The sequence below is a fragment of the Lathyrus oleraceus genome, chromosome 1 (genome assembly GCF_024323335.1).
Source record: "Lathyrus oleraceus cultivar Zhongwan6 chromosome 1, CAAS_Psat_ZW6_1.0, whole genome shotgun sequence".
NCBI classification, from domain to species: domain Eukaryota; kingdom Viridiplantae; phylum Streptophyta; class Magnoliopsida; order Fabales; family Fabaceae; genus Lathyrus; species Lathyrus oleraceus.
The window spans coordinates 199,266,500-199,338,588 of record NC_066579.1 but is presented as its reverse complement, the minus strand read 5'-3'; positions in this window follow the sequence as shown (position 1 = coordinate 199,338,588).

Genomic DNA, 72,089 nt, shown 5'->3' with positions numbered 1-72,089 from the left:
TCAAGAGAATTGCAAGTTAGCAAGTTGGTTGATGGTGGTTGACTAGAGGAATTCATGTGATCAAAACTGGGGTTCCCTAGACCCTATCTCCTACAATTTTTTATCATATGAAAATGATTCCAAGAGTACAGTTACTCTAAATGACATTCCAAACTGCTTTCATATTGAGGTCTAGAGCTAGTTTTGCTTGGAAAGTCATTTTTTATGGTGAAAGATTATAGGTCATTTTGTCTAAACCCTAATTTGGAGGTCAACTTCCCAAGGCCATAGCTTGCTCAATTTTTATGAGATGAAAGATTTACAAGTTGCAAAATCAAATTCAAGATGTCTACTTAAACTTTGATGTTTAGAGGAAGAGAAAATTCAAATTTTATGAACATGTGATATGAGGATACATTATAGGTCATTTTGGACCAATGCCATTGAATAAGTGATTTTCCTCAAGTTCAAAAATGCATAACTCCTGCATATTAAATCCAAATGAGGTCAAATTTATGACCATTTTGAAGTAATTTGAGAGAGATACAACTTTTGTGAAGGAATGTTTCTCATTTGAAGCTCACATAAAAAGTTAGCCAAGGTGGAATAAGTGAACATATGACTTGACACTTAGAATTTTTTTTGACATGTTTGATTTTCCAAACTTCCACCTCAAAATTCATCATGACCAAGCTTCAAATGAAAAAGTGTCCAACATGAAAGTTGTTCCTCTTGATTTAACCTTTCCAAGAAGTCTAATTTCATCCATTTTGGACAAGATTTGAATGGGTTGCGCATGGCTTGAACATTGCATCATCATTTGGCAAGATTGAACTTCTAACTCCCACACACAAATGCATGACATTCCAACATGATCTCCGACTTGTTTGTATTCAATTATGGACCAAATGCCATGATTTCATGGGCCTATACACGCCCATGCATTCATGCATCACTCATTTCTATTTTTGGATTCCATGTTCAAGTGTGCAAATATCAATTGGATTGGCTATAAATAGAGACCTCTAGGTTCAAAATTGAGGACCCTGCGCGCCAGCTTTCAATCCACACCTTCAAACCCTTCCATTTCAGAGGATAACCTTAAGAATTTCCATTGGAAATTGAGTTTGAATCTCACTGTTTTGAGATTCAAAACTCCAAGGATCCAAATCCTTTTGATCATTTTATTCTACTCCTTCAAGCATCCTGAGCAAGATCAAGCACAAGCAAGAGTAAGAACAGCCGAATCCAGACCTACATTGAAGGTATTTTTCAGAATTTTTCAACTCTTCGATTCTCACTCAATTTTCCATAATTCTCTTGGATCTTTGGTTGTTTAAAGTCATACTAATGTAGGCAACAAGATTGAGTTTCTTTGAGGTCAAATCGAAGCAACTCAGACCGTGCACCTCAAATTTCAACTCCTTGTATCTCTCAATATACTTGGAGTTAGGATGAATTGAGGCCAGATTCAAGCTCAGTGCCATTTTTACTTTAAAATCATGTCCTTCTTTTTAATTTCGGTGATGGTTATGACTGAACCAGTCTGATGAGGCTCACCGGAGAAGGAGACCGGAGCTCTGGCTCCGGCGATGAGTTGGCAGTCCTCAGAACCATATGATCCATTTGATTTAATCTAACCTCACGCGTTGGTTTGAATGACCGTTTGTGTAGCATGCTAACTCAAGACCATGGTGGATTGCACGCTAGTGGCCACTTGATCTGCCACCTCAATTAATAAGGGAGATCGAGTGGTCCATATTTTTTCTGATTATTTGATTTTCATTTTATTTGTTCTATTTTCATTAATTCATATTAATTTTAATAATGATCCAAAAAATATGAGTGTTTCACCAAAAAAATTTAAATAAATCCCTCTTTCATTTTATGAATTAAAATTATTTTTTAGATCATTATTAATATTTTTCATGATTTAATTGATTTTGTGAATATTTTTAATTGTGTAAAAATAGTTTTAAGTTTCCAAAAATTATAAAAAAAATTCTCCAAGGTCCTTTGACCTTATTTGACCTATGATAAATCTCATGGCCATTTCTTTGGTGTTTTAATGAGATTTTTGGAATTTGATAAACCATAATTTAATTTAATGCATATTTTAATTGATTTTAATTAATTAAATGCCAAATAAATTGTGTTGAGCTTCTAATATTGACCTCTTGAGTTTGACTTGTGTTGTTGAGACTTGGTCAAGGTTGATTAGACTTTGTTGAGTTAAAATAATTGGATTTAGGGGATTGATAATATGTACGTTTCATCTCCCAAAATGAATGAATCATTTTAATTTGGTAAAAGTCCTCCTTTGACCAATTTGTGTTGATTCCATCCCCCCCCCCTCTTCATCTCATTCCCCTTCTCTATTCATTCATGTCATGGACCTATGATATCTTCATATCCTAAGGCTAGTTGATTGAAAAATCAACATGAGTGTGGATGAGATTAGGTCTACCCCTTTTGCATATTCTTTTTAAGTGTGGTATGTTTTAGGAGCATGGTTCATAATACCATGTCTCTAACATGCATTAACACTAAAATTTCTATTGCTCGGCCTCAAATAGTTGTGACTTCTACATAAGTCAAATTATAATTCCTTGACATAGCGCTAAATTTGTGACACAAAAAGGCATAGCATTCTAGTAAATGAGATTGTAAGTCTCCCCTCTTTCATGGTATTATATGGAAACTTGGCATTTTTTCCTTCCTTTGGAAGATGTCTTCCTTTGGAAGATGTCTTGGTTCAAGGATCCATGCTTGTGATAAGTGGGTTGAGTGTTCTCCAAAGAATGACTTAAACAAAACCAAAGCAAAACCACTACTAACTTCTAATCAACTAACAACTAACATTTAATTTCAAGCCATTTACTTTTATGCAATTTAATTTTAAGTCTTTATTCATTTGCCATTATTCATACCATTCAATTTTTTTACTTTAATGCCATTTTTACTTTGCTCATTTGAGCCATATCTTGTGAATATATTGTGTTTCTATATACTTGTTTGTGTTTGTGGTCTTTTGACCTTAATGTACATAATAGGAACAAAAACCCTAAAAGACATTTTGTGTGGACTGTTGGATTTGATCTGAGACATTGGACTTAGAATTAGGCAACACTCCCTATGCAAAAGGACTTGGCCAATGCCAACTTTCAAAAAAACCAAGTGCTTGTGAAGTAAACTTTCATCTAATATAATATTGAAGATCCATTGGAGTTCATATGCAACATGATCATATTGAAGCTGTTATTTTGAACCTGTGTCTAATGCCTATCCTTGGTGTCACCTGATACATGGGGAATTATGAAGAAGATCATGGAGCTGCTAAGCCTGGATGTGGTTATCTTTATTTGATTCCTTGATATTCACCTTGCTAGTTGTGTATTGATATTGCTCGATTCTAAAGTCCAAGGGAAATTTGGATTTTTATATGACATTCTTGTCTATTGGATTGCAGCCCATTGGTCAGATATTTTCAACTCTTAACTTTTAAGTTTGTGCTTAGGATTAGTCTCTTCATCTCCTCCCCATTTCTTTAATTTCAAATCTCTCACTCCTTTTTAAAATCTTCTTTGCTTGTGTTTGTTTTCTAAACTTAGACCATTTTACAAATTAGAAACTTTGGCCTTATGCCACTGCATTTTTAAACTCTTTTCTTAACCAAACTTGTAAATGAACTTAACTATACTTGACTTAAATATTCAAAAGCCAAAAAGAACTAACGCTCATTCAAACTCTTTTAGGCCTCTTGTGCCTTTGTTAAACTTAAATTTTTGTTAAAAGCAATGCACTCACTTTGAAATTGTTACCACGAACTACGAGGTTTTGATCCCTCATTTTTATGTTGGTACGTAGGCACAAGTCCGAAGGTCTTGTCAAACACAAAAATATAATTAATGAATTCTTTTCTCATCCCTCCATTCTATTTATTGCAAACATCATTTTGTACAAAAACACATATGCACAAAAGAAAGGGATCCATAGGAGTACCTAGGACACTTTGGGTGCTAACACCTTCCCTCTGTGTAACCAACCCCCTTACCTGTAATCTCTAGCATTTTATTAGTTTTGATTTGAAAACTTCTTATTTTTGGGTTTTGTTCTTACTTTTCCTTTTTCCCTTGGAAACAATAAAAGCGCGGTGGCGAGTCTGGTTTAATTGACGTCTAGCTTATCCATAGCTTGATGGTCATGAATTTACCGTTATAAGTATCGTGTAACAACTGTTATAAAGTCTACACTTGAACAGTCTCCACACTACATCCTAAATTGGCCAAGTTGAGTTAAATGTTCTACGGTCCTCAGCTTCCCGGACCCCCAAATTAGAGAAAGTAATGCCCATCCACAAATTACTCTTGTGACATCAGTAACTCCAAGGGGGTCTCCACTGAGTAGATGGGTCTCAAGCCAACTTATTAAGGACTACTCCGCACGAGTCGAACATGACTATACCATCCTCCTATCTTAATTGCATTCAAGTTTGGGTTAGAACTTATCTCACCACCACACAGAGATCACCAAGCACAACAGACAAAATATATCACACAAAAAATATACACAAACAAACATCAAATACACAAATATATACACATAAAAAGTAGGCTAAACCCACTGAGGACTACTCCCCAGCAGAGTCACGACTTAATTTTTGTAACGGTAAATTCGTGACCATCAAGCTATGGATAAACTTGACGTCAGTAAAACCAGAGTCGCCACCGCGCTTTTATTGTTTTCAAAGGAAAAGGGAAAAGTCCGAACAGAACCCAAAGATAAGAAATTTTCAAATCAAAACTAATAAAATGCCATAGATTACAGTTAAGGGGGTTAGTTACACAAAGGGAAGATGTTAGCATCCAAAGTGTCCTAGGTACTCCTAGGGAGCCCCTTTTTTGTGTGCATATGTTTTTGGTGTAAATGATGTTTGGTAAAAACATAGAGTGAAGGGATGAGAAAAGAATTCATTAATTATATTTTTGTGTTTGACAAGACCTTCGGTCTTATGCCTACGTACCAACATAAAAATGAGGGATCGAAACCCCGTAGTTCGTGGTAAAAATTTCAAAGGAGTTAGTGAATTGATTTTTAACAAAAGTTTAACAAGAAAAGGCACAAAAGGCCACATATTTGAATAGGATTATTAGTTCTTTTTGTCTTTTTGAAATTAAAGTTAATATGGTTAAGTTTATTCACAAGTTTGGTTTAAGAAAAAGTTTAAAAATTCAATGGCATAAGGCCAAAGTTTCTAATCATTAAAACATGTCTAAGCTTAAAATCACAAGCAAAGAAAGTTTTTGAAAAGTGGGATAGATTTTGAAATTTAAGAAGTGGGAGGAGATGAAGAGACGATCCTAGACAAAAAATAAAAGTTAAGAGTTGAAAAGATCTGACCAATGGGATGCAATCCAATAGACAAGAATGTCATATAGAAACCCATTTTCCTTTGGACTTTGATAATCAACAAGCAATAAACAATGAGAAATATCCAAGCATCATAGGAAGACCAGGGCATCAAATAAAGATAGACATAGTATCCAAGCAAGCCTTCCAATAACTAGCAGTCTTCAGTATCTTCTAATGTAGCAGATGAAATATTCCTTGGTCGATTCAGAACAATCATCAGACAAAAACAATAATAATAGTATGACAATCAAACACAAAGACCAAATGATAGATGAACCAGGAGCACTCAAGGTTTGCATCAGATAAAAGGCATTGTCTGTAGCTCTATCTCATATGTTATCATTGTCCAAGTCCTTTAGCACAGGGAATGTTGCCTAATTCTAAGTCCAAAAGTTCATATCAAATCCAACAGTCCATCAAGATGTTTTTTTAGGGGTTTTATTGTTATTTGATGTTTTAAGGTCCTAAGACCACAACCAAAAACAAAAGCAAGCAAATAATATATATAATTGCAAGATATTGCTCAAGTGAGTAAAGTGAAAAGGACTTGAAACATAAACAAGTTGCATGAAATGTAAATCGCAATGAATGATATTGATCAAATGGTATTGGAAGGCTTGCTTGGATACTATGGCTATTGATCAAACAAAAGTCAAATCAACCATGACCAAGACCCAAACAGAAAGTCAAACATCACAAGACAAAAAAAATGGCTCAACATGATTTTTAAACATTTAATCAATTAAAAATCAAATTAAAAATGAATTAAAATGCATTTAAAAATAGAAAAAACCTCAAATCCCTTCAAAACACCAAATAAATGGTCAAGGGATTTATCCTAGGTCAAACAAGGTCAAAGAACCTCAAACAAAAAATTTCATGATTTTTGGAAAGTCAGAAGTATTTTAAAACAATTATAAATAAGCTAATAAACATTTAATTCATGAAAAAAATCAAAATTAATCCAAAAAATAATTTTAATTCAAAATATTACAAAGGAAAGTATTTAAAGATTTTTGGTGAAAGTCCCATAATTTTTGGATTAAAAATGAAATTAATATGAATTAAACAAAATAAAGGAATTAAATGGAAAATCAGAAATCAAATAGAAATTAGAAAAAGCGAGGGCTATCAGATCTCCCTCATTAATTGAGGTGGCAGATCTGATGGCCAAGCGTGCACTTCCCACCATACACCTCAGTCAATGCGTCATAGGGATGGTAATCAAAAGTAAGGGTTGATTATAACGTGGCTTCATGATCAAATGGTTCAAGACATGCCAACATACTACCAGAGCCCTAGCTTCGGTTGTCTTCTCCGGTGAACCTCACCGGACTGGTCCACCCTTACCCAATCGAAAAATGAAAAGTGAAGACACTATTTTAAAGAGAAAAAGCTCAAGAGCTCGAATCTGGCCTCAATTTTGTCCATTTCCAAATATATTAAAAGATATGAGGAATTGAATTTTGAGGTACACGATCTGAGTTGCTTCAATTTGACCTCAAAGCAACTCAATCTTGTTACCTACATTGGTAGGACTTCAGACAACCAATAAACAAATAGAATGATTGAGAATTGAGAGAGAATCGGAGGCTTGGAGTTTGGAAAAATCCACCTTCGGGTAGCAGTGATTTGACTTGATCTCAATGTGAATATACTTGGTTCTTCCTCCTCTTGCTTGTATTGATCAAATGAGATGAAAATGGCAATGAATCATTGGAGTTTGAATCTCAAAACAGAAGGTGAAATTCAAACTCGATTTCAAAGAAATCTTCAAGGTATTCTATGGAGTAGGGTTCTGGAATTGCTTGGCAAAGCTTGGGCAATGTGTGTCTTTGATTCTGAGCACGAGGACATGTATATATAGGGTCTTGCATTTCTTTCCACACACTTTAAATTTTTTGTCCAAAATAGAAACCTTTGGTTGCATGGTTGCATGGGTGTGCACAAGGCCCATTGAATGATGCCAAAAGGTCCAACATTGGGTATGAATGATGTTTAAAGCTTAACATGAGGCCATGCAATTGTTCTTGAGAAATGGTTATGTGATTCATCCAAATGGGACCATGAAAAGTAATCATGCACAAGTCCTTATAAAATGCTCCAAATGAAGTGATCTTGGACTTTTTGGAAAGGTGACATCAAGGGGGACAACTTTGATGTTAAATACGTTTACATTTGGAGCTTGGATCATGATGCTTTTTAAGGTGGAAGTTGGGGAAATCAAACATGGTTGAAAATTTTCTAAGTACAAAGTCAAATGACCAATTCTTCCACCTTGAATAACTTTTGTTATGAGCTCCAAACAAAAATCGTTTCTTCACCAAAGTTGTAGATATTTCATTCCTCTTTAATATGGTCACCAATTTTACATCATTTGGATTTGGCATAAGGGATTTATGCATTTTAGAAGTTAAGGAAAATTGCTTGTTCAATGATGATGGCCCAAAATGACCTATAATGCTTCCTCTTGGAACATGCCCTTGAAATTTTCATTTGACATTTCTCAAAGAAGCAAAGTTGTAGAAGACATTTTTAATTTGATCATGAATTTTGGATGGCCTTCATATCATAAAAATTCAGCAAGTTATGGTCCTTGGAAATTGACCTCCTAACTAGGGCACAAACAAAATGACCTATAATGTTTTACCATAAAATTTGACTTTCCAAGAAAAACTAGTTCTTTATGCCAACATGAAAGTTGTTTGGAATGTAATAAAGAGTAATGTTTATCTTGGAATCATTTTCATATGACAAACATTGTAGGAGATAGAGTCTAGGGAACCCCAGTTTTGACCAGTTGACTTTCTCTAGTCAACCTCTTTGAACCAACTTGCAAACTTGAAGTTCCCTTTCTCTTTAGGGCTCATGGAGGATCATATATGCATAAGATGATGTATAATGGAGTATAACTTGATATATTTGACCAATTGATGAAGAAACTTACTGAGGAAGTCACACAAGATACCTAGATGAATTAGGGTTTCCAAGGCAAACACGCTTCAATCTCTTGATGAATTGTTAATCAAACTGAAAAATAAAGAACATGGAGGTCTATATATGATGTTTAGAACCATTGTGAACCTTTCCTTGATTGATCTCTTGCATTGAGGGTCTCAAACCCTAGTTGTGAGCTGAGTGGGGGCACATATGGACACACACACACTACCTACAAAAGAAACAAAGACGTACATAGACATGTTTTTTGTATTTTGGTTAGTAAACAAAGAAAAACAAAGTATGATACCATCAAATATGCTTGGTGATCTCTTCCAATGCAAAACCAATGAATGAGGGGTAAGGAGGATGCCAAGGTGTGATCCAAAAGCCAATGCAAATGATGAGATAGCATGAGGGATCTTCAGGTCAAAATTGGGGTCTTACAATGGGTACTATTGGTAATTCATCTAGCTATATTGATAATGTTTGGTTAGTAGATGGAATAAAACACAACCTATTGAGCATTATTCAATTTTATGATAGTTATTGTGAAATCATGTTTAATAAGCATAGTTGTACAATCTTGAATGAGTCTGACAAGTCTATAGTGTTCAAAGGTAGGAGGAAAGAAAATGTTTATAAAATTAATTTTTCTGAATTGGTTGATCAGAAGGTACTTTTCCTTTTATCAGTGAGTGATGAAAAATGGCTCTAGAACAGAAGGTTAGATCATGCTATCTGGAGATTAAACTATAAACTTAGCAAGCTAAAACTTGTTAAAGGATTTCCATAACATAATTATCACTCAGCTACTCTTTGCGGAGCATGTTAAGTTAGGAAAATTAATAAAACTTCTTTCAAAACTAAAAACATTGTCTCTACCTCCAGACCCTTGGAACTGTTTCACATTGATTTGTTTGGTCTAGTTGGTACTGCATCAATCAATGGGAAGAAATATGGATTAGTCATAGTTGATGACTATAAAAGATGGACTTCGGTTAAATTCCTTAGAACCAAGGATAATCATATGATGTGTTCAACATCTTCTGCATACAAGTACACAATGAAAAAGAATAAAAAAATTTAAAGTAAGAAGTGATCATGGAGGCGAATTTGAAAATGAGCCATTTGAAACTTTTTGCGGAAAAACATGGAATTCTCCATGAGATTGCTTCTCCTAGAACTCGAAAGCAAAATGGATTTGTAGGGAGAAAGAACAAATCTCTAAAAGCAATGGTCAGAACTATGATCCATGAAAACAACCTACCTAAGTACTTATGGGAAGAAGCTGTAAACACAACATGTTATGTTCAAAATATAATTTATATTAGACCTATTTTGAACAAGACTACATATGAGTTGTTCAAAGGAAGAAAGACAAGAATTTATAATTTTCATTAGTTTGGATGTACATGTTACATCTTGAACAATAAAGTCTATCTTAAGAAATTCGATACCAAAGCTCAAAATGGTGTCTTTTTAGGATACTCTGAATGCTCAAAGGCATACATGGTGTATAACTCTGAAACTAAAATGGTTGAAGAGTCAATATAGATCAAATTTGATGACAAAAATCCTGATAATGAAATGTCAGAGCTAACCTAAAGCTTTTGATAGATCTATGTGTTTGAAGACACCTCAGAAACAGGAAGTTTAGAAGCTAACAGTCCATCCGAAGCTGGATGTTTATAAGCTATCAGAACTTCAGAAGCTGGTGGTCTAGAAGATGATCCAACCTCAAAAGCTCATTCAGGTGAAAAATATTCTGAAGAATCTTAATATGGCTCATCAAAAGCATCACAATCCAAGAAGACCTTCAAGTATAAGCCTTCACATCCAGAACAGTTAATTCTTGGAAATAAAGATAGTCCTAGAAAGACAAAGTCTGCCTTTAGAGAAGAACATTCAATGCTAGGATTACTCTCCATGACCGAACCTACTTATGTTGATGAAACACTTTTTGATGATGGTTGGATTGTGGTCGTGAAAGAAGAGTTGAATCAGTTCCACAGGAATGAAGTCTGGGATCTGGTACCCAAACCTTATTAGAAGAACATTATTGGAACAAAATGGGTATTTAGAAACAAGTTTAAAGAGAAAGGAGAAATGGTAAGAAAGAAGGCTAGACTTGTAGCTCAAGGCTACAGTCGGCAAAAAGGTATATATTTCTCTGAAACCTATGCACCTTTTGTAAGGATTGAGATAATCAGGTTACTTCTCTCTTATATAATTAATCATGATATTATTTTATGCCAAATGGATGTTAAGAGTTCATTTTTAAATAGAGTAATTTCCGAAGAAGTGTATGTTAAACAACCACTTATGTTTGAGGATTCGGTCCACCCAGATCATGTTTTCAAACTTAAGAAATCACTTTATGGACTCAAACAAACTCTAAGAGCTTGGTATGAGAGACTGAATAATTTTTTGTTAGAAAGTGGTTTTAAAAAAGGGCAAGTGGACACTACACTATTCATAAAGACACTTAAAAATGATATTTTAATTGTAAAAATATATGTAGATGCTATTATGTTTGGTTCTACTAATGCTTTCCTTTTCCAAGAATTTTCAAAAACAACGCAAGCTGAGTTTGAGATGTGTATGATGGGAGAGCTAAAGTTCTTCCTTGGTATTCAAATTAATCAGGAAAGGATGGAATCTATGTTCATCAAACAAAACTATACAAAGGATCTTATGTTGAAGTTCAAGCTAGATAATTTCAAGATCATGACAACTCCTATGCATCCAACCTGCAATCTGAGCAAAGAGGAAAGTAACACCAAGGTCCGTCAGAAGCTGTATAGAGGTATGATCGACTCTTTACCTTATTTAACAACATCTAAGCCAGATACTTTGTTCAGTGTCTATCTATGTGCAAGGTTTCTGTCAGATCCTAGAGAGGCTCACTTAACTACTGTTAAGAGGATCTTTAGGTATCTGAGGGGAATAAACAATCTAGTACTTCTTTATAAAAAATCCCTAGATTATAAGCTAGTTGGATTTTGTGATGTTGGCTATGCTAGGGATATAATTGAGAGAAAATTCACTAGTGGAAACTGTCAATTGATAGGTCAAAACCTAATATCATGGGCTAGTAAAAGACTAGAAACAATTGCTTTGTCTACAGTAGAAGCATAATACATCTCTACTGCAAGTTGTTGCACACAACTACTATGGATGAAATATCAGTTAGAAGACTATCATATATGTGGAAGCAATATTCCAATATTTTTGTGAAAATATTAATGTTATCTATTTGACAAAAAAATACTATTCAACATTCTAGAACCAAGAACATAAAAATAAAATATCACTTTATTATAGATTATGTTCAGAAGGGTGTAATAGATATACAGTTCATTGATATTGATCATCAATGGGCTGATATATTTACCAAGCCTCTCACTATTGAAATATTTGATTTTATTAAAAAGAATCTAAACATGCATTTTGCAAAAGATTAGTGTTTCCTTCTGAGTGGAGGATCAGAGTATGATGATGATCATAAGCTACTATAGTCAAAAGCTCTGAATTAGCTTCTGATGAATAGTAGTTTCCTCTGATAACATACAAGTGGAAAAGATTTTTAAACACCTGTCCACTTATGTGCCACAAATCTGAAAGGTCATCTGACACTTGGTTGCCTAACTATTGGGTAATAACTGATGGGTTTTGATGAAATTAGTTTTGAATATTATGTCTTGTGCCCATTTGTCATTAACTTCTATTTCTTTTAAAACAAAATCCTTTTTACATTCAAGGAACTTAAATATTTCAGTATTGCATCCATACACTCTCACTTCACTACCACCACTTTCGTTCTCAAGCTTTCTCGGAAAAACTCCCATTTTTATCTAAACCATTTAGAACCCTAAACTCCATTTCAATGGCTTCTACTTCAAACCAATCTCCCAGGGTAATAAATTCTGGAAAAAATGTCCTAATTAAGACCAAAACTCTGAAGCTCAGAGAGAAGGATCTTAAGTTGATCATGGAACATATTGTTGACTTTAGATATTTTAGGGTTAATGGGTATCCATTAATATCTTATTTTGAAGCTCAAGGTTGGATGAACGACCTTGATATGCTCAACGATCCAACCTTTCCCTATATGGTTAAAGATTTCTGGGTTGGGGTTGGAGTTTATGATGAAGGTGTTGCTGCTCTTGAAGAGAATCAAAAGATTGTTGAGAGTAGAAATCTCAAAGGAAAATCTAGGGATGAAATCGGTATAAAGGAATTAAAGGAGGTGTAAATAATGTGTTGTGCTATGGGGATAGATGAGAATATCAATCAAAGTCACATTTCCAAGCTTCTAAAATATGGACAATATTGGAAGATATGCTCTGAACACTAAAAACAACAACCCAAAATCAAGAGTGATCAAGAAACATTTGTTTCTCAAATTTTATGATTTTTGAAAAGCGAAGAACACAGAGATTAAGTATGGGATTTTGTCCAGAATCTTGATTGGTTGCTTGATTCCAAGAGATGGAAGTGCTAATCAAATATTTTGGGATCACAAACACTTTATCTAGTTTTTGGTCAACATGGAGAAAATCAACATTCCTGCATACATCTTCAACCATATGTATGAAGCTATCAAGGAAAACATAAAACATGATAAGAATAATGTTCCTTATGCAAGGCTTCTTTATGAATTGTTTCATCAAAGTAGGATGATTGAGACTCTGATGAGTATTGGTGCTACATAAGATATGGAAGAAACATATGGGAATATTCTTTCAAGTGTCGCGCTAGGGAGTATGAATATTATTAAGAGAGATGTTTTGCAACCTGCAGGTGGCCTCAGGATCAGGAATGTCAAGACTTCTTTCATTGATGACTTCCCAGGCATCTCCAAGCTAGACAATCCTGAAGTTATTCAGGAGTATATCAAGATGGCTAGGGAAGAGGATGGATTAAGTTTAACCTTGAAGGACATTCCAGAAGCTCCAGAATATAGTGTGTACAAGCCTTTAAGAAAATGGAAGCATACTACTTATGCATTTGAGAAGGTGGTTCATAATCCATATAAGAAGAAGGTTGTACACCAGACAAAAGTTCATAAGGAGGTTCAAGAAGTGGCGTCTACAACAGTCTTGATGCCTACCATGACAAAAAGTGGAGCCATTGGAAAAACTCCTTAGAAGACAACCACTTCTGATGTAGATGTGTTTGTGAAGAAGAAGAAGTTGAGGAAGATGGCGTTGTAAGAAGAAGATAAAGAAGAAGAAGAAAATGAACAAACTTTAGTAAAGAGGACCAAGGTTATGAAAAGTTTTCTTAGAAACTTTCTGTACGAGTTGTTTAAGAAGGAGATAGATTGATAACAACTGCATTGCTCAACCAAGCTATGTATCAAACCTCTAATGTTGGAGTCTTGTTGAAGTAAGTGGAATATGAAGTTGAAGCAGAATGAGGGTACTTATGATGTTGGAAAATATTTTGTGCCTGAGAAAGATACTACTTAGGATTTTGATACTATTATGAAAGAAGAGAAAGTTGCTCCAGAGGATGCATAAATTTTCCACACAGGTAATCATTTGGATTATCTCTACGATAATATCTTAAATTCTTCCATGTCACCTTTTATGACCATCAATGTTCTCCTTCTAGGGAAGCAAATATTGTGTAAGAATCTGGCACAATAGCCATACCTAGTCCCTCTACACCTCACCCCACTCTAAGCCTAAACATCCAACATCATATCAAATACCAAATAGAAGAGTTTAAGACTATTATCTTTGATAGAGTTCAGAATCTAGTAGTTGAGAGGCTCATTGCATATGATCCCAAAACTTATGCAGCTAAATGGGATACTCTAAGAACTTATATGGATACAAAATTCTACAAAATTTGAAGTCCTTCTCATATGAGTCTGTAGATTTTTCTAGTCAGAAGAATGACCACTTGGGGGAGAAATTGGCTTATATAGCTGCTAAGCAAGAAGAGATGGATGTTCAATTGAAGACTATGATTGCTAGACAATATGACATGGGTTATGATCTTAAGGCTATCCTGGAGCTTCTGGAGCAAAAACCTTAGTCTTTAGGATTTAGAAAACCCTTTTATTTTGTCTTTTCAATTATTTTGAACATGTTTTCTCAATCTGACTCTCTTCTTCTTTGGTTGAATGAATTTTTTTTCCAGTGTCTTTCTATTTCCTTTATTTTTGTTGATGACAAAAGGGGAGTATATATAGAAGTATTTAAGTCCTAAATATGATAGGTATTGTCTCGCTTTAATTATGAAGATCTTTTAATTATGTTTTAATATTTAAATTTAATTAACATGAATAGAACTTAGGGGAGCTTAAAAACCTCACCCTATGGATTATTAGACTCATGGGGAGCTTACAAACCTCACCCTATGGATTATTAGACTCATGGGGAGCTTACAAACCTCATACCCTAAAGTCGACTTGTTAATGAAATTAACAACCATTGTTCTTAAATACTTATGTTTGTCATCATAAAAAAGGGGGAGATTGTTGGAACAAAACTAGTTTGTACCATATCCCTTAAGTTTTGATAATAACAAAGTATTTAAAGAAAAATTGAGTATATTAATACTTGTTCAAGTGTGTAGGACCATAGACTAAAATCAGGAACAATCCAAATATTGGTTCTGATTGTGAACATCTAAAGAGAAGCTTAACAATCAGAATATGAAGAATCAGAAGCTGAAGATAAGACTCTGAAGAAGTCAACGTCTGAAGGTCAATTTCAGAAGAAGTTAGCCTCTGAAGACCAGACTTTGGAAAAAGTATGCCTCTCCTGATCAGAACATGAAAGCTAGTCAAAGCGCAAGGACCAAGGTGAATCTGATAGGTCACTGTCAGACTTTGAGCCTACTTTGTCTTCTTCTGATCACGTAAAGACCTAAGATATTTTTCTTCATAGAGTTATTTGGGATGCAACTAATAATTCCTTTTGTAGCAAAGGGATTTCAAACAAGCTTTCAACGATATTAACCATTTAAAGAAACATCTCAATGTTTCTATTCAAGCTTTTCATAGACTCTCTTGTGCAAGCTCTCCAATGAATCTTTTCCTTCTCTATCTAAGGAGTTGAAGACTTGGAAAACAATAATGAACCAATTAACAATCTAGGAGAAGTTACTCTGTCAAAACATAAGCACAAGTTTAACTTAGGATTTCTTACCTTTGTATATTCTAGAAATCCCTAAGTCTTAAGAGTTCTTCTTGAGTTGTATTTTTTCCACATCTAAGATTGTATATCTAGTATATTACCCCAAACAATATTTAATCTATTAGGTAGATCTTTAGAAGTCTCTTACTTAGTGTTTAAGCATTTGAAGTCTCTTTCTTGTGTCCTTTAGCATAAAAGTCTCTTGCTTGTGTGCTTTAGTATTGGAAGTCTCTTACTAGTGTGCTTGAGTATAGACGTCTCTTACATTGTGTTTGAGCATTGAAAGTCTCTTGCTTGTGTGCTTCATAAGTTTTAATCTTGTGCGATTATAGTGAAAAATTATTGTAAGTACAAGGGGACTAGATTACTCTCGGTTTGTGAGAGGAACCAGAATAACTTTATGTGTCTCTCTTCTTACTTGCAATACTTATCTGCTTCCTATCTCTTACCTCTAACTCATGTTCTATACTTTGTGTTTAGAATTTTACAAGAGCTTAAAAATAAAAGTAAAATTATAGAAAAATTCAACCCCCCTTCTTGTGTTTTTCTCGCCTTCAAATTTCTTGTTTAGTAAACCTACTAATGCTATAGTATAAGGATTTTTTTTCTCATACCTTTCCTACTCAACTGTGAAATCAACCTGAATATTTGCACCAATAGATGGAATCTTTAAACATTCTACTAATTTCTCTTGAGTTAAACAAATGATTACTCCCTTAACATATGAACACAACCTATAAATTTTCAGACTCAAATTGCTGTAAAAAACACTCTAACTAGGCCAGGAAAGTATGTTCCACGACATGTTACCAAATATTTTATCCATTGAGATTAAACATAATAGGAAATTTAAATTTTTAAGAGGGAAAAGAACGTAGATTACCATACTTTGGAGTTAGAAGCTTTTTCTCATGAAAGTGAGTCATGAATCAAGCCTTTTATTCAGGTGTTGATAGCAACCTTGAGACATCAAATGCATTTTGTTTGTTCCTTGAGGGACCGATGGAAGTTCTCTTTCCTTTTCTTTTTCTTTGATAACTCATAGTGGTTAAAGTGAATATTGATATGGAGGATGAAACCTCTTTGAATTTGAGTGAAATTAGGGCACAAGAGTGACTTGAGGAAATGAACTTTTGAAGAAAATGGAGGCTAGGGCTTGGGGCGAGTACGAATTGTAAGAGAGGGAAGATGAAATATTGGACCAAATGAAATGAAGTTAATTTAAATATTTTAAAAAATTCACAATGGTAACCGGTTACCTATTGGGTGTAACCGGTTACATGTTGGGTTTGTGTTGAATATGAAAAACAAATTTGAGTGGTAACCAGTTACACCTTTTATGTAACCGGTTATATGCTAGAAAAGTTTGACAAATAGTTGATTTTTATGCATTTTTGGTTTATGAAAACATGGTATAGCATGTAAAAACATTTATAAACATATTTTTAATCAATAATGAGTGATCAACAAGAATATAAATCATAACTTAATTAATAAACAAATGAGCTTGTGAATCAAACATGTACCATATGATGAACAATAAAATTCACCTTGCGAATTGAAGAAGAAAATTAATCATAACTCTTTTAAGATCATTATGACAATGTAGTGGATGAATATGTGTTCTTCAAATATCGCCCTCATCCAAAATTCCAAGTTCTCTTCTTATTTTGTAAAAGGATTATTTAGAAAGAGGTTTTGTGAAAATATCTGCCAAATGATTCATGGGTTTCCACAAATTCTTTTTCAACATCCTAGATTCAACTCATCTCTAAGGAACTGATGTCAAATGTCTATGTGTTTTTTTGGGAAGCATGATTAGATTTTTGTCAATTTGATGTCACTTGTGTTGTCACACTTTAGGGAAATCCATCCTAGATTCAAGCTATAGTCGTATAGTTGTTGCTTTTACCATAATATGTATGCCCACCAACGTCCATTTGTAATGCATTCCACTTCTACAGTACTAAGAGATACACACACATGTTTTTTACATGACCATAAAACTAGAGCATTACCAAGTATATGACATGTTCCATCTATGCTCTTTCTATCTATTTTACAACCTGCATAATCCAAGTCAATATAACCTACTAAGTCATATACAACACTATTTGGATACCATATGTCAACATTTGTGGTTCCTTTAAAATACTTCATGATCCTATTTAAATAAGAGAGATAGGATTCATTTGGACACGACTGATAGCAAGCACACATACATACTCTAAAAATTACGCCATGATGACTAGCAGTTACATAAAGGAATAAAATGATCATGCCTCAACATTTTGCAATGTATATTGGTGTATTAGACTTTTCTTGATCCATGTGTGTAATCAGGATCGTTGAAGTGGAAATCACTTTGCAGTTATCCATGTCAAATCTTTTTAGAAGTTCTTTGCAATATTTTTATTGATTGATGAATATGACATTCTTCGTTTGTTTAATTTTCAACCCAAGGAAGTAGTTCAATTTCCCTATCACGGACATCTCAAATTCTCCTTGCATCATATTTGATAATTCTTCACATAAGGATTCATTAGTGGATTTGAAGATAATATCGTCTATATAGATTTGCACCAGTAGTTTATGATCATAAACTCTTTTGATAAAGATTGTTGTACCCATCTTTCCTTTTTCAAAGCTTCTTTCATAAAGGAAGTTACTTAGTTTTTCATACCATGTCCTTGGTGCTTGCTTTAATCAATAGAGAGATTTCTTGAGTTAAAGACATGTGAGGGATTATGGAAATCTTCAAATCCTAGAGGTTGACTTACATAAACTCCTTTAAGTATGTAAGTATTCAAGAATGTGTTTTTGACATCCATCTGGTATAACTGAAATTCAAAGAACAAGCATATGGCAACAATACTTAAATAACTCCTTGTCTAGCAACAGGGGTAAATGTTTCATCAAAGTTTGTTCCTTTTTCTTGATTGTAGCATTGGGCCACTAATCTAGCCTTATTTTTATAATGATTCCATTTTCATTTAGATTATTTTGAAAATCCATTTAGTGTCAATAGTATGCCTATCTTTAGCCTAGAAACTAAATTCCAAACTTTGTTTATTTCAAATTGATTTAGTTTCTCTTGCATAGCTAGAGTTCATTGATCATCATATAAGGCATATTTCATTTTATAAGGTTCAATTTATGAAACAAACATTGTATTCAGACATGCATATTTAAGTTTAAGACGAGTAGATACTCCCTTGCTAATGTCTCAAATGTTGTCAATTAGATGATCACTATGAGCTCTCCATTCTTTAGGTAGATAGTTGTGATTTTCTTCTTATTGTAATCCTTATCTTGTTGTCTTGTTTGTCCAACATGATCATCATTAATATTGAGTTCATTTGGTACTTCATCTAAATCATAATCATTAACATCCACAATTTAATCCTCCTTTGAGGGGTTAGTTTCATCAAAGGATACATGAATTGATTCTTCAACTATAAGTGTTATTTTATTAAATATTCTAAAAGCATTACTAGATAAGGAATAACCAATAAATATACCTTCATTGGACTTTTCATCAAACTTACCTAGGTTGTCTTTGTTGTTGTTTAAGACGAAGCACCTACACCTAAAAATGTGTAGATGAGAGATATTTGACTTTCTTCCTTTATAGAGATCATATGGAGTTTTTTTCAAGATTGGTATATTCATCACACATGTGCTTACATAACAAGTTGTACTTACTGTATTGACCGAAAATTATTTTGGTAGACTTGATTCGCTTATCATTGTTCTTGCAAGTTCCTCCAATAATCTATTCTTCCTTTCAACTACACATTTTTTTGTGGTGTTCTTTGTGCAGAAATATTATGGGAGATACCATTTTCATCACAAAAATATTCAAAGAATGAGTTTTGAAATTATCATCCATGATCAATTCTAATTGATACTATCTTTGATTATTTCTCATTTTGGACTAGATTAACATAGTTTTTAAATGCTTTGAAAGCTTCATGTTTATGAGGCAAGAATAAAGTTAAAGTAAATCTCTAATAATTATCAATAATTACTAGTCCATAAGAGTTACCTCCATATATTTTAGTCCTTGAAGGATCAAACAAATCTATGTGTATCAATCGAAAGGGTCATGAAGTTGAAACATTATTTTTGGGTTTAAAGGAAACCTTTCTTTTCTTACATCTTTGGCAAGCATCACACAACTTATATTTGATAAGTTTAATCTTTGGTAAACCAACAACAAGACCATGTTTGACTAATTTTTTTTAATGATTCATATAGATATGAGTAATTCTCTTATGCCAAAGACATGCACTTTGTTATTATTTACCACATGACATTTTAATTTCAAAGATAAATCATCAAGTGATAATATAAAGATATTATTAATTATTTTACCAATAAGTTTGACTTCTAGAGATATGTCATCTTGTATAATGCATGTATCTTTATTGAAATTTACCTTGTGGCCTTTATCAGATACTTGAATTATGCTCTAAAGGTTATACCTTAGGAAAACAACTTATAAGACATCTTCAATGATGGTAAATGGTGGAGTACCACTTTTCCAATTCAATAATCCTCCCTTTGTTGTTATCTCAGGTGACAAATCCTTTTCTTTTAGAGTCAAGGATGTGAACTTTGATTTCTCCCCTGTCATATGTTTGGAGCAACAACTATTTAGACACCACATGTTTGTGGAGGCCTTTAAGAATTCTTACAAAAAAATATTAAAATCTGTCAGGTACCCAATTTTATCTGGGTCCTTATGGGTTAGCTCATTTTCCTTACCCAAATATACTTTCCACAAGGAACACCAAAGTTTCTTATATAGCAAGTACTTGGGGTATGGCCCTTTGTATTATAATAAAAAAATATTGATGCTTTGAAAGACTTATTTCTATTTGAATGATACACATTATTATTTGCAAAAGTCCTTTTTGGTTGAACATTCTCTTGAATCACTTTATTTGTTTGCAAATTTTTACAAGCATTTATATATTTTACAAACATTCTCTTGCTTAAGCTTGGTATGTCAAAATTAAAATACCTTTGACTAATTATAACATTTTCTAAACCAATTTGGATTTTTTTTCATATATTTTAATAACTTGATTCAAGTCATCTACTTTCTTTTCAAGAGATTTACAATTAGTTCATTTTGAATCCTTAACTTTGTCTAATCCATTTTTATGATATTAACTTTACTTTCTAGACATAGAGTTATTTTGTTTTGTTTTATGCATTGTCTAGATAATGTTAAGCATTCCGCATGCAGTTCAAAGAAAACATTTTGAAATTTATTGTATGATGGTTTAGTATTTGTTTCAAAATCACTAACCTCATTTTCTTCATCATCGGAATGATGTGAAGCCATATATGCAAAGTTTTCTCTTTCTTCATTTTCTGAATCAGAAGATGAAGTTACTTTGTTGTCCTCCCATGCAATGTAACCCTTTCTTGATTTGACGTCTTTCTTTTCTTTGAACACATTTTTCTTTTCTAGAGATAAACAATATGCTTTGATGTGACCTTGCTTCCCGCATTCAAAACATGTGAAGTTTTGGTTTGATGTTGAAGTCTCCATTTTCTTTGCAAACTTTCTTCCTTGTCAAAATCTTATAGTCTTGTCTTTCTTGAGGAATTTTACAAACTTTTTTTACTGGTAAGGTAATATTTTCATTGTCCTCCAGATCATCATCTTGACCAGATGTTTTTGAATCTACTTTCAAGGAAATATTCTTATGCTTATTTTCTTATTTTTCGTACTTCTTCAAACATCCAAGTTCAAGTTCATGCTCTTAGAAATTGCCAAATAGTGCAACAAATATAATTTTAGAGAGACTCTTCTTTTCAGATATTTTATTACTTTTGGTTTCCATTATCTAGACAATGATCTAAGCACTTTCAAGTTGAGTTCATCATTTAAACACTTTTCCAAGAGAGGTCAAGTGATTAGTCAAATGAGTGAATATTTTTGAAGATCAAGTATCTTTTCTCCAAGAAGTATCGTGGACATTTTATATTCTTGTAATAAAGTATTCATTTTAGATCTCTTAACTTCATCCGTACCTTCACGGGTGACTTGCAAAGTGTCCTATAATTCTTTCACGGTTTGGCATTTTGATTCTCTGAAAAAGTTATCAATAATTTTCTTGTTATCTTTATCATTCCATGGATTTTAGGGCTTTGGAGTACCTACACCATTAACCACTATGGTTGGAATAAATGGACCATTTTAAACAGATTTTCCATACCCCGACACTTTATGATTCCATAAAAAATTTCATCCTTATTTCCCAGAAGTCATATTGTTCATCAGTAAAGCATGGAGGTATGTTTATGCTACCACCTTCTCATAAGAACAATTTTACGGAAGTCATATCTACCCGGATCAGGGAGCAGGTTATCATAACCTGATCTGATGTGAAACCTAAGAAGGGGGGGGGGGTGAATTAGAGTTTCTGGATTTTTCTTATTTTATAAAAGGATTTTAACTTTTTTAATATTAAGTTATAAAAATTTTGATTCTTAGGAGGATTAATGCAATAATATAAAGTGCATAAAAGGTAAAGGACACAAGTAATTTATCATAGTTCCCCTTATAACCAAAGGTACATCTAGTCCCTTCACACCTTGAAGGGTTTTCCACTATGATAAGATTCTTGTTGCACTTTCTTTTTCATAAACACTAGAAATCACAACACTTTCTTTTTCATAATATTACAAAGCACAAAACTTTCTTTTACATTAACTAATCACCACACACTTTGGTGATTAATTCACAATACACTTGAACAATTTTAATAAGATTGGTTCTTGAATAATTCCAAGAATGAAAATTTATCTTCTCTTTCAATGTTAAAATTCAATAATATATGAAACTTAAGTGCTCATAAATTTGAATGAAATATTTGCAATGATATAAAAGGTTATGCAGAAAAATTTCAAAGGATTTTGATGAATGAACTCTTAAAAAATATTTGAATTGTATTTAAAATTTGTATGTAAGAGGTAATTTGTAAAATTGATGTATCTTTCTTTAAATACACCCTAAGAAACCTCTAAGACCAGATGCATAAGTTTGTAGAATTTCCATGAAGGTTTGCAATAGTTTGAAATGAAAATGGTTCATGAAAAGACATAATTATGCAGTGTGTAACCAACTATAGAAGAGTTCAACATTTAACTTGTATGATTCTAGGCGCAAGAGTGATAAGTGGTTTTCATACCGTTATTTCTAGTCATTTTCACTTAGCATTTCTTTGCATTTTGGTTGTTTTACTTCTGTTTACCATATTTTACACTTTGATTGTGTGTTCTTACTATTTCTAGGGCCTAGTGAGAAATTCGAAACGAAAAGGGATAAAAAATAAGAAATACAAGGAAATATGTCAAAAGTCATATTTTCCCCATACAAAATTCAGGGGCTGCTGCGGCCCGTAGAAGTAAGGGTTCCTCTTTTGTTTCTCTCAGTACTATGACAAGGGATCTGCTACGACACCCATAGCAGCTGCTACCTGTTGTAGCAGAGATGCGAGTCTAATTTCTATTCTTTCATTTTTTAGTTTGATCCTCATGATCGTGGCTCTTAGGTATGATTTGATTAGATCCAATTCTGATGTAATGGGCATTGAACCAAATATATTGTCATAGTTTAATTTTCTCTATAAAACACATAGTTGGTTATGAGTTTAGCATCCCAATTTTCATTATGTAAAAGTTTAAATATATTTTTAATTCCTCTGTACTAAATTTTACTTGGGAGAAATTTGGATCAAAGTCATTAATTCAGGTTTTATATTTGTTTTCATATTCAATTGTTTGTCTATTTAAATTGTATTATTATGAATTCATCTATGATTATCGAATTGATTTTGTCTGCCCTCGCCATGAGTGAGAAATCCATTAGAGACTAGGGGTTATGAGGATAATCTTATAACCTTCTATATGACTCGTCACATATCGACTACGAGAGTATTTGCCTAAATTTATTTTATTGACTAAGTTCATTCATTCCAACTCTTGTATGAAAGTAAAGTGTTCTTAGGTATCGACCGTAGTCTAAAAGGATTTGTGTCGATACTAGAGCATATGTTTTTAAACTGACAAGTTAATGAAGGAGAATAGCGATCCAAAACGCAACGGAAATTAAAATTTTCTCCTTTAGTGATCCTTATGAATGGGTATGATCAGTGATAGAATCGTTACCTCTTGTGGCGATTGAAACCTTTGCTGCAACTCTAAGGAGTGATCACGAACGTTGAATGGTGACAATGCCTCTACTCAGTCCACACGTACGGATTCCTTCAATCTCAGTGCTAGCTGCTACGAATGAAGGCTTTGAGTGAGAGAGAAAGAGAAATGAAATTTCAACTGCACAAATGCTTCTGCACAAGGGTTCTATTTATAGAACCACTTATATGGGTTGTAAGCTAAAAAGCCCACTTAAGTGTATGTGGCCCATATCTTATGATATACCAAAATCACTTATGGTGTTCCTTATTTATTCTATCTCTCATCAATCCGTCCTTTTGTGTGTGACCCTGTAGGTTTTCGCGGCATTGGAAATTATATTAAATCACGTATTTAACATAATAAACAGTGAGCGGTATCTAGCAACACATCACTGCTACCCAAGACACGAAAATGTCATATGATCTGACAAATCCTTTTGTGATAATACTTATGTGTACAATTACCCTTTTGCCCCTATGTCTATATTGAACACAAGGCACAGACCGTGTCATCCTTGTCCAGTTCAATATTGGGCCCTTAGACATTTATCCTATTACGCAGGATGGGCAAATTCCATCTAGGTCAGTCATGTCCCTCAACATGCTTCGTGGAGTACCCATCAACTGTCTTTATTATCATCCAGTTACAGACAATGTTTGATCAGGAATAAGGCACTCGACTTTACATCTAGGGTCCATAGTGGTTTCAGGTCGAAGGGTGGTATACACCACTATCACCATGATAATAACTTATGACACTTTGCATAACATTTTATATAGTATTCTCATAGCGGGTCAATCCCGTATAAATATTACTCTTAATATTCATACCTATGTTTAAGACTAGATAACTCCTTATCCATGATCCATGAGATGTGATCATCAGTCTATATACATAATAGTCTTAATGCTTTAATGTTATCCCAATTTACAACAAAGCTCGACTACAAATACTTTAAGAATAGTGTCCTTATGTTTAATGGGAACTCATGATTAAGTCACACTTGATACATTAAATGGACTAGCTATTCTAGGGACTTTATTAAACAAACATAATAAAGAAAAGGCCTTTTATTATTAATAAATAATTTGATACAAGTACCAAAAGTATTGGCCTCTAGGGCTTACACCAACAATCTCCCACTAGCACTAAAGCCAATTAGGCATACCCCTAATGCACATAGATCTAGTATGGCTATCATGCTTCTGCTGCGCAAGAGGCTTTGTTAGTGGGTCAGCAATATTGTCAAGTGTAGGTACTCTGCATATTTTCACATCTCCTCTATCTATTATCTCTCGAATGAGGTGATAACGCCTAAGTATGTGTTTGGATCTTTGGTGAGATCTAGGCTCCTTAGCTTGTGCGATAGCACCATTGTTATCACAATAGAGACCAATGGGATCCACAATGCTAGGAACTATGCCAAGTTCTCTAATGAACTTTTTGATCCAAACAACTTCCTTTGCTGCACTGGAGGAAACAATATACTCGGCCTCGATTGTAGAATCAACAACTGTTTCTTGCTTTGAACTTTTCCAGCTCACAGCGCCACCGTATAAGCAAAACACATAACCAGATTGTGATCTAAAGTCATCCTTATCTGTCTGGAATCTAGCATCGGTATATCCAATTACATCAAGCTCTTCCTGACCTCTATATATCAAGAATGAGTCCTTCGTCCTTCTCAAATACTTAAGGATATTCTTGACAACTACCCAGTGAGCATCACCGGGATCAGATTGGTACCTACTTGTTGCACTTAAAGCATACGAGACATATGGTCGAGTACATAACATGGCATACATGATAGATCCTATTGCAGATGCATATGGAATCTTATTCATGTGATCCCTTTCTTCCTTAGTTGAAGGGGATTATGTTTTTGATAGACACATGCCATGTTGCATAGGTATGAATCCTTTATTGGAATCATGCATATTAAAGCATCTCAGCACTTTATCTATGTATGTACTCTGACTTAGGCCGAGCAATTTTTGTGATCTACCTCTATAGATCCTGATTCCTAATATATAGGCTGCTTTACCTATGTCCTTCATAGAAAAACATTTCCCCAACCAATACTTTACTTGTTTCAAGGTAGGGACATCGTTTGCAATGAGTAATATGTCATCTACATATAATACCAGGAAAATGATCATGATCCCACTAACCTTCTTATAGACACAAGGCTCATCTTTATTCTTGATGAATCCATATTGATTTACTGTTTAATCAAAACGAAGATTCCAACTTCTGGAAGCTTGCTTCAATCCATAGATTGATCTTTGTAACTTACATATCTTTTGGGCTTCTTCTAGTATGTCAAATCCTTCAGGTTGTGTCATGTACATATCCTCAAGAAGATTCCCATTAAGGAAAGCAGTTTTGACATCCATCTGACATATTTCATAATCATGATATGCAGCGATAACAAGTAAAATCCGAACAGATTTAAGCATTGCAACTGGTGAAAAGGTTTCATCATAGTCAACCCCGTGAATTTGTTTATATCCTTTTGCAACCAGTCTTGCCTTATAGGTATGTACCTTACCATCCATGTCAGTCTTCTTTTTGAAGACCCACTTTCATCCTATAGGGTTAACTCCTACAAGAGGCTCTACCAAGGTCCAAACTTGGTTTATGTACATGTAATCCATTTTAGATTTCATGGCTTCTAGCCACTTCTCAGACTCGGGACCAATTATGGCCTATTTGTAGGTCACAGGTTCATCTTGATCCATGAGTAATACATCACCTTGATCAGTTATGATATATCCATATCTCTCAGGTAGGTGACGTATCCTGCTTGACCTATGTTGGTCTTGTTCTACTTGAGCAGGTTGTTCTTCCATAACTACTTAATTCCTTTGAATTTCTCCATAGGTGTATCAATGCTTTGTGATTCTTGAATTTCTTCAAGATCTATTTTCCTCCTACTGATTCCTTTGAAAATAAAATCTTTTTCTAGGAAAACTCCAGTTCGAGCTATAAACACTTTGCTCTCAGAAGGATTGTAGAAGTAATACCCTCTTGTTTCTTTAGGATACCCAACAAATAAGCATTTGTCGGATTCGGGCTCAAGCTTAGTTGAAATTTGTCGTTTCACATAAACTTCGAACCTCAAATCTTCATGTAAGACATATGTGGTTTCTTAACACTCCATATCTCATATGGTGTCTTCTCAACCTTTTTGGATGGAACACAGTTAACTGTGTAAGTTGTTGTCAATAATGCATGTCCCCAAAAGGAGTTTGGAAGATCGGCGTGACTCATCAAGGATCGGACCATGTATAACAAGGTTCAATTTCTTCTCTCAGATACACCGTTCCATTGGGGTGTTCAAGGAGGATTAAGTTGGTGTAAGACCCCAATTTTGACCCTAAGATCCCTCATGCTATCTCATCATATGCATTGGCATTGGGATCACATCTTGGCATCCTCCTTACCCCTCATTCATTGGGTTTGCATTGGGAGAGATCACCAAGCATCATTTGATTGTATCATACTTTGTATTTTATCATTTACTAACCAAAATACCAAAATATGTCTTTTTACAAGTTAACTCTTTTGTAGGGAGGGCACATGCTCACTTTTGATCTATCAAGCTCACATCTAGGGTTTAAGACCCTCAGTGCAAGGAGTTCAATCAAGAATTGATTTACTATGGCTCCAAGCATCATATATGAATCCCCATGATCTTTACATATTATTTTGATCAAGAAATCATCAAGAGTTTGAAGTAGGTTTGCCTTGGAAACCCTAGTACATCTGGGTATCTTGTGTAGCTTCTTCAACAAGATTCTTCACCAATTGATCAAATATTTCAAGGGATACTTCAAATTTCATCATCTTATGCATATATGGTCCTCCATGAGTTCCAAAAGTCAAGAGAATAGCAAGCTAGCAAGTTGGTTCATGATGGTGACCAGAGGAATTCATCTAATCAAAACTAGGGTTCCCTATCTCCTATCTTCTACAAGTTTTATCATATGAAAATGATTCCAAGAGAAAACATACTCTAAATGACATTCCAAACAACTTTCATTTTGAGGTCTAGAGCTAGTTTTGCTTGGAAAGTCATTTTTTATGGTGAAAGATTATAGGTCATTTTGTCTAAACCCTAATTTGGAGGTCAACTTCCCAAGGCCATAACTTGCTCAATTTTTATGAGATGAAAGATTTCCAAGTTACAAAATCAAATTCAAGATGTCTACTTAAACTTTGATGTTTAGAGGATGAGCTAATTCAAATTTTATGAACATGTGATATGAGGATACATTATAGGTCATTTTGGACCAATGCCATTGAATAAGTGATTTTCCTCAAGTTCAAAAATGCATAACTCCTGCATATTAAATCCAAATGAGGTCAAATGTGTGACCATTTTTAAGAAACTTGAGATATATACAACTTTTATGAAGGAACTTTTCTCATTTGAAGCTCATATAAAAAGTTAGCCAAGGTGGAATAAGTGAACATATGGCTTGACACTTAGAATTTTTTTTGATATGTTTGATTTTCCAAACTTCCACCTCAAAATTATTTAGGATCCAAGCATCAAATGAAAATGTGTTCAACATGAAAGTTGTTTCTCTTGATCTAACCTTTCCAAAAAGTCTAATTTCATCCCATTTGGACAAGGTATGAGTAACTTGCGCATGGCTTGAACTTGGATCACCATTTGGCATAAGTGAACTTGAATCTTCCATACACAAATTCATGGCCTTTCCACATGACTTCAGCAATGTTTGTATTCAATTTTGGACCAGAAGGAATGATTACATGGGCCTATCATGTGTCCATGCATCCATGCAATGGACATTGCTATTTTTGGAACTTTGAATCAAGTGTGCAAATAACAATCATTTGGCCTATAAATAGAGACCCTTGTGATCAGAATGGAGACACCCCACGCACCAGCTTTGAATCCCCAGCTCTAAACCCTCTCATTCAAAGGATAACCTTGAGGATTTCCATTGGAAATTGAGTTTGAATCTCTACTATTTTGAGATTCAAATATCCAAGAGTCCTGCTTCCTTTTTGATTCAATCACATTCCATTAAGTGTCTAGAGCAAGGCCAAGAGCAATTGGAAGCAAGATCGTATTCATTCAGACCTGCAATGAAGGTGAATTTCTCAATTTTTCATCTCTTCGATTCTCACTCAATTCTCCATAATTCTTCTTGATTTTTGGTTGTCTGAAGTTCTACCAATATAGGCAACAAGATTGAGTTGCTTTGAGGTCAAATCCAAGCAACTTAGATTATGATCCTCAACTTTCAACTCCATTTATCTTTCAATATACTTAGAGTTAGGAGAAATTAAGGCCAGATTCGAGCTCTTGAGTATTTTTACTTTAAATTCATGTCCTCCTTTTTTATTTTGGTGATAGTTGAATGTGGATCAGTCCGGTGAGGTCCACCGGAGAAGAAGACCGGAGTTGTAGCTCCGGCGGTGCCTTGGCACGTCTCAGACCATAGGATCCTTGCAAAACATTTTAATCTCACGCGTTGGTTTTAAATACCATCCATGCAGCGCATTGATTAGTGTCCACTATGAAACGCGCGCTCGGGACCACTTGATCTACCACCTCAATAAATGAGGGAGATCAAGTGGTCCACGTTTTTTGCTATTTTCTGATTTTTGTTTTAAGTGACTTATTTTCATTAATTCATATTAATTTTAATGTTGATCTAAAAAATATGACAATTTCACTAAAAAAATTTAAATAAATTCCTCTTTCATTTTCTGAATTAAAATTATTTTTTGGATCATTATTAATATTTTTCATGATTTAATTGTTTTTGTGAATATTTTTAATTGTTTAAATATACTTTTAACCTTGTTTGGCCTATGATATATCTCATGGTCATTTATTTGGTGTTTTGATAAGGTTTGAGGATTTTGACCAACCATAATTTAATTTAATGCATTTTTAATTGATTTTAATTGTTTAATTGCAAAATAAATTGTGTTGAGCTTTTGATATTGACTTGTTGAGTTTGACTTGTGTTGTTGGGCCTTGGTCAAGGTTAATTTGACTTTATTGAGTTAAAATCATTGGATTTAGGGGATTGATAAAATATACATTTCATCTCCCAAAATGAATGAATGATTTTAATTTGATAAAAGTCCTCCTTTGACCAATTTGTGTTGATTCCATTTCCCCTCCCTCTTCATATCAATCCCATTCTCTTCTCATTCATTTCACGGACCTATGATATCTCTATATCCTAAGGCTAGTTGATTGTAAAATCAACCTAAGTATGGATGAGATTAGGTACACCCCTTTTGCATTTTTTTAAGTGTGGTATGTTTTAGAAGTATGGTTCATATTACCATATCTCTAACATGCATTTGCACTAAAATTTATATTGCCCGACCTCAAATAGTTGTGACTTCTATATAACTCCAATTACGATTACTTAACATAGTGCTAAATTTTGACACAAAAGGCATAGCATTCTAGTATGTGAGATTATAAGTATCCCCTCTTTCATGGTTTTGTGTGGAAACTTGGCCTTTTTTCCTTCCTTTGGAAGATGTCTTGGTTAAAGGATCCATGCTTATGAATAGTGGGTTGAGTGTTCTCCAAAGAATAAGTTAAACAAAACAAAATCAAAAGCAATACTAACTTCTAATCAACTAACAACTAACATTTAATTTCAAGCCATTTACCTTTATGCAATTTAATTCTTTACTCATTTGCCCTTATTCATACCATTCAACTTGTTTACTTTAATGCCATTTTCATTTTGCTCACTTGAGCCATATCTTGTGATTATATTATAATTGTATATACTTGTTTGTGTATTTTGTTTGTGGTCTTTTGACCTTAATGTACATAATAACAACAAAAAAACCCTAAAAAAGACTTGTGTGGACTGTTGAAGTTGATCTGAGACTTTAGACTTAGAATTAGGCAACACTCTTTATGCAAAAGGACTTGGCCAATGCCAACTTTCATGAAACCAAGTACTTGTGAAGTGAACTTTCATCTGATACAAATATTGAAGATCCATTTGAGTTCATCTGCAACATGGTCTTATTGAAGCTGTTACTTTGAACCTATGTCTAATGCATATCTCTGAAGTCATCTGATAAATGGAAATTATGAAGAAGATCATGAAGTTGCTAGCTTGGTTGTGGCTATCTTTATTTGATACCTTGCTCTTCATCTTGCTATTTGTGTATTAATATTGCTTGATTCTAAAGTCCAAGGGAAATTTGGGTTTCTATATGACATTCTTGTCTATTGGATTGCATCCCATTGGTCAGATCTTTTCAACTATTAACTTTTAACTTTATGCTTAGGACTAGTCTCTTCATCTCCTCCCCATTTATTTAATTTCAAAATCTCTCCCTCCTTTTAAAAATCTTCTTTGCTTGTGATTTCTAAACTTAGACTTTATTCCAAATTAGAAACTTTGGCCTTATGCGATTGTATTTTCAAACTCTTTTTCTTAATCAAACTTATAAATGAATCTAATCAGATTGACTTAAAATTTCAAAGGCCAAAAAGAACTAACACCCATTCAAACCCTTTTAGGCCTTTTGTGCCTTTGTTAAACTTAAATTTTTGTTAATAGCAATGAATTCACTTTGAAATTGATACCACGAACTACGAGGTTTTGATCCCTCATTTTTATGTTGGTACGTAGGCACAAGTCTGAAGGTCTTGTCAAACACAAAAATATAATTAATGAATTCTTTTCTCATCCCCACACTCTATTTATTGCAAACATCATTTTATACTAAAACACATATGCACACAAGAAAGGGCTCCCTAGGAGTATCTAGGATACTTTGGGTGCTAACACATTCCCTCTGTGTAATCAACCCCCTTACCTGTAATCTTTGGTATTTTATTAGTTTTGATTTGAAAACTTCTTATCTTTGGGTTTTGTTCGTACTTTTCCCTTTTCCCTTGGAAATAACAAAAGCATGATGGCGACTTTGGTTTTATTGACGTTAAGTTTATCCATAGCTTAATGGTCATGAATTTACCGCTACAGAAATTAAGTGGCGACTCTGCCGAGGAGTAGTCTTTAGTGGGTTTAGCCTACTTTTTTGTGTGTATATAACTGTATATTTGATGTTTGTATATTTGTTTGTATGATATAATCTTCTTGTTGTGCTTGGTGATCTCTGAGTGGTGAGATAAGTTCTAACCCGAACTTGAGTGCAATTAAGATATGAGGATGGTATAGTTATGTCCGACTTGTGTGGAGTAGTCCTTAAGAAGTTAGCTTGAGACCCATCTACTCAGTGGAGACCCTTTTGGAGTCATTGATGTCACACAAGTTATTTGTGGTTAGGCATTACTTTATCTGATTTTGGGCCTGAGAAACTGAGAACCGTAGAACATTTAAGCCATCTTGGCCTATTTAGGACGTAGTGTGGAGACTGTTCAAGTGTAGACTTGATAACAGTTGTCACGCGATACTACACTCAGATGAGTTTCTCTTGAGAATATTATGGGTTGATGAGTCGGTCATCCTAACCTGTAATATCCGATAGATGGAATTAAGATTCTGGGAACTTTTTAGAACATGATCTACAGGTTTTGTCCTTAGTACACTCCTTTGGGATGGTTCTTACCCAAACTCCATGCTCGTGACTCATAACAAAACGTTGACTCTTGGTTGATCCAATCAAGTCTTGTCAATATCAATGGAACTTGGGTGTTGATAAGGTGAAAACCATAATCCACCAAAATGGATGATTGATCTTGACAATGACTTGATTCATCCCTTGACCTTTGTTTGTTTTCCTTGTGTGTGATCCCTTATTTGTGATTGTTGCATTCATGCATTCATGCGCATCATAACATTCATCACACCAAAAATAATTTCAAGGAACTAAGGTCTTATGCATATGTTAGAGGAGTATGCCCATCTCTTGGGAATACCTGTTTCTGACAAGGTGCCTTTTAGTGGATTGGAGGAGATTCCCAGATCTCATAATATAGCTGAAGCTTTTCATTTGAAGAAGTATGAGATTGAGGCTCATTGGGTGAAGAAAGGAGGAATGTTTGGGTTAACTACTAAATTCCTCATCAAGGAAGCTACTGCCTTTGCTCAAGTCGGTAGTCTGGATGCTTTTTGAAGCCATTTTTGTGTTGCTCATCTATGGTTTGCCTTTGTTCCATAACATTGACGGTTTTGGCGATGTTAATGCCATTATAATTTTCTTGATAGGGAATCCTATGCCTACTATGTTGGGTGATATGTATTTCTATTTACATTTGAGGAATTCTAAAGGTGGTGGAACGATTGTGTGTTGTGTTCCTCTTCTGTACAAGTGGTTTATTTCGCACTTGCCTCAGACGCATGCTTTTATGGAGAACAAACAATGTCTACGGTGGTCTCAGAGACTTATGTCTCTCACTAATGATGATATAGTTTGGTATGATTCTTCATTGAGTATCTTGGATATTATTGATTGTTGTGGTGAATTCTCTAATGTGTCTCTCATTGACACAGAAGGAGGAATCAACTACAACCCTGATTTGGCCCGTCGTCAACTTCGGTTCCCCTTGAGAGACAAACCTAATAAAACTTTGTTAGAAAGTCTTTTCTATCAAGAGGGTAAAGATCCCCAACATTTGAAGCAGAATATGGTTCATGCTTGGCATAATGTGCATAGGAAAGGTAGATGCGAGCTTGGTCCATGAAACTGTGTAGCTTTGGAAGCATACACTCTTTGGATGAAGAAGAGAGCTTTGGAATTGAAGATGTCGTATGCTTGTGAGAGACTTATGTCTATGGTTGTGGTTGAGCCATTAACTCTCCTTAACCAAGATGTAGAGGAGTTGGAAGACGCACTCGCCAAGATGAAGCAAGAGAAGGATATGTGGGAAGAGCATTTTCACACTTTGAGCAGAAAGTATAAGGAGTTGCAGCTTGAGTTTAAGTACAAAGACGCAATTATTGAACTTCTTGAAGACTGAGTAATGAAGAGACAGAAAGAACCAGAGGTTTCAACTTCCTCTATTATACCTCAGCCTTCCGGTGCTTGGAAGAAGATTGTTGACCAGCTTGTCCTCGAGAAGGCTCAGATGAAGACTTCCTTTGAGTCTGAGATTCGGCGAATCCGAAGGAAGTACGCTCTACTGGTGTAAGCCCTAGAGGCCAATACTTTTGGTACTTGTATCGAATTATTTATTAATAATAAAAGGCATTTTCTTTATTATGGTTGATTAATAAAGTCCCTAGAATAGATAGTCCGTTTAATGTATTAAGTGTGACTTAATCATGAGAACACATTAAACATAAGGGCATTGTTCTTAAAGTATCCGTAGTCGAGCTTTAATGTGAAGTGGGATAACATTAAAGCATTAAGACTATTATGTTTGTAGACTGATGATCACATCTCATGGATCATGGATAAAGAGTTATCAAGTCTTAAACATAGGTATGAATATTAGGAGTAATATTTATACCGGATTAACCCACTATGAGAATACTATATAGAAAGTTAAGCAAAGTGTCATAAGTTATTCTCATGGTGATAATAGTGTATACCACTCTTCGACCTGAAACCACTATAGATCCTAGATGTAGAGTCGAGTGCTTTATTGCTGATCCAACGTTGTCCGTAACTGGATAACCATAGATGGGTACTCCACGAAGCATGCTGAGGGACATGAGTGTCCTAGATGGAACTTGCCAATCCTGCGTAACAGGATAAATGTCTATGGGCCCAATATTGAACTGGACAAGGGTGACACGGTCTATACCTTATGTTCAATATAGACATAAGGGCAAAGGGATAATTATACACATAATTATTATCACAGGAGGTTTTGTCAGATCACATGACATTTTCGTGACTTGGGTAGCAGTGATGTGTTGCTAGATACCGCTCACTGTTTATTATGTTAAATGCGTGATTTAATATAATTGCCAACGCCGCGAAAAACTATAGGGTCACACACAAAGGACGGATTAATGAGAGATAGAATAATTAAGGAACATCGTAAGGTACGGTGTACTTAAGTAGAATACGAAATATGGTAAGGTACCAAGTACTTAAGTGATTTTGGCATATTATGAGATATGGGCCAAAATGCACTTAAGTGGGCTTTTTGGCTTGAAGCCCACACAAGTGGTTCTATAAATAGAACCCCTTGGGTAGAAGCATTGTAACTCACTGAGACAGAAAACACAACTGAAGAGTTGGAATTTCGTATCTCTCTCTCACTCAAAGCCTTCATTCATAACAGCTAGCACTGCGATTGAAGGAATCCGTTCGTGTGGACTGAGTAGAGACGTTGTCATCGTTCAATGTTCGTGATCGCCCCGTGGATCTGTATCAATGGTTTTGATCATTATCAGAGATCTGCACCAAAGGTTTGAATCGCCACAAGAGGTAACAATTCTATCACTGATCATGCCCATTCGTAAGGACCACTAAATGGAGAAATTTTTAAATTCCGCTGCGCCTTGGATGGCAATTCTCCTACAGTGGTATCAGAGCCACTTACGAAACCATGAATCTGATAACCTTTTTTTGTTCTGTAATAATATGATTAAAGACATAATGAATCAAAGGTTAAATTGAGATCGATCAAGTTACATATATGTGATATATGTAATCCTGATGCAAAATACATTATATATGATATTGTGTTCTCGTTTCGTTCATTCAAACCCTCAATGATTGTTTTCCTTTGAGCGATCAATGGTCGTTTGCTTCTTGATCCGACATTAGTATGGTGAAGCAATGACGTGTTGATCAATCATACTGAATTAACAATCGAGATGTGTTTGACGGTCTGAAATTGGTGCATCAGGGTTAGTGACGGCACAAGGGTTGTGTTGTCAGAGAGTTATGGGATTGGGGTTTGATTGCACAAGAGTTGTGCTTTCTAAACACTTTTTCGAACAGTGTTAACCGATTAACGCATAGGGTTAACCGGTTAACGAGAAACTGAATACAGCCTTCTAAACATTTTTGAAACAGTGTTAACCAGTTAACGCATATGGTTAACCGGTTAACGCAATACGAAATAATTTTTTTGAGATTTTCAAACAGTGTTAACCGGTTAACGCATTTGGTTAACCGGTTAACGTAAGGCAGAAAAGAATTTTCTAAAAGTTTTCAAACAGTGTTAACCGGTTAACGCATATGGTTAACCGGTTAACGCAAGAAAAAATCCACCCGTTCGGCTAGAAAAAGTGCTTTGAAGTATCAAGTGTTGATACGAAAAACGACGTCAATTTTAAATGAATTGTTCATTAAAATTTTCGAGCAGGGGCGCTGTCCGGGCAGCGGACCCCCGGCTAACTCTACGTAGTGTGATCGGTCGTCGAAATTTAATTTGATTTTAATTAATTAAAGGAATTAATAATAATAATAATAATAATAAAGTGTTTATTATTGTCTTGTGGTGATCGGTTATGACCTTAGTTTTCCTTTGTTTTGTTTTGGGTTTTAAAAATATGACCTGCGTGTCGTGCCTCTCTCTTAATCTCCCAAATGTAACTTCTTTTCTCATCTCACTCCCTCGTATGTAAAACGAGTTTCTTTCATGTAATATAATGATATGAAGAAAGCAAAGAAGTCAGTGCCAAAGGAGGACAACCTTGAAGATCTTGCTTGGAGAAGCTTAGATCGTTGTAGGTTAGCTTAGGTTCTCTCATTGGCTTGGGAGAACAATTGCGCTAGGGGCCATAACTGTTTCATTATGTATGTATGTATGTTGATGCATGTGAATGTATGTTGATGCATGTGAGAGACGGTTTATATGATAAACAAGCCGGTGAGATCAGAAAAATTGCAATTCCCTCAAAATAAATATTAAGTTTTAAGCTTTCCAAGTTTTAACACTCATCAAGACTAGTATCGAATAATGTAGGTTTCGCCTACGCAAGGTGCATGTTCTATATTAGTAAGGTGCGATGGGATAATTGTAATATCCAACTGTTAAAACAATGGGTCAAACTTAACTAAACAAATTATAATAAGATTATATATATGTTTAGAAGCAAGAGTTGGGAATGATCCATATGATGGATTGGAATAAGGAGTTATTCACCCAACTGAAATTTTTGAGAGTTGTATGAGATACAATTGGAAGGAGTTCCTACCTAAATAACCAAGTTTTGTGTAATCCGCCTACGCGGACTTAGAACGAAGTGAAATATGGATCTCGACCCACTAGAAAATCTTCCAACGGGATTTTCCGAGTCAGATGATGAGGGTCATTTGTTTTGAGTAAAATAGTGGGAGCATATTTAATTAAAGGCCTAATTAAATATGTCAATGATACTTATATTTTTCATTAATCCTTGTGTAGATTACCATGACAGCAAACACCTCTAACAACATCTTGCGATCAATCCTTGATAAGGAAAAATTGTCTAGGACAAATTTTCTGGATTGACACCGAAACCTGAGGATTGTCCTCAAACATGATAAAAAGCTGTATGTCTTGGAGACACCTGTTCCAGAAGAGGAACCTCCTAGTTCTGCACCTAAGGTAGAAAGAGATGCTTATAAGAAGCATGTCGATGATGCCAATGAAACTGCTTGTCTCATGCTGGCTACCATGAACTCAGAATTGCAAAAGCAACATGAGAACATGTCAGCATTTGATATGATCGAACACCTGAAGTTGCTCTATCAAGAGCAAGCAAGGCATGAGAGGTTTGAAGTTTCAAAAGCCCTTTTTCAAAGCAAGTTAGCTGAGGGAGTCCCTGTAGGTCCCCATGTACTCAAGATGATTGGGTATGTGGAAAACCTTGAGAGATTGGGTTTTCCCCTCGAAAAGGAACTGGCAACTGATTTGATCTTGCAATCGTTGCCAGATAGTTTCAGTCAATTTGTCCTAAATTTCAATATGATTGATATGGACAAATCTCTTCCTGAACTGCTCGCCATGTTAAGAACTGCCGAGCAGAATCTGAAGTCAAAAGGGAAGTCCATTCTGATGATCGAAAATGGAAAGAGACAGAACAAAAGGCCCAATAAGCAGAGTGATAAGGGGAAGGGGAAGGAAGTTGCCAATCCCAGACCCACTGCTGCTTTGAAGCCTAGTGGAGGCATAGCAAAAGAAGGCACCTGCTTCCATTGCGGTAAGACCGGACACTGGAAGAGGAACTGCCCAAAGTACCTGGAAGATAAGAAGAATGGAGTAGAGACTTCAACTTCAAGTATTTTTGTTATTATATTATCTACTTCTGCATCATGGGTATTAGATACTGGATGCATTTCTCACATTTGTACAAATGTGCAGGAACTAAAAAGGAGTAGAAATTTGGCAAAAGGTGAAGTCGACCTACGAGTTGGCTATGGAGCAAAGGTTGTTGCTTTAGCCGTAGGAACTTTTGTATTGACTTTACCTAGTGGTTTAATAATTCAGTTAGAGAACTGTTATTATGTACCTGCAATTAGCAGGAATATTATTTCCATTGCTTGTTTGGACAAGTTTGGTTTTTCATTTATAATAAAGAACAATTGTTGCTCAATTTATTTGAATGATATATTCTATGCTACTGCACAAATGAACAATGGACTATATGTCCTTGATCTTGAAATGCCTATTAATAACATTAATACAAAAGGGTGAAACCTAACGAGTTAAAACCAACTAGGTAAGAATATTAAAACTCTTCGATCAGATCGAAGTGGTGAGTATTTAATCCTAGAGTTTGATGACCATCTGAAAGAGTGTGGGATCCTATCCCAACTTACTCCTCCTGGCACATCCCAATGGAAGGGTGTATCTGAGAGAAGAAATCAAACCCTGTTGGACATGGTCCGATCCATGATGAGTCACACCAATCTTCCAAACTCCTTTTGAGGACATACACCATTGACATCAGCTTACACACTTAACCGTGTTCCATCCAAAAGGTTGAAAAGACACCATATGAGATATGAAGTGGTAAGAGACCACATATGTCTTACATGAAGATTTGGGGTTGCGAAGTTTATGTGAAACGACAAATTTCAACTAAGCTTGAGTCCAAATCTGACAAATGCTTATTTGTGGGGTATCCTAAAGAAACAAGAGGATATTATTTCTACAATCCTTCTGAGGGCAAAGTGTTTGTTGCTCGAACTTGAGTTTTCCGAGAAAGGGATTTTATTTCCAAAGGAATCAGTGGGAGGAAAGTAGAACTTGAAGAAATTCAAGAATCACAAAGTATCGATACACCTATGGAGGAATTAGAGCAGGAAACACAAGTAGTTGTGTAAGAGCAACCTGCTCAAATAGAACAAGACCAGCGTAGGTCAGGCATGATACGTCACCTACATGAGATATATGGATATCTGATCAAGGTGATGTATTACTCATGGATCAAGATGAGCCTGTGACCTACTCATGGAATCTTCGTTTTGATGAAATAGTAAAACTGTATGGATTCATCAAGAACGAAGATGAGACTTCTGTCTACAAGAAGGTTAGTGGGAGCATGATCGTATTCCTGGTATTATATGTAGATGACATATTACTCATTGGAATCGATATCCCTACCCTGCAACAAGTAAAGTCTTGGTTGGGGAAATGCTTTTCTATGAAGGACCTAGGTGAAGCAGCCTATATATTAGGAATCAGAATCTATAGAGATAGATCACAAAACTGCTTGGCCTAAGTCAGAGTACATACATAGACAAAGTGCTGAGACGCTTTAATATGAATGATTCCAATCTGGTTATGTGTTTTGCTTAAATGGTGGCATTGTGAGCTTGAAAAGTTCAACGCAAGATGCAGTTGCTGATTCTACAACCGAGGTCGAGCATATTGCTGCCTTAAGTGCAGCAAAGGAAGTTGTTTGGATCAATAAACTTGGCATAGTCCCTAGCATTGTGGATCCCATTGGTCTCTATTATGATAACAATGGTGTTATCGCACAAGCTAAGGTGCCTAGATCTCACCAACGATCCAAACACATACTTAGGCGTTGTGCGAAAATATGTAAAGTACCTACACTTGACAATATAGTTGACCCACTGACAAAGCCTCTTGCGTAGTAGAAGCATGATGGCCATACTAGATCAATGGGCATACGGGGTATGCCTGATTGGCTCTAGTGCTAGTGGGAGATTGTTGGTGTAAGCCCTAGAGGCCAATACCTTTGGTACTTGTATCCAATTATTTATTAATAATAAAAGGCATTTTATTTATTATGGTTGATTAATAAAGTCCCTAGAATAGATAGTCCGTTTAATGTATTAAGTGTGACTTAATCATGAGAACACATTAAACATAAGGGCACTGTTCTTAAAGTATCCGTAGTCGAGCTTTAATGTGAAGTGGGATAACATTAAAGCATTAAGACTATTATGTTTGTAGACTGATGATCACATCTCATGGATCATGGATAAAGAGTTATCAAGTCTTAAACATAGGTATGAATATTAGGAGTAATATTTATACCGGATTGACCCGCTATGAGAATACTATATAGAAAGTTATGCAAAGTGTCATAAGTTATTCTCATGGTGATAATAGTGTATACCACTCTTCGACTTGAAACCACTATGGATCCTAGATGTAGAGTCGAGTGCTTTATTGCTGATCCAACATTGTCCGTAACTGGATAACCATAAAGACAGTTGATGGGTACTCCACGAAGCATGCTGAGGGACATGAGTGTCCTAGATGGAATTTTCCAATCCTGCGTAACAGGATAAATGTCTATGGGCCCAATATTGAACTGGACAAGGGTGACACGGTCTATACCTTGTGTTCAATATAGACATAAAGGCAAAGGGGTAATTATACACATAATTATTATCACAGGAGGTTTTGTCAGATCACATGACATTTTCGTGACTTGGGTAGCAGTGATGTGTTGCTAGATACCGCTCACTGTTTATTATGTTAAATGTGTGATTTAATATAAATGCCAACGCCGTGAAAACCTATAGGGTCACACACAAAGGACGGATTGATGAGAGATAGAATAATTAAGGAACATCGTAAGGTACGGTGTACTTAAGTAGAATACGAAATATGGTAAGGTACCAAGTACTTAAGTGATTTTGGCATATTATGAGATATGGGCCAAAATGCACTTAAGTGGGCTGTTTAGCTTGAAGTCCACACAAGTGGTTCTATAAATAGAACCCCTTGGGTAGAAGCATTGTAACTCACTGAGACAGAAAACACAACTGAAGAGTTGGAATTTCGTATCTCTCTCTCACTCAAAGCCTTCATTCATAACAGCTCGCACTGCGATTGAAGGAATCCGTTCGTGTGGACTGAGTAGAGACATTGTCATCGTTCAACGTTCGTGATCGCCCCGTGGATCTGTATCAAAGGTTTTGATCATTATCAGAGATCTGCACCAAAGGTTTGAATCGCCACAAGAGGTAACGATTCTATCACTGATCATGCCCATTCGTAAGGATCACTAAATGGAGAAATTTTTAAATTCCGCTGCGCCTTGGATGGCAATTCTCCTACACGCTCCTGCAGCCAGATCTTCTGAATTGTTGTTAGGGATCCTTAGGATGACTAGTCTCCTTTTCTCTTGTATTTTTGTATTTTTGGTTTCTGAAATTATACTCAGTATAATCCTTCCAAATTATATAAATAAAAGAGATTTTTATGGTCAATGATAAATTGTTGCAATTGTTATTATTATTATATATTTACAAATAAAATAGTAAGTTCCTTGAAAATAAAAACAATCAAAGCATTTCATTTCATGCATCATTTGCATAACAAGTTTTCTCTTCCGCCAGATGTCTTATTGGTTATTCTTCTATGAAGCCAATCTGACTCATCGGTACAATACCCGCGCCAATCATCCGCGAATCATGGAACATTTGGAGCAAGAGAACAGAGACCTAAAGGAAGAGATCGCCCGCCTGACTACCATTATGGAGTCAGTTCTAGCTGCTCAAAGTCAATCCTCTCCAACGCCTGCAACTCCTCCTCCTCAGAGGACGGTCATATCAGAGGTTGTTTCCTCAATCGTGCCTGCCTCTCATTTCGCTCCTGCCGTACCTGCCAGATTCCCGCGGGGAATGCCGCCTAAATTTGTGCCCGAGGGTTTTGCACCTACTTTTTCTTCCACGCCGGCATCTAGCCCGGTCATGTCTGTGCCGCCACCGGTTGTTCACACTCTGCCTCGTGTTGAGGACATCATCTACCATTCCGAGCCGTCTGAGGGTCTGGATGTCTATGAAAAGATGGATGAAATGAAAGACCAATTCCCTGATCTGCGAAAGGAGTTGAAGACTTTGAGGGGAAAAGATTTGTTCGGTAAGAGTGTTGCAGAACTTTGCTTGGTTCCTAATGTTAAAATCCCGTTAAAGTTCAAAGTCCCTGACTTTGGAAAGTATAAGGGGAATACCTGTCCACTCAGTCATCTCGTCATGTATGCTAGAAAGATGTCGACACAAACTGCTAATGATCAGTTACTGATTCATTATTTTTAAGACAGTCTGACAGGTGCCACTCTGAGATGGTACATGGGTTTGGATAGTGCGAGTGTCCGCACGTTCAACGATTTGGGTGAAGCATTTGTGAAACAGTGCAAATATAATATGGATATGGCTCCGGATAGGGACCCGTTGAGGTCATTGTCTTATAAGGATAAGGAGACGTTTAAATAGTATGCCCAACGATGGAGAGAGCTAGCCGCTCAGATCACCCCTCCTTTGGAGGAAAAGGAGATGATCAAGATTTTTTTCAAGACCCTAAGCTCATTTTACTATGAGCGGATGAATGCCAGTTCCCCTAGTGATTTTACCAAAATGGTAAACATGGGGATGAGGCTAGAAGAAGGTGTCCAAGAGGAACGGTTGTTTAAAGAGGAGATTTCGTCTAGCAAGAAGTACATCAGTGGGTTCGCTAGGAAGAAAGAAGGTGAGACTAATGTAGTATCCGTTGAGAGGCAGAGGAGGCCTCATATCAGAAGAAGTCCGCAACCCCGTCAACACCATCATCAAGTATCATCTGGCATTCTGGTATTTTCTAATAATCAATCAACACCAATTCAACAACAACGCCAACAACAGCCACAATAAAGAACAAACAACTACAACAACACCAACACCAACAATAATCAACAACAGCAGAATTTTGAGGAAGAAGTTCTCTTTTGACCCGATTCCTATGACTTATGCCGAATTGTATCCATCATTGGTTCTCAAGAACCTTTTGCAACCAAGAAATTCTCCACAGATTCCAGAACCACTACCATGGTGGTATAAATCGGAACTCCGTTGTGCCTTTCACCAAGGGGCTCCTGGCCATGATATTGAGAACTGTTACCCCCTGAAGTACGAAGTCCAGGAGTTGGTTAAAAGTAGGATGGTGTCCTCTGAGGACCGTGCGCCAAATGTCAAAGTAAACCCATTACCTACTCATGGTAATCCGTCTGTTAATATGGTGGACGGCTGTCCTGGGGAATTCAAGATATATGATGTCCGTTTCATTAGAAGGTCCTTGGTCACGATGCACAAGGATATCTGTTTGGTAAGTGATTATGAGCATGACCATAATGGTTATGCAATCTGCAGTGTCAATCCTCGAGGTTGTGTGATTGTGAAGAGAGACATACAAAGGTTGATGGATGAAGGTATGATCCAGATTTTCCAATCCCGTCACTTAGGTGAGGATGTGAATGTCATAGTTCATGTGTTCAAGACTCCAGAGAGAGTGGTAATCCAGTTCGACAGTAGCAGTAGCAATAGTGTCAGCAATAGATCGGTATCGCCGTTGGTAATACGGTTAACGGGTCCCATCCCGTATGCATCCGATAAGGTTGTCCCGTACCAGTATAACGCTACTATGTTAGAGAATGGTCAAGAGGTTCCTTTACCTACGACCAGTTCTGTTGTGAGCATTACTGATGTTACGAAGGTGACCCGTAGCGGTCATGTTTTTGGGCCGGTGTTCCCAAAGAATGTAGTGGATATGTCTGTTGGTAAGAAAGTTGAAGTACCCGCAGTTGATCTGGTAAGCGCTCCAAAGTGTCAGTCTGGTGAATCCAACGGTTTGAAGCCTAATGATGATGATGAGGTACTCCGATTAATCAAGAAGACTGAATTTAATGTGGTGGAGCAGCTGCTCCAAACTCCTTCCAAAATTTCAGTGTTGTCTCTGCTCATGAATTCTGAAGCGCACAGAGAAGCATTGCAAAAAGTATTGGAGCAAGCTTGTGTTGAGCATGATGTTATGGTGGATTAGTTTGATCATATTGTGGCTAACATCACCTCCTGTAACAACTTGAGCTTTTGTGATGAGGAACTCCCCGAGGAGGGTAGAAATCACAATCTCGCGTTGCACATTTCAATGAATTGCAGGGAGGATGCTCTGTCGAGTGTGTTGGTTGATACTTGTTCTTTATTGAATGTACTTCCCAAATTAACTCTTTCCAGATTTTCGTATCAAGGAGCTCCGATGAGATATAGTGGCGTGATCGTCAAGGCATTTGATGGTTCTCGTAAGACCGTGATTGGTGAAGTGGACCTTCCTTTGAAGATAGGTCCGAGTGATTTCCAAATTATAATCCAAGTAATGGATATCCACCCTCCCTATAACTGCTTGTTAGGAAGGCCATGGATACATGAGGCAGGAGCTGTTACGTCAACACTACATCAAAAATAGAAGTTTGTTAAGAATGGAAAGCTCGTTATCGTCAGTGGGGAGAAGGCTTTGTTGGTAAGCCAACTTTCATCTTTCTCTTATGTAGGATGAGACTGGAACTCCATTCCAAGCTCTACCTATTGCAGAAGAGAAGAGAGTTGGGGCACCTATGTCCTCCTTCAAAGACGCTCAAAAAATTGTTGAAGACTGTATTTCTATTCAGTGGGGCCAGATGGTAGAGGTCACCAAGAACCAGGGCAGAGCCGGTTTATGATTCCAACAAGGTTCATCTGAGTTTAGAGATGAAGATGTGTAACCTGGTTTCCGTAGCGGAGGGTTCATTCATGGTAATGAACAACACTTAGCTACTGTGATCGAGGGGGATGAAAATGAAGATTGCACCAACTTTGGGACGCATGGAAAAGCTAGCAACAATTGAACTGCTGTCGATGTTCCTGTTACTATGCATCATTCTAAGTAATTGCTTTTATTGTTTTTAAAAATGCCTCTCCTATGCCTAAGGGAGAAGTGAACATTTTTGGAATTTTCACATTTGATCATTAATAAAATTCAATTCTATTCATCCACATCCATGATGTTTTATTTTACTTTTTTGCTTTTTTCTAAAAATGGTAATCACAAAAAAACATAAACGAATAAATATAATTGTCCATTTGCATAATATTTGGTCACCAATTCACTTCTCTAAAATCAAAATATCAAATCATTATGCAGGTTGGTTTCTAAACCCATTCAATATAATGATCCTACTCCTTCTCCAAACTTTGAATTCCCTGTGTTTGAGGCTGAGGAGGAAAGTGATGAATAAGTATTTGATGAATTGTCTCGTCTACTTGAGCACGAGGAAAAAGCCATTCAGCCATTTGAAGAGAAGATTGAGTTAGTCAACTTGGGTTCTGAGGATGATGTGAAGGAAGTCAAGATTGGGTCTCGACTGTGTCCAGAGGTCAAGAAAGGGTTGATTGATCTTCTTCGAGACTATTCAGATGTGTTTGCTTGGTCTTATCAAGACATGCCTGGTTTGGATTCTGAGATTGTGGAGCATAGATTGCCGTTGAATCCAGAATGCCCGCCAGTCTAGCAGAAGTTGAGGAGGACTCATCCTGGTATTGCAGTGAAGATCAAAGAAGAAGTGCAAAAGCATATTGATGCCGGTTTCCTTGTTACTACTGAATATCCGTAGTGGGTGGCCAATACTGTACTTGTTTCGAAGAAGGATGGAAAAGTCGGTATGTGTGTCGATTATAGAGATTTGAATAAAGCCAGTCTGAAAGATGATTTCCCTCTTCCACACATTGATATGTTGGTAGACAATACAGCTAAATTCAAAGTCTTTTCATTTATGGATGGATTTTACAGATATAATCAGATCAAGATGGCACCCGAAGATATGGAGAAGACCATGTTCATTACACCCTGGGGAACATTCTGTTATAGAGTGATGCCTTTCGATTTAAAGAATTCTTGTGCAACTTACCAAAGAGAAATGACTACTCTTTTTCATGATATGATGCACAAAGAGATCGAAGTCTATGTTGATGATATGATTGTTAAATCCATTGATGAAGAGGAACATGTTGAGCATTTGTTGAAGTTATTCCAGCGTTTGAGGAAGTATAAACTCCGCTTGAATCCCAATAAATGTACTTTTGGTGTTCGTTCTGGTAACTTGTTAGGCTTTATTGTTAGTGACAAAGGTATTGAACTTGATCCTGCCAAGGTCAAAGCAATACAAGAGATGCCTGCGCCCAGAACTGAGAAGCAAGTCAGAGGTTTTCTTGGCCATTTGAATTATATCTCAAGATTCATTTCACACATGACTGCCACATGTACGCCTATATTCAAGCTTCTTCGAAAAGATCAGTCTTGTGATTGGACCGAGGACTGCCAGAAAGCTTTTGACAATATCAAAGAGTATCTACTTGAGCCTCTGATTCTGTCTCCTCCGTTGAAGGAAGACCTTTAATCATGTATCTGACTGCGCTTGAAGAGAGTATGGGTTGTGTTCTTGGTCAGCAAGATGAGACTAGAAAGAAAGAATATTCAATTTACTACCTCAGTAAGAAGTTCACCGACTGTGAGACTCAGTATTCTATGCTTGAAAATACTTGTTACGCATTAGCTTGGGCTGCTAAGCGTCTGCGTCAATATATGTTGAATCATACTACTTGGTTGATATCCAAAATGGATCCAATCAAGTATATGTTTGAAAAGTATGCTTCAACTGGGAGGATTGCCCGTTGGCAGATGTTCTTATTAGAATATGATATTGAATACCGATCTCAGAAAGCGATCAAAGGTAGTATCTTGGCTGACCATTTAGCTCACCAACCAATTGAAGATTACCAGTTAGTGCAGTATGATTTCCCCGATGAAGAGATTTTGTACCTGAAGATGAATGATTGTGATGAACCATTGCTTGAAGAAGGGCCAGAACCAGGTTCCCGTTGGGGCATGGTATTTGATGGGGTTGTTAATCAATATGGTAATGGCATTGGGGCAGTGATCATTACTCCTCAAGGCACTCATTTTCCATTTAAAGCTAGATTGACTTTCAAATGTACAAATAATATGGCTGAGTATGAAGCTTGCATTATGGGGCTTGAAGAGGCCATTGATCTCATAATCAAGTATTTAGACATCTATGGAGATTCAACTTTGGTTGTGAATCAGATCAAAGGTGAATGGGAGACGAATCAACCCAGTTTGATACCGTATAGAGATTATGCGAGGAGTATTTCAACTTTCTTTACAAAGGTTGAGTTTCATCATATCCCTCGAGATGAAAACCGGATGGCAGATGCTCTTGCAACATTGGCTTCAATGATTGTGGTAACGTTTTGGAATGAGGTTCCTAATTTGAATGTAATGCGTCTTAATAGGCCAAGTCATGTGTTTTCTGTTGAAGAGGTCAAAGACGAGAAGCAATGGTATTATGATATCAAGTGTTTCCTCCAAAGTCAGATTTACCCGCTTGGGGCATCTTTGAAAGATAAGAACACTTTGAGGAGATTGTTGGCAATTTCTACCTGAATGGTGATGTGTTATACAAGAGAAACTTCGATATGGTTCTGCCCAGATGCGTGGATAGACACGAAGAAGACTTATTGATGACTGAAGTCCATGAAGGTTCCTTTGGTACTCATTCCAATGGACATGCTAATGCAAAGAAGATGTTGCGAGCAGGTTACTATTGGTTGACAATGGAATCTGATTGTTGCAAGTTTGTGAAGAAATGTCACAAGTGTCAAATTTATGCAGATAAGATTCATATTCCTCTGACACTGTTGAACGTCATTTCCTCTCCATGGCCCTTCTCCATGTGGGGAATTGATCTGATTGGTATGATTGAGCCCAAAGCTTCAAACAGACATCGTTTCATTTTGGTGGCTATTGACTACTTCACAAAGTGGGTTGAAGCGACATCATATGCGAATGTAACCAAGCAAGTTGTTGTGTGGTTTATCAAGAATCAAATTATATGGCGATATGGTGTGCCAAGTAAGGTCATTACTGATAATGGATCTAATTTGAATAATAATATGGTGGAAGGTCTTTGCAAAGACTTCAAGATTGCACATCATAATTCTTCTCCCTACAAACCCAAGATGAATGGGGCTGTTGAAGCTGCAAATAAGAACATCAAGAAGATCATTCAGAAAATGGTTGTAACATACAAGGATTGGCATGAGACTCTCCCATTTGCTTTGCACGGGTATCATACATCCATCAGCACTTCAACAGGGGCAACCCCTTTCTCACTTGTTTATGGCATGGAAGTTGTCCTCCTCGTAGAGGTTGAGATCCCATCATTGTGTGTCTTGATGGAAGCCAAGTTGACTGAAGCTGAATGGTGTTAGACCAGATTTTATCAGTTGAATTTAATTGAAGAGAAGAGGTTAACTGCCATGTGTCATGGTCAATTATATCAGCAGAGAATGAAGAAAGCTTTTGATAAAAAGGTCATACCTCGTGTATTCAGAGAAGGTGACCTTGTGCTCAAGAAGATTCTATCTTTCAAACAAGATTCTAGGGGAAAATGGACTCCTAATTATGAAGGCCCGTATGTTGTAAAGAGAGCCTTTTCAGGCGGTGCTTTGATTCTTACAACTATGGATGGTGAAGTGTTCACTCGTCCTGTGAATGCAGATGCAGTCAAGAAATACTTCGCCTCAAAGGAAAAGAACATCTCACTAAGTTGAAAACCCGAAAGGGCGGCTTAGGCAAAAATGAGCGTCTTGGTGGATGGAAACCCGAAAGGGTGATCCAGGCAAAAGTTAGAGACATAAAACAGAAATAATTATCCCGATAAATTGAGTACCCCACCTTGGGGCAATTTATGCAAAAATAAGGGATTATGGCAAGTAACTGCATCCTGCTGATCTTCAGTTTCGAAGACATTCTTGAGCAAGTCGGTGAATTCTGATTCGTCATCCCCAGTGGAGATACAGAGAGCACAGTGAATATCAAGGGTTGGTAGAAGGATTAGTGATCATTGTATTCAATGTAACCCTTTTCCATGTAAATTGCCATTTTTCAACTTTTGTAAAGATCTATGGAGTCTTGTCATTTACAAACTACCATCCTATTAAATAAAGTTGAGCTTTTATCCAATTGTTTCTACTCTTATTTATTCATCTAAATAGATTAAGATTTTATTGTGATCATTTTTGAAATTTAATTTAAAATCAAAATCATGTTTTCTTAAATATATAAAAGTAATTACTTTAAGCAATCGATATCATTTAAAGAAATATCAACAGCGGTTCGAGAAGCGGTAAGCCCTAAATGTGGAGCTTTGTTGGTTCTCCCTAAGCAGTTGGCGTGACCCCTGTTTCATCCGCAACAGCTTTTCGGAAACTGGGTTTATTGGTTTCCCCATCCGAGTTTGTTAGCATCCCTTGAGTTATAGGCGCGTTATTTCGGTAGTTTGTTTGGTTTTGGTAGATTTGCCTCCCCGCAAGTCATCACCAGATTCATCCCTAACCTCTGTTAGCCCTGATTCTGAGCATGCGATTATCTCCCCTGCAGGGTTGTCTCCCATTTAATATGGTGTTGACCTAAAATTCCCTGCAGAATTGATAACAATTTCCTCAGCGGATCTTTTCCTTGTGCTTTCCCCAACCAGGATTGAGCCTTCGAGGTGTTTCGATCTCTCTCCAGCAGTTGTTTCCCTCCTGTGAGGATTGGTTAGGAGAATTGTATCGATGATTCAAACCAGTGACATTTGTATCCTTTGTGATCGTTTTGTCAGAATAGTCATCATATATACATATATATATACATTCATATAACTTCATTATTGCATTATTGCACTTTGTGATTCATTGTTTATTTTGATCCTCTGCTATGGTGGTGTCCCTTCCCCCATGCATATTTGGTGTGTCTGTCCTCTTTCAATTGTAGAGTGTCATCCCATTAAGCAGAAAGACTTTAACCTTTCTCTTTCCCTACTGAGCTATTTCCACGTGGATGATCATTATTTCAGTTTCCTCCCCAATTAATTATCTGGATGGAACCACTCTCCTTGAGTTATATCCTTATTGGGTTGAGTCTTTATTGACCGTTTCTTTCTAGATCTTACCTAGATAGATGCCTTTGGTCCCCTAAGAGTCTATTACCCAGTAACTGGTAATATTCTTCTCAGTTTGCGAGTATTTTTTACTTCTGCCCAATACCCGACAAAAGTAACCCTTTTCTCCCCAGCAGATTCGTTTTCATGTTTCTCCAAGAAGTATATCCTTGATATGTTCATCTTGACTGATGACAGATATTTTCTTCCCCTGCTTTGAGTCTATCCTTGATATGTTCATCTTAACCGGTGACGAATATTCTCTTGTTGGTATTCTACCCAGTAAAAAGGTGGTTGTAATCCCTATTTTCTTTCCCCAAAGAGTTAATCCTTGATATGTTCATCCTAACCGGTGACGGGTTTCCTTCTCTTTGAAGTCTTCTACCTAGTAACCGGTAGTTGTAAATCCTGCTTTTTCCCCTTTTGTAGAGTCTATCCTTGATATTTTCACTTTAACCGGTGACAAATATTTCTCTTGTTGGTATTCTATCAAGTAACCGATAGATATAATTCCTACTTCTCCCCTCTGAGTCTATCCTTGATATGTTCATCCTAACTGATGATGAATATTCTCTTTTCGGTATTCTATCCAGTATCCGATAGATGTAATCCTTACTTTTTTTAGGCAGTTTATCCTTGATATGTTCATCCTAACCGGTGACGGATATCCTTCCTAATATCCCCAGGCAAGTCTATCCTTGATATGTTCATCTTAACCAATGAAGGATTTTCTTTCCTTTGAGTCTATCCTTGATATGTTTGTAAGACCCCAATTTTGACCCTAAGAACCCTCATGATATCTCATAATATGCATTAGCATTGGGATCACATCTTGGGATATATTATCTCCCATGAGTCCCAAAAGTCAAGAGAATTGCAAGCTAGCAAGTTGGTTCATGATGGTTGACTAGAGGAAGTCAACGGATCAAAACTGGGGTTCCCTAGACCCTATCTCCTACAATTTTTGTCATATAAAATGATTCTAATAGAAAATTTACTATAAATGACATTCCAAACAACTTTCATGTTGGGGTCTAGAGCTATTTTGGCTTGGAAAGTCATTTTTTATGGTGAAAGATTATAGGTCATTTTGTCTAAACCCTAATTTGGAGGTCAACTTCCCAAAACCATAACTTGCTCAATTTTTATGAGATGAAAGATTTACAAGTTGAAAAATCAAATTCAATATGTCTACTTCAATGTTTATGTATGGAGTAATAGATAATTCAACTTTGATGTGCATGTGATATGAGGATACATTATAGGTCATTTTGGACCAATGCCATTGAACAAGTGATTTTCCTCAACTTAGAAAATACATAACTCCTTCATATTAAATCAAAATGAGGTCAAATTCATAACCATTTTAAAGGAATTTGGTAGAGCTACAACTTTTAGGAAGGAACTTTTCTCATTTGAAGCTCACATAAAAAGTTAGCCAAGGTGGAATAAGTGAACGTATGGCTTAACACTTAGAATTTTTTTTGACATGTTTGATTTTCCCAACTTCCACCTTAAAATTCATCATGATACAAGCTTCAAATGAAAAATTGTTCAATATGAAAGTTGTTCTTATTGATCTAACCTTTCCAAAAAGTCCAATTTCATCCATTTTGGACAAGATTTGAATGGGCTGCGCATGGCTTGAACGTTGGATCATCATTTGGCAAAATTGAAATTTGAACATTCCATACACCATTGCCTAGCAGTCCAACATGATATCAGCATTGCTTGTACTCAATTATGGATCATAAGAAGTGATTTCATGGGCCTGTACACGCCCATGCACCCATGCAATGCACATTGATATTTTTGGAATTCCATTTCAAGTGTTCAAATATCAAACCATTTGGCTATAAATAGAGTCCTTTATGCTCAGAAATAAGGGCCCTGCATGCCAGCTTTGCTTCCAAACCTTCAAACGCTCTCATTCCAAAGGATAATCTTGATAATTTCCATTGGAAATTGAGTTTGAATCTCACTGTTTTGAGATTCAAATCTCCAAGGATCCTGGACCTTTTGATCATCCAATTCTACTCTATCAAGTGTTCGGAGCAAGATCAAGAGCAAGCAAGAGTAAGATCAATCGAGCACAAACCTGCATTGAAGGTTTTTTCCCAGAAATTTTCATCTCTTTGATTCTCACTCAATTCTCCATAATTCTCTTGGATCCTTGGTTGTCTGAAGTCCTACCAATGTAGGTAACAAGACTGAGTTTCTTTGAGGTCAAATCGAAGCAACTCAAATCGTGCCCCTCAAATTTCAACTCCTTGTATCTCTCAATATACTTGGAGTTAGGATAAATTGAGGCCAAATTCGAGCTCAATGGCTTTTTTACTTTAAATTCATGTCCTTATTTTTAATTTTGGTGATGGTCATGACTGAACTAGTCAGGTGAAGCTCATCAGAGAAGGAGACCAAAGCTTTGGCTCCGGTGGTGAGTTGGCAGTCATCAGAGCCACATGATCCATTTGAAATGTTCTAATCTCGCGCGTTGAAAGTGATTACCACTTGTGTTACGCATTGACTCGTGACTATGGTGGAAAGCGCGCTAGCAGCCACTTGATCTGCCACCTCAATTAATGAGGGAGTTCAAGTGGTCCACGTTTTTTTCTCATTTTTTTATTTTTATTCTATTTGGTTTATTTTCATTAATTTATATTAATTTTTATATTAATCCAAAAAATATGAGAGTTTCACCAAAAAAATTTAAATAAATTCCCATTTCATTTTCTAAATTAAAAATATTTTTTAGATCATTATTAATATTTTTCATGATTTAATTCATTTTATGAATATTTTTAATTGTTTAAAAATAGTTTTAAGTTTCCAAAAATGATGAAATTTTTTCTCCAAGGTCCTTTGACCTTGTTTGACCTATGATAAATCTCATGGTCATTTCTTTGGTGTTTTGATGAGTTTTTAGGATTTTGACCAACCATAATTTAATTTAATGCATATTTTAATTGATTTTAATTATTTAAATGCAAAATAAATTGTGTTGAGCTTCTAATATTGACTATTTGAGTTTGACTTCTGTTGTTGGGCCTTGGTCAAGGTTGATTTGACTTTGTTAAATTAAAATAATTGGATTTAGGGGATTAATGAAATGTATATTTCATCTCCCAAAATGAATGAATGATTTTAATTTGATAAAAGTACTCATTTGACCAATTTGTGTTCATTCCATTTCCCCTCCCTCTTCATCTCAATCCCCTTCTTTATTCATTCATATCTTGGACCTATGATATCTCTATATCCTAAGACTAGTTGATTGCAAAATCAACATAAGTATGGATGAGATTAGGTCTACTCTTTTGCATATTCTTTTTGTGTGTGGAATGTTTTAGGAGCATAGTTCATCATACTATGTATATGACATGCATTAACACCAAAGAATGACTTAAAAAAAAGCGAAAGCAATAATAACTTCTAATCAATTTACAACAAAAATTTAATTTCAAGCCATTTACTTTTATGCACTTTAATTTCAAGTCTTATTTCATTTGCCATTATTCATACCATTCAATTTGTTTACTTTAATGCCATTTTTACTTTGCTCACTTGAGCCATACTTTGTGAATAAATTGTGCTTGTATATATTTGTTTGTGTTTGTGGTCATTTGACCTTAATGTACATAATAAGAACAAAAACCCTAAAAGACATTTTGTATGGACTGTTGGATTTGATCTGAGACATTGGACTTAGAATTAGGCAACACTCCCTATGAAAAAGGACTTGGCCAATGCCAACTTTCATGAAACCAAGTGTTTGTGAAGTGAACTTTCATCTGATAAATATTGAGGATCCATTTGAGTTCATCTGCAACATGATCATATTGAAGTTGTTATTTTGAACCTCTGTCTAATGCCTACCTTTGAAGTCGTTTGATATATGGAAGATTATGAAGAAGATCATGGAGTGGCTAAGCTTGGATGTGGCTATCTTTATTTGATGCCTTGCTCTTCATCTTGCTATTTGTGTATTGATATTGCTTGATTCTAAAGTCCAAGGGAAATTTGGGTTTCTATATGACATTCTTGTCTATTGGATTGCAGCCCATTGGTCAGATCTTTTCAACTCTTAACTTTTAAATTTGTGCTTAGGATTAGTCTCTTCATCTCCACCCCATTTCTTTAATTTCAAAATCTCTCCCTCCTTTTACAACCTTCTTTGCTTGTGTTTTTTCTAAACTTAGACCATATTACAAATTAGAAACCATGGCCTTATGCCATTGTATTTTCAAACTCTTTTTCTTAATCAAACTTGTAAATAAACTTAATTATACTTGACTTAAAATTTCAAAAGCAAAAAGAACTAACACTCATTCAAACCTCTTTAGGCCTTTTGTGCTTTTGTTAAACTTAAATTTGTGTTAAAAGCAATGCATCCACTTTGAAATTGATACCACGAACTACGAGGTTTTGATCCCTCATTTTTATGTTGGTACGTAGGCACAAGTCCGAAGGTCTTGTCAAACACAAAAATATAATTAATGAATTCTTTTCTCACCCCTCCATTCTATTTATTGCAAACATCTTTTGTAAAAAAATGCATATGCACAAAAAAAAGAGCTCCCTAGGAGTATCTAGGACACTTTGGGTGCTAACACCTTCCCTCTGAGTAACCAACCCCCTTACGAATCTCTGGCATTTTATTAGTAATGATTTGAAAACTTCTTATCTTTGGGTTTGTTCGTACTTTTCCCTTTTCCCTTGGATTCAATAAAAATGTGGTGGCGACTCTGGTTTTATTGATGTCTAGCTTATCCATAACTTGATGGTCATGAATTACCGCTATAGAAATTAAGTGGCGACTCTGCTGGGGAGTAGTCTCCAGTGGGTTTAGCCTACTTTTTTTTGTGTATATAATTGTATATAGGATGTATGTATATTTGTTTGTGTGATATAATCTGCTTGTTGTGCTTGGTGATCTCTGAGTGGTGAGATAAGTTCTAACCCAAACATGAGTGCAATTAAGATAGGAGGATGGTATAGTCATGTTCGACTTGTGTGGAGTAGTCCTTAACAAGTTGGATTGAGACCCATCTACTCAGTGGAGACCCTTTTGGAGCTATTGACGTCACACAAGTTATTTGTGGTTAGACATTACTTTTTATGATTTGGGGTCCGAGAAGCTGAGGACCGTAGAACATTTAACCCATCCTGGCCTATTTAGGACGTAGTGCGGAGACTGTTCAAGTGTAGACTTGATAACAGTTGTTACGTGATACTACACTCAGATGAGTTTCTCTTGAGAATCTTATGGGTTGATGAGTCAGTCATAGATGGAATTAAGACTCTGGGAACTTTTTAGAACATGATCTACAGGTTTTTATCCTTAGTTAACTCCTTTGGGATGGTTCTTACCCAGACTTCATGCTCGTGACTCACAACAAACCCTTGATTCTTGGTTGATCCAATTAAGTATTGTCAATATCAATGGAACTTTGGTTTTGATAAAGTGTAAACCATAATCCACCAAATTGGATGATTGATCTTGACAATGACTCGATTCATCCCTTGACCTTTATTTGTTTGCCTTGTGTGTGATCCCTTATTTGTGATTGTTGCATTCAGGCATTCATGTGCATCATAACATCATCACACGAAAATTTCAAGGAACGAAGGTCTTATTTGCAAATATTTTCAGACCATGGATTGTGGACGAAGGAACACTAAGAAGTATAGTTTCAGATGTCTCGATTTGAAAGAGTTAAGGAAGCTATCGTCTTTTGTATTCGATCCCTTGGACTTCAAGCAACGTCATGGGAAGCTTCTGTCTATTTTGTCTGCGGATGTGGTTGAATGACTCTTGAGTGTATTAGTTCAGTTTTATGACCCTCTCTACCGTTGCTTCACTTTTCCCAACTATCAGCTTATGCCTACATTGGAGGAGTTTCTGACAAAGTGCCTTTTAGTGGATTGGAAGAGATTCCCAGATCTCATCTTGTAGCTAAAGCTCTTCATCTGAAGAAGTCTGAGATAGAGGCTCATTGGGTGAAGAAATGAGGATTGTTTGGGTTGACTTCTGAGTTCCTCATCAAGGAAGCTACTGCCTTTGCTCAAGCCGGTAGTGTGGATTCTTTTGAAGCCATCTTTGTGTTGCTCATCTATGGTCTAGCTTTGTTCCCTAACATTGACAGTTTTGTTGATGTTAACGCCATTAGAATAGTCTTGATTGGGAATCATGTACCTGCTCTGTTATGTGATATGTACTTCTCTTTGCATCTGAGGAATTCTAAAGGTGGTGGAACTATTGTGTGTTGTGTTCCTCTTCTGTACAAGTGGTTTATTTCGCACATGCCTCAGACGCCTGCTTTTGTGGAGAACAAACAATGTCTACGGTGGTCTCAGAGACTTATGTCTCTCACTAATGATGATATAGTTTGGTATGACTCTTCATTGGGTAGCTTGGATATTATTGATTGTTGTGGTGAATTCTATAATGTACCCCTCATTGGTACATAAGGAGGAATCAACTACAACCCTTCTTTGGCTCGTCGTCAACTTGGGTTCCCCTTGAGAGATAAACCTAATAACATATTGTTAGAAGGTCTTTTCTATCAAAAGGGTAAAGATCCCCAACATTTGAAGCAGAAGATTGTGCATGGTTGGCATAATATGCATAGGAAAGGAAGATCTGAGCTTGGTCCGTGCAATTGTGTAGCTTTGGAAGCTTACACTTCTTGTGTGAAGAAGAGAGCTTTAAAATTGAAGATGCCTTATGCTTGTGAGAGACATGTGTTTATGGTTGTGGTTGAGCCATTAACTCTTCCTAACCAAGATATAGAGGAGTTGGAAGATGCGCTCGCCAAGATGAAGCAAGAAAAGGATATATGGGAAGAGCGTTTCCATGCTTTGAGCCGAAAGCATGAGGAGTTGAAGCTTGAGTCTAAGGACAAAGATGCACTTATTGGGCTTCTTGAAGACCGAGTAGTGAAGAGACAGAGAGAGCCATAGGTTTCATCTTCCTTTAGTATCCTCAGCCTTACGGTGCTTGAAAGAAGATTGTTGATCAACTTGTCCTTGAGAAGGCTCAGATGAAGACTTCTTTTGAGTCTGAGATTCGATGCATCCAAAGGAAGTACGCGCCTGCAGCTAGATATTCTGACATTGTTGTTAGGGATCCTTAGGATGATTAGTCTCCTTTTCTCTTGTATTTTGGTTTCTGAAATTGTACTCAGTGTAATCCTTTCAATTATATAAATAAAAGAGATTTTTTATGGTCATATCAAATTGTTGCAATTGCATTTCATGCATCATTTGCATAGCAGGTTTCTCTTTCACCAAATGTCTTATTGGTATTTCTTCTGTGCTTCAGCGAAGCTGACTCATCGATACAATACCCGCGCCAATCACTCAAAAATAATGGAACATCTAGAGCAAGAGAACCGAGACTTGAAGGACGAGATCGTCCGCCTGATTGCCATGATGGAGTCGGTGTTAGCTACTCAGAGCCAATCTTCTCCAATGCATGTAACTCCTCCTCCTCAGAGGACTGTCATTTCCAAGGTTGCTACCTCTACCATTCCTGCTACTGCTGCTCACTTTACGCCTACCATGCCTGCCGGATTCCCGTGGGGAATGCCTCCCAACTTTGTGCCCGAGGGTTTCGCGCCTACTTTTGCTTCCATACCGGTATCTAGCCCGATCATGTTTGTGCCTCCACCAACTGTTCATACTTTACCCCGTGTTGAAGACACCATCTATTATTCTAAGCCGTCTGAGGGTCCGGATGTTTATGAGAAGATTCACGAAATAAAAGACCAATTCCTTGAGCTGTGAAAGGAGTTGAAGACCTTGAGGGGAAAGGATCTGTTTGGTAAGAGTGTTGTTGAACTTTGCTTGGTTCCTAATGTAAGAATCCCAATGAAGTTCAAAGTCCCTGACTTTGAAAGGATTAAGGGAATACTTGTCCACTTAATCATCTTGTCATGTATGCTAGAAAGATGTTGATGTAAACTGATAATGATCAGTTACTGATTCATTATTTCCAAGACAATCTGACTGGTGCCGCTCTGAGGTGGTACATGGGTTTTGATAGTGCGAGTGTCCGCACGTTCAACGATTTGGGTGAAGCTTTCGTGAAGCAGTACATGTATAATATGGATATGGCTCCAGATAGGGACCAGTTAAGGTCATTATCTCAGAAGGATAAGGAGACGTTTAAAGAGTATGCTCAGCCATGGAGAGAGCTTGCCGCTCAGATTACCCCTCCTTTGGAAGAAAAGGAGATGACCAAGATTTTTCTCAAGACCCTGAGCTTATTTTATTATGAGCGGATGATTGCCAGTGCCCCCAGTGATTTTACCGAGATGGTAAACATGGGGATGCGATTAGAGAAAGGTGTCCGAGAAGGAAGGTTATCTATGTAGGAAGTTTCGTCTAGCAAGAAGTATGGCAGCGGGTTTGCCAGAAATAAAGAGAACGAGACCAATGTGTCGCATCTCGGAAAATATGATTCCTCGCGATGGTCGCGGAAAAAATTAGTTCAAACAGAGTCGCCACCGAACTTTATTTATCCCAATGAAGGAATAGGAAAATATCGATAAAACCTTTCAAAAATAGAATAATGGTTGTCGCAACCATATTCGGGTTTGGGAGTCGATTACGCAAGGGGAATGTATTAGCACCCTTCACGTCCATTGTACTCAAAGGGAATCTTTTAGTCTAATTTGCAATTTGAATGTTAGTTAATGTTTTTTGTTTTCATCGAGTGAATAAAGGCTTAAAATAGCGATGGATGGAAACCTCAGAAGGGGGGAACAAGAGGTTTTTTATTAGTGTGCTCGCCAAGATCTCGCAATCTCGTGCCTACGTATCCTTATGATGCAATAAGGAAATCAGAGCATTCGTAGTTGGGAAACTACGGTTGGTTGGTGTCTTTTAATGAACAACTGCTTAGATCGTGTTCTAAAGGCTAAACATTGGCTTGTCTACTCTCGATGGAGGCTTAAGCACTAGTTTGTTATGCGCGTTAGAAAGGATTGAACAATGTTCTTTTTGAAAGAGTTTCGATCGCACGGGGGCGATGAAAGAGGTTTGATAGGTTGAATGTGTTTCTATGAACAAGTTCTTGGATCGCATCCTAGTGGTTTAAACGTTGGCTTGTCTACTCTCGGCGGAGGCTTAAGCAATAGTTTGTGTACGCACTAGAAAGGATTTAAGCAACGTTCTTTCTAAAAAGAATTAAGTTGTTGATCGCACGGGGGCGAGAAATTGGGTTTAACGTGTTCGATATTTTTTAGAAGAATGACAAAAGATTGAGCAATATGGTGTAGACCAATCGTTCAATTCTTTCGAGGAATAATAAGGTGAACGCCTTCTATTTCCTTTTTCGTTCAAATTATTATTGAAAGTAATTTGCGGAAATCGAATACGCGCGACAGTGAGGCGTGCGCCTCTCACTTGCTTATTCAAGAAACAATAAGGCGTGCACTACCCATTCCCTTATCCAAATTTATTTAGAGTGTTTTAATCGGAAGTCGATAAGTTGAGCAATATGGCGAGCGCCAATCATTCAATTATTCGAGAGATAGTGAGGCGAACACCTCCCATTCTTTTATCATCCGAAATTTAATTTATAAAAGAATGTTCTTAGAAGTTGTATTAATTTGGGAAAATAATTTTAATTTGTACGATTATGGTTTTAATCGGAAGTCGACAATTTGAGCAATATGGCGTGCGCCAATCGTTCAATTATTCGAGAGATGGTGAGGCGAACGCCTCCCATTCTTTTTTTATCCAAAATTTAGATTATAAAAAATAAAGTCTGTAGAAATTATATTAAATTTGAAAAAGTGATTTGAATTTGTAAGTTTTAATCGGGCGACAAGAGTTCGAGCAATATGGCGTACGCCAGTCATTCGAGTACTTGAGAAATAGTGAAGCGAACGCTTCCTATATTCTTTTTCATCCCAAGTTTGTAAAAATAATCTTTTAGAAGTTATATTGATTTGGAAAAGTAATTTGAATTTGTATGATTGAAGTTTTAATCGGGCGACAAGAATTCGAGCGATATGGCGTGCGCCAATCGTTCGAGTACTTGAGAAATAGTGAAGCGAACGCTTACTATACTCCTTTTCATCCCAAGTTTAAATTATAAAAGAATATTCTTTAGAAATTGTATTGGTTTATAAAAATGACTTGGATTTGCACGGTTAATTGGATTTAAATAGAAATACCCGACGTTGGACCAAGATATTTGTCATATTAATAAAAAAATGTTTGATTTGGTTTGCTTAGAAGTTGAAATTGATGGTTTGCAACAAAGATTATTGAAACGATATTGATATAAGTCGATCACTTTTTAAATAAATTAATTTATGCGCAATGAAAACCAAACATCATTAGCATAGACTTATTGCAAATTATAGGGGTACCATTAGTAAAACAAAAGTGCGCCAAATCCGTAAAGAACAGAATGGGCCTAAGTTCTCAACATTCAAAATGACCCAAGTCCAAAACATTTAACACCTATATGATATCAAAAGAACAATAATAATAATTCTAAATGATCATGAAGTTTACTTTAGAAGAAAATTGATTAAAAAAATATTCAGATGAACGTTGCAGTAAAGCTAAAAAATGGGATAGACTTTTCAAAAACTCACCACATACTTTTACCATAAACATCTTTTCCTCTGTATCAGTACAAACACAGGCTAGTACCTAATCCTCCCTTTCTCTCCATTTGATAACAACAAAGTAAGCTACCAACAAAATAACCCAACGACTTAAAAGCAAAAGCTAATATGGTCCCACTTAATATATACCGAATATAATCCAAACTGAAACTTGCAGAAGTCATATCTTGACAATAGAAACATAATTCACTAGACATAAGAATCACCAATAATTAACACAATATCATAATTTTCAACTATAAACTTCTTCAGCACGACCAAACATAGCTAAAATTTAAAGCATGTGAAAAGGAAAACTTGGAGTTTTAAACTCTCATAACAAATCCTGTTTATGGACTCGAATATGCTAAAAATAGGAACAGTATGAATCAATCTTAATAAAACAAACTGCAGTGCAATCTCTATATCAACAATAGATGCAGTAAGAACAATCAACTTTAAAAAAAACAAAAACATAAATTTCAACATTGGATGCATCTTAAATCCACGAGCAAAATGCAATCAATAAACCAAATCAGTTAAAATAAATCCGTCCAACACGAAAACAAACCGAAATAAAAAATATTACGCAGATAAGACTGCAACAGCAATAACATTCACACCATAGAAAACGGTTTCAGGTATTACCACGAGGTGGGGTCATATCTTCAATCAGAGCTTGGTATTTGATTTTTTTTGTGTGTAGTTTATTTCATTGTTTGAACTCGGAAGGTGACGTCGGTCGCGTGCGAGCTTGAACGGCGGAGCTTGGTTGAGTTGAGGTTTTTGCGGCGGAGCAAAGTTGAAGGTGGACTGCATTGAAGAAGACGGGAGGTGGAGGATGTCGGTGTTGAAGGTGATAGGTTGTTGCCAGCGGGATCGATGGCGTGAAGGTTATTTGTGACGCGTGGTGGAGATCGGCGATGACGGTGTGACGTTTGGTGGGATTGGCGCGGTTGAGGGATTTCGCGGCGGAAAGTTGTTTTTGGGTGAATGTTTCGTCGGCGACGATGGAGTGAAGGTCGTGTGTTTTGCGGTGGTTACGCGGCGGAGGGTGTTGGATGGGAGACACGATTGTCGTTTGTGTGGTTAAGGAGGAAGGAGGTGAAAGTTGCTAATGGTGTTGCAACGATGGTGGTTTGGCGGTCGCGTTGAGTAGATTGTAAGGGTTGTTTAGTTGGTGGTGGTGCGGCGGATGTGGCTCTTGATCGAGAGTGTAGAGGATTTGGGTTTGTGGTGGAGGAAAAAGTTATGTGAGAGGAGGGTAGTTGATGAACAGGAAACAAAGATGAGGGTCCTCTCTTCAAGAGCTCCCCTTTTCGTTTCTTTATTTTTTTTCTATTCCCTTATTTTATTTTCTTTTTTGGATTTTTTTTGGAAAGAAGAAGATGACCTTTTTCTTTCTTTTCGTTTTCTTTTTACTCAGAGAGAGATATTCAGGAAAGGGCTCAGGTCCTCTTTTCTTTTTTATTTTTATTTTCTTTTTCTTTTTCTCTTTTGCAATGTTTTGATAGAGAGAGTATTTAGTAGGTAGGTGAGGGGCGATGAATTATCCAGTGTATGGATTGGAGGAAAAATCTACCTTTCTCTTTTTTGTTTTTCTTTGAAAGTGTCTGTAAGCCAGCGTAGTGGCGATTTCTCTTTCTTTTTTTATTACCGTCCTTTTATGAGAGAGTCGTTGTAGAGGTTTTGTACTCCTTTGAGCCGCCACGTGTGGTCCTCCTATTGGTGGACTCACTTCCTTCCTATTTTGAAAACAAGGCGGGAGCTGTCAAGGTATTACCTGTTGGTGTAAGCCCTAGAGGCCAATACTTTTGGTACTTGTATCGAATTATTTATTAATAATAAAAGGCTTTTTCTTTATTATGTTTGTTTAATAAAGTCCCTAGAATAGCTAGTCCGTTTAATGTATCAAGTATGACTTAATCATGAAATCACATTAGACATAAGGACACTATTCTTAAAGTATCTGTAGTCAAGCTTTATTGTGAAGTGAGATAACATTAAAGCATGAAGACTATTATGTTTAGAGACTGATGATCACATCTCATGGATCATGGATAAAGAGTTATCAAGTCTTAAACATAGGTATGAATATTAAGAGTAATATTTATATTGGATTGACCCGCTATGAGAATACTATATAGAATATGCAAAGTGTCATAAGTTATTCTCATGGTGATAATGGTGTATACCACCCTTCGACCTGAAACCACTATGGACCCTAGGTGTAGAGTCGAGTGCCTTATTGCTGATCAAACGTTGTCCGTAATTGGATGACCATAAAGATAGTTGATGGGTACTCCACGAAGAATGCTAAGGGACATGAGTGACCTAAATGGAATTTGCCCATCCTGCGTAACAGGATAAATGTCTATGGGCTCAATATTGAACTGGACAAGGATAACACGGTCTATGCCTTGTGTTCAATATAGACATAAGAGCAAAAGGGTAATTATACACATAATTATTATCACAGAAGGATTTGTCAGATCACATGACATTTTCGTGTCTTGGGTAGCAGTGATGTGTTGCTAGATACCGTTCACTATTTATTATGTTAAATACGTGATTTAATATAATTGTCAATGCCGCGAAAACCTATAGGGCCGCACACAAAGGACGGATTGATGAGAGATAGAGTAATTAAGGAATACCGTAATGTACGGTGCCCTTAAGTGAATTATAGAACATCATAAGGTACGGTGTACTTAAGTAGAATACGAAATATGATAAGGTACCACACGCTTAAGTGATTTTGGCATATTATAAGATATGGGCCATATACACTTGAGTGGGCTTTTTAGCTTGTAGCCCGCATAAGTGGCTCTATAAATAGAACCCTTGTGTAGAAGCATTATCACACTTGCAATTTTGTTTTTCTCTCTCTCTCTCACTCAAAACCTTCATTCGTAGCAGCTAGCACTGAGATTGAAGGAATCCGTTCGTGTGGACTGAGTAGAGGCGTTGTCATCGTTCAACGTTCGTGATCGCCACAAGAGGTAACGATTCTATCACTGATCATGCTCATTCGTAAGGATCATTGAAGGAGAAATTTTAAATTCCGCTGCGTTTTGGATCGCTCTTCTCCTTCATTACCTTCATAACAAAACATGAGAGAATCCAATGAGGGAGAGGACGCGTGGGTCCTTCGTTGGAGGATGAATCCAATGCTATCTCAACTAATATTATTTTATTATCAAAGAAAATAAGTATATTAAAAATTCATCATCCAAATTCAAACTAAGTAATAGAGAAAATTCTAATTAATTGATTTGGATATTTGGACAAAGAAAAATAAGACAAAGTGACTGATTAGGAATAAAAGTCGAGCAAAAATTTGCTCGAAAAATTAAATCGGATGCACTAAAATGATCAGCACGAAATATACTTATTGAAAAAATACAGCGTTTCTTTTAATTTTGAAATAAATTTTGATCGGTTAAAAGGCTCAGACAGAACAAAATGCAACCAAAAAGTCGCCGAAAAATATAACGAGCAAACCAAGTTAAACTACGCAAGTCGTAGATTAATAATACTGGCGTCTGCAAGTTTAATTTCGAAACTTTTTACCAGCTGATTTTGCACGTACTTGAGGAATGATTTAACCAATTTGTCTGTATTTTCGAGAGTTTATTCCGGCTGATATTTTAGGTATTATTCATGATGAAATGCATGTTCTGCTATACAAATGATGCAGATTGAAAATGAAATCAAATTTATGAAAAATTTAAAATGCTCGGACAAAGTTGGGGTATGACAACTGCCCCTATTTAATTACCTTGAACCAGAAAGTATGAATGACAACCGTCTTCGTACATTCGTGGTGGAAGATAATTGAATACGAAAAGACCCGAATTTTGTCCTTTGAAATGCAAGGAAGAAATGCAGAAAAAATATGCAGTGAGAAATACAGTTAGAAAAGTGATTAAAAGGTAAAATGAAACAATCAAGACTCTCTAAGAATCATCATAACAATATCTTGGATGCCATGATCGAGATATTCCAATAGTGGAATGATACCTCGACTGAATCTAAGACTTTCTGAAAATTTGCAGAACAGTGTCTTGAATTGAACAAACGAGATTCTCTAAGGATCAACGAAGCATTATCTTACATGATATAATCAAGATATTCCAACAAGGGAATGATACCTCAATCTTATCTAAGACTCTTCAAGGATACTAGAGTAGTATCTCTAAAACAAATGAGACTCTTCAAATAAATGGAGCAGCATCTCAAACAGATAAATGAGATTCTCTGAATCAACGAAGCAACATCTTATATGATATAATCAAGATATTCCAACAAGGGAATGATACCTTAATTGAATCTAAGACTCTTCGAGGATACTAGAGCAATATCTCTAAAACAAATGAGACTCTTCAAATAAATGAAGTAGTATCTCAAACAGATAAACGAGATTCCCCATATGAATGAAGTAGCATCTTAAACAGATAAATGAGATTCTCCATATGAATGAAGCAGCATCTCAAACAGATAAATGAGATTCTCCATATGAACGAAGAAGCATCTTAAACAGATAAATGAGATTCTCCATATGAATGAAGCAACATCTCAAACATATAAATGAGATTCTCCATATGAACGAAGCAACATCTCAAACAGATAAATGAGATTCTTCAAATAAACGAAGCAGTATCTCAAATGTTCGTCTGTTCGGGGAAATATTTTAGAAAAGACTCCTTTTGGAGGAAACTTGCTGGAAAAAGCTCTGCAGGGGATAAGCTCATAAGAGACTTTTTAAGGTAACCTCTGCTTGGGGAGAAATGATAGCAAAGATGCTGGGGAATATCATTATTAACCACAAAATTCGAACAAAGACTTGCCAGGAAATAATTCCACGAGCACATGCAGGGTAATAACTCTATTTAAAAATAAGGAATGTCCAAGATATACATGAATGAGCATGGATCCTGATATTTTTGTGTGATTTTTGTATGATGTTCCACTTTGGGTGGAAATACCATGCATGGGATGATACATGAGATACATGCAGAAACATAATTGCTGGGGATATTTAGGATGCGCATGGGAATGCAACTGATTTTTGATTTTGTAAAGTTATGCATAAGTATGCTGATGATTGACAAGATTCTGTTTTGATGAATCTTCCTATTTTGGCAGGAAAGTCATGCATGAACTGATGTATGTGATGTATGTGGAAATGCAACTGGGTAATTGGATATTTTTGTAGGGTTTTTTTTTCAATGAGATTGTTGAGGAATACCATCATCAAAGGGTTGATGGAAGAGATTGTCATCATCAGGGGGCTGATGGAAAAGAAATTGTCGTTGTCAAAGGGTTCACGGAAAGAAACTTCACTATGGAGTGGCATTATTAAAGGGTTGATGGAAAAAAATTATCATCGTCAAAGGGTTGACGGAAAGATATTGTCATCGTCAAAGGGTTGACGAAAAGAAACTTCACTATGGAGTGGCATCATCAAAGGGTTGATGGAAAAGACTGTCGTCGCCAAAGGGCTGATGGAAAAGAATTTTTCATCGTCTAAAGGTTGACGGAAATAAGTAAAGGATGGCATCACCAAAGGGTTGTGTGTTTGTTCTTGAGAGAACCTCAACTTCTTTGCCTGATATGCCTGATGGCTTGTAAATAATTTTGTGAGTGTAGAGACATAATCAATGCATGATGATTGTGCTTTTGCTATGCTCTAAGGCTCTTTGCAACTTGTCTTCCCTAGTCTGCAGGGTCCTTGAAGGAATTCTCCTTTGAAAGGAAACCTTGGGAATGAATATAACATGGCTTGAACCCATTTGCCCCAGTGTATGAGTCTTTCAATAGTTTGCTCCAAGTTGAGCTTTTGAATGGCCTGCCCTAGATGGACTAAACATTTGGAAATGGTTTGCCTCCTTGATCAACTGATGCTTGAAGATTTGTGTTTTGACTGACCAATTCATGGTCATTGGATACCATGCCCTTAATCCATAGGGTTAGGAGGTAGTCTTGATTTGGATTAGCATTAACGAATGATCAAGTTCCTCTATGATTGCTTCTTTGAAGCTCCTTGATGTCAAGTAATTACTTGCAGTTAAATTTTTTTATTTAATCAATGGTAATTTTAATGCGACATTCATGCAGATTTGAAAAATCATTTATTGAGGTGATGTGATAGTGTGTGACGAATGGAGCGTTAGTCCAAACGCAGTGCTGGTTTAGCTAGTGTGTGAAAAATTTAATGAGAATAGAAGATTAGCAAATCTCTAGGAGTCAGTTTATGCAACCTTGCTGTAATATGCTTTCAGAATAAACCCTACTTCAATTAGGTCTTTTAAGGGTTGTAACGTGGCTTGGTTCATGGTTATTGAAACAAAGGATGTAAGGCTTAAATTATTTTTGTAGCCACCCCTTCTTCATGATGAGCTCCAATCCTACGTTCAGTTAATTCAACACACACACATTCAACTTTTAAGAGAGTTTTGAAGGTGTAAGTCTAAAGATGATGATTCAAGATTCGCTTGAAATGGCGTCACCTTATTTTGCTCTTCATGGATATCGGTGACCCTTTGATTTTGGTATGGTGGTCACTAAGTCTTGTTTTTTTTTGTTGAGGGTTTTTGTGACCTCTATTTTTGTTTTGGTCCCTAACTTTTGCCTGGACCGCTTTTTGAAGCTTTAGTCCATCAGAATTACCCCATTTTTTGCCTAAGTCGCCTCTTTGGGTGTTCGACTTAGCGGGCTCTTTTTTTGAAAAATTGTGAATGCCAAGTTATTGGTCATTGAAGAACGACCGTTATAAATTTTGGATTTTTCAAGGTTCCTTCGACACTTCAGGATGTGCACAAAGAATGGCATGTAATTGATCCACAGACGGGATGTTTCATCTTGTAATTTGAATGCGTAGTCAGATTAACTGAACACTACCCTGCCCTGGGTTAAACATAAGGGTTTGTATATCCGAAAGAAACACCTACTTCTAGGCTCGAAGTGGTTGACTAGGGATTAACTCCTTATCTCTCCAGTGTTTGGGGATTTGAAACGATGCTTGTACATCATCAATAGGATTTTATCCAAAAGCGTACAGTCAGCAATTATGGGTATTTTGTTTTCGTCATCCTCCCTTCAATCGTTGCTAAAACAACAATTTGATAAGTGAATGGGAGAAATATCCTTTTTTATATAAATGGAAAAGGTGAGTGAATATGAAAGGATTCGTTCAAAACATGCATGATCATTTTATTAATATTACCATTAAAGGAAATTAGCAATACTTGGAAGCAAATAAGTACTTAACATGCAAAGAAAATTACAAATGAAAATGCTAAAATAGCCAAATGATTGCCAATGCAAAGGAAGTTCTCTCGTGCTTGGTTCACTGTTGGGTTAGCCTTCTTCAGAGTGGAGGTCATTCTGCTCGTCGAGACTAGTATGATAATCATCTTCAGACCTACTCTCAGAAATGTCTTCCATAACATGGACTGATGGACCAGCATAACTCGGTGAAGAAGTATTATAGATTTGCAAGCTTTGAGGCGCAAATGAGAACATATTGGAATCAAGCAGGGTTTGTACCTTACTCTTTAGCATTTTGCAGTCTTCCGTTGAATGTCTGTGTGCCCCAGCATGGAAGTCACATCGCGCATTAGTGTCAAATTCTGGTGGATATGGAGGACTTACTAGTTTTAGCTCATTTGGCACTATCAGTCCTCTCTCAATCAAGTATGGAAGTACTTGACTGTATGACATTGGAAGCGGATCAATGTGCCTCTCTGGATTTCTTGGCCTTTGTTAGGCGTGATGACGCTACTGATGTGGAGCGTTCTGCCGCTTGTATGGCTGTTGAGGTGGAATCTATCGTTGATACCAAGGAGATCTTTGATTTATAGGATACTGACCATGTGGAGAGAATGGTGTCTGATGTGAAGCTTGCGGAGCTTCCCATACTGCATTAATTTCAGCCTCTTCTTCCTTTTGGGAACTGGGAATAGACTCACTCTCAATGCTCTGGCTATTTTAGGCGCATTGGATTTTTCCACTTTTGAGGCCACGCTCGATGCGTTATCCAATTGACACCAAGTGAGCGAAGTCTGATGCTGCACTGCTAATCATCCTTTCGAAGTAAGGACTTTGCAAGGTATCCTTGAATAATTCCATCACTTCATTGTCTAAGAGTAGTGGTTCAACGTGGGCTGCTAACTCTCTTCATCTTTGGGCATACCCTCTGAAGGATTCGTTGTTCTCCTGAGATAAGGCTTTTAGCTGCATGCGATCGAGAGCCATGTCTAAATTGTATTCGTACTGCTTCAAAAAGGCGTTAGCTAGGTCCAACCATGATTGAATGTGACTTCTTTCTAACTTTATATACCAACTCAACGATGCCCCAGTCAAACTGTCCTGGAAATAATGAATCATTAACTTATCCTTATGGGCATGAGAAGTTATTTTGCGGCAAAACATCACCAAATGGTGCTTTGGACAGCTATCCCTTTTGTACTTCTCAAATTCTGGTACTTTGAACCTGGGAGGTATAACCAGGCCAGGTACCAAACACATGTCTAAGGCATTCAGTTCAATAGTATCTTGTCCTTCTATGGCCTTGAGTCTTTTCTCTAGCACGCGATATATTTCAGCAATCTCATCATCTTGTGGACGTTCAACATTAACCACTAGGCTTGCCCCATTAGAATCTGGCGCAGAGAATGCAAAACTGTTATACTCAACAACATCACGATATGGGGAACACCCGTCTAGAACAATATGGCGTTCGTCTACCACAATTATCAATTGGGGTTCGCACAAGCTGAGGTTGGGTAGGATCATTTACTGGAGCTAGAATAACATTTTCAACAACTACAGTTTGCTGAATGTTGTCCTCCCTCTCTTCTAAAGCTATCATAGCCTCCACAAGTTGGTCTATCTAGTTTTTCATCAAGTCAACATCTCCTCTCAAGTCAATGTGGCTTTGCTCCAACGAATCCATAATATTTCCAGAGCTACTTCAAGTCCGATACGAATGTCGGGAATTCAACTGCGGGTTATGGACAAAGGATGGGATGAGTTTTTTTTTTGTTTATGAAAATGAAATGCAATTCATGCTGATGAGTTGAGAATGCATGAAATTTTGTATTTAGGTATGCAAAGAAAATGTAATTCAAGTATAGTTAGGATCCAAGATATCATGAGTATCATATGGTACACCTTATACGAAGGTTCTATGTTCTCTACCCCACACACAAAGGATGGCTCCTGAGGTTGTTCCTTTCCAAGAAAGAACTTTGAGTCAAGGATTGTGTTCAGCATCCCATCGCAATAATGGGCTAGCCACATCGTGATGAAAGTTCTGAATCAATCTACTCCAACTAGGATCTTCGTATTGTTCGAACAAGGTATAGACCCCTCGGTTCAATAATACACAATCGCCAATCATGAAGACGGACTTCGGTTTAAGGCGAGGTTCCTAGAGTCACGGACCGTGTTCGAAGTTTCCTCGTAATGATGGGCTAGCCATATTGTGATGGAAATTCCAAATAGATATACTCTAGGTGGAGTTTTCGTATTGTCCCAACGAGGTGTATACCCCTCGGTTCAATACTACACAACTCCAGGTTCTAAGTTCTTCTCAAAGCTCGGGTACAAAGCTTATCTCCCAACATGTATCAAACACCATAGACTACCCAATAGAATAGCAGAATAAATCACATAGCATAAATAATACAGCAAGATATAAAGAAGTAATAAGGAAGAAAAACAATATTTTAACATTCATAGCAATTTAAACTAAATTAGGCTTGTCTCTCTTTTGCTCGGAGCGTAGTCCCCAGAAGAGTCGCCATCTGTCGCATCTCGAAAAATACAATTCCTCACAATGGTCTCAGAAAGAATTAGTTCGAACAGAGTCGCCACCAAACTTTATTTATCCCAATGAAGGAATACAAAAATATCGATAAAACCTTTCAAAAATAGAATAATGGTCGTCGCAACCATATTCGGGTTCGGGAGTCGATTACGCAAGGGGAAGGTATTAACACCCCTCATGTCCGTTGTACTCAACGGGGACCTTTTAGTCTAATTTGAAATTTAAATGTTAGCTAATGTTGTTTGTTTTCTTCGAGTGAATAAAGGATTAAAATAGCGATGGGTGGAAACCTCAGAAGGGGGGAACCAGAGGTTTTTTATTAATGTGCTCGCCAAGATCTCGCAATCTCGTGCCTACGTACCCTTATGGTACAATAAGGAAATCAGAACATTCGTAGTTCGGGAAACTACGTTTGGTTGGTGTCTTTTAATGAACGACTGCTTAGATCGCGGGCTAAAGGCTAAACATTGGCTTGTCTACTCTCGGTGGAGGCTTAAGCACTAGTTTGTTATGCGCGTTAGAAAAGATTGAACAATGTTCTTTTTGAAAAGAGTTTCGATTGCACGGGGGCGATGAAAGAGGTTTGATAGGTTGAATGTCTTTTGATGAACAAGTTCTTGGATCGCATCCTAGCGGTTTAAACGTTGGCTTGTCTACTCTCGGCGGAGGCTTAAGCGCTAGTTTATGTACACAGTAGAAAGGATTTAAGCAACGTTCTTTCTAAAAAGAATTAAGTTGTTTATCGCACGGGGGCGAGAAATTGGGTTTAACGTGTTGGATATTTTTTAGAAGAACGACACAAGATTGAGCAATGTGGTGCACACCAATCGTTCAATTCTTTCGAGGAATAATAAGGCGAACACCTTCTGTTTCCTTTTTCGTTCAAATTATTATTGAAAGTAATTTGCGGAAATCGAATACGCGTGATAGTGAGGCGTGCGCCTCCCACTTGCTTATTCAAGGAACAATGAGGTGTGTGTCACCCATTCCCTTATCCAAATTTATTTAGAGTGTTTTAATCGGAAGTCGATAAGTTGAGCAATATGGCGAGCGCCAATCATTCAATTATTCGAGAGATAGTGAGGCGAACACCTCCCATTCTTTTATCTTCCGAAATTTAATTTATAAAAGAATGTTCTTAGAAGTTGTATTAATTTGGGAAAATAATTTTAATTTGTATGATTAAGGTTTTCATCGGAAGTCGACAATTTGAGCAATATGGCGTGCGCCAATCGTTCAATTATTCGAGAGATGGTGAGGCGAACGCCTCCCATTCTTTTTTCATCCAAAATTTAGATTACAAAAACTAAAGTTTGTAGAAATTATATTTAATTTGAAAAATTGATTTGAATTTGTAAGTTTTAATCGGGCGACAAGAATTCGAGCAATATGGCGTACGCCAATCGTTCGAGTACTTGAGAAATAGTGAAGCGAACGCTTCCTATATTCTTTTTCATCCCAAGTTTGTAAAAATAATCTTTTAGAAGTTATATTGATTTGGAAAAGTAATTTGAATTTGTATGATTGAAGTTTTAATCGGGAGACAAGAATTCAAGCAATATGGCATGCGCCAATCGTTCGAGTACTTGAGAAATAGTGAAGCGAACACTTACTATACTTCTTTTCATCCCATGTTTAAATTATAAAAGAATATTCTTTATAAATTGCATTGGTTTAGAAAAATGACTTGAATTTGCACAGTTAATTGGATTTAAATAGAAATACCCGGCGTTGGACCAAGATATTTGTCATATTAATAAAAAAAAATGTTTGA